Raw genomic sequence first — 68,048 nt, forward strand, 5'->3', positions numbered from 1 at the left:
TAATTATATATATACACATAATGCTTGACTGACAGACATAATAATAATAATCATAGAATTTGTGGAGTGAGCAGCAACGTTTTTGGAGTGCACTATTGGAACCCATCAATCGAAACACCTTCTTTTACACCTTCCAACATCAAGATTGATAGAGATGGAAAGGGAGAGGTACAGTTGAGGGGGGGTGTACTGATTTACTGTTGCCAAATTGTGAGTGGCTTCCTTCTATTCTAAATATTATCCATTCATGTGAGGTGAGATGCCACTGTGGGCTCCATCTTTCCCCTCCCATTCAAAATGTTGGGTGTCAACCAAAACATGGGAGACCACAATTATATGAACCTAGTTGCCAACATGTCCCATAGAATGCCATGCATTATTATGGTCACTTACCCCGAGTACACCTCAACTGGTTTATCAATCTAAAGAAGTTAATAATTCAATAATTTAGCCCTTTAGAAAGGGGCAGTGAGAGTTATTGGGATTGATGTATGATTCTTTGGTCAATTGTCCTGGGCACAGTAGAACTCGTTGGTTAATCTAAGAAGTCAATAGTTTTGCTTTGTAGGTAGTTTGATTCCTACTAAAGAAAGGTATGAAGTTGACATGTTTTAAGCACTCGCGTACCGTCACTCTAAAAATTCTATAAACTGTTAAGGCATATTCAACGATTTACTGCTCCAGAAAAATTCTTTTGTATTTCATTATTATGGTCACTTCAAGATGTTACAAAGTCATTGAGTACAGTGAAATATCAGAGGAATATAGTGTTATCCTGTCCTACGGCAACTTGGAAGATAGAAAGATGGAATCTTTCATTGTTCACAACAATAAGCATCAGTCATATGCACAAGACTATCATCTTATGATGCTGTTGGTTATGCTTCTTATGTATTATCAATGTCATGATGCTTTTATCTCGTTCAGAAACTTATTCGATTGGCGAGTTAGTCACCAATAATTGCTCACGCATTGCAGTACAGATCACGCTTTCGCTAAGTCATTCAAATGTGAAGAACAGCTAAGGTCTCAGATTTCATAATCTAACCTTAATCTTGGCTGTCTGGAGAAGCTCAGGAGATCTTAAATGTCTGGTGTCTCCTATGTTGTTGGGGTGATAATGAACATATTTGGCCACAGAAATATGACTAAAGATCTGAACTCTAGACAGCCTGGTCCCTAAGGTTCATCAAAGGTAGCATGTTTGATTCATTCCTAAACACTAGAAAACACAAAACAGATCACTGAAGTATTCAGCCAGCATACACTCACCCATCATGAACTATTATGTTTCATATCTCTCTTTGTTGCTGTAAATATTTTCTGCAGATTGCTTTGAAATTACTTCTAGTTCTGCACAGTAAGTTGTTTAGTCCCCATGACGTTTCATTTGCTCTGGCTCCGATACAAAGGATTTATTCTGTCTCAACTAAAAGTTTAAGCTGATAATTGGATTACACATTTATATTTTATACATTATGTGCTAAACGGACATATGGAAGTGACAAGAAAATTTTGAAATGATGATCTCAGAGGAGATAAATGTAACCATCACATAAACTGTATACTCAGGAACAGAATGCCCCATGGCCTTCTATTTATCTTCTTTCCAGTAAAAGGAATAAGAATTATATACAATAACTCGATCTGACTCGTAATAAGAACATATATTTCACAGAATCACAGGACGATAAAACAATTAACCTATCACTAATCACTTGACATGACAGATTAAAAAGAATAACGTGTAGTGAAACAGCTGCTTCATTGACATGCACTGGATGACATATCTTGAATGTGTCATGGAATTTGGTTCGAGGTCATACCTATGGTGGAGGCACTGCACTCTGTTCCTTTCATCCATTTGAGAGAGCAGTTGGCTTTCCCTATCCTACAGTGGTAGTCTTTAATGAGCATCTGGGACCATGCCAGAAAATAGTCAAAGATGCTTTAATTTCCTATGGAGATAATAGGGTTCCAGTCCACATAAAATACCATTGATTGCATCTCGATTTTTCAAAAAATTTCAAAGTACAAATAACATCATTCTTGTTAATCAATAATGATATATACTGTGTGATTCTTGTGTTTTACTGTTTCCTGGAGGGAACAGAAATCACACGAGTTTTCTGCTTCTGTTATTATGCTGTTAAAAACTAAGATGTCAAAGTGCTGTAGCTTACATTCCCGTATTCCACTCTGGCTCTGTGGTAGCTAATGCTCATCAAGACGAGGGTCCACTGCCATTGGTAGGTGGATTGAACATTGAGTTCGGTTGAGATGCGTGTGAGCCCATGTTAAACATGTTTACGGCCTGCAACAGAAGAAACACAAATTTTCAGAAAGAAGATAAAATGGATCTCTTTCTGTGCTCTGATGAATCGAAGATATATTGGATTGGTTCGAGTACAATGAACTAACCTGGGAAGCATTTTGCATAGGGTGGAAACCCATGTAACTAGCAAATTGCTCTGCAAAATTGGGGTTTTGCAATTGATTCTGATAGTTGATAGGATTCAACATTGAATTCTGACACAATGCTGCTTGGTTCTGTGTGGAAGCCATAGTAGCTGCAGCATGATCAACCAAAGGAGGCCTCGGTAAATGCATATTAGGTAGCGCTGGCGGGACCATTCCCATTCCCATCCGTGACATGTAGTGTTGCATACCCGGGAACATCATTGATGCCATTCCGCTTCCCATCCACATCATCTGGAGGACATAATGAAGTAGCAGTTGGTTTTTACGGGAAAATAATTTACCAATTCACAAAGTTTCTGTAAGTAATCATAATTGTAACCTGAAGTTGCATTTGAAGGGACTTCAAGTATTCAATAGCCTCATCTAGCATTGATGCTTTATCTGTCTGAAAATGAAAGGATTTAAAACAGTGATGTCATAAACTTCCATATCATGCACTCAAAACAACTTGATCACCAACTGATACTCAATTTGCAGCAACTTTGGTTATTTAGCAGAATATGAAGTGAATAATAAGTTGAAAATGGGAAAAAGAGACCATACCTTATTGGAGTGAGGGAGAAGCTCTTGCAAGGCCCTCATCTTCTCATTGATTCTATCTCGTCGCCTCTGTATAAAAAGCGATACTCTTAATGAAATGATGGATATACTAAATTCTTTAAGATAATTATTCTGGGAGAGTGGGAGGTCCCCGAATCCTACCCTTTCAGAGAGGTTATGCACCTCAGCTGCACGACTCCTGCGAGTGGTTCCAGACTTTTGGGTTGACTTGTTTCCATTGCCAGATTCAAACTCAGCAGCCTACACAGTAAACTTTTGTCAGTGTTATCCTATGCAGTATGCACCACACAAATTGCCCTTTGGCATGCGAATATTCATCAGTGATGAGGAATTAAAGATAGCATACTTCTTCGCGCTGGGATTCTGATTCTTCTCCATCCCTGAGTTTTCTTTTTTGGCCGTGGCTAATGGTACCTGCGGATTGATTGCATGTTCTGGCAAAGCTGCTGCCTGATCTGCCAGACGATGATGTGCCCGCGGTCTCTTCTTCTGCTGTCTCAGTTTGAGGACTTACTTTCTCAACATAGCCCTTGTTCACTGCTGCTGATAAGCCCCTATCCCCATTCCCACTGCAAGAATTCCTGCTAAAAGCTGCATCAATGGCAACCTGATTGCTGCCACAGTGGCTTGATCCAACTGTCATTCCTGAACACTCTCTTATATCTCCATGCCCCTTTGCACCAAATTGTCCATTTGATGACCTAAGGTTCGCCTTGAGAGACGCCCCAAAACTGACGCCACCTTCAGGTAAGTTACAGTCGCGGCGCTGATGCAAAGAACTCAAGGTCTGAGTGCCAGGAGGTGGCATAGGATTCAGATTGACACCAGAATCAGATGAACCAAGCTTAATAATCTTACTGTCCTCCACTTGTCTGATCCCTCCTTTATCTGTGCCAACAGGATGATGAACTGATGGAATCTCAGACAAAAAAGGGGCACAGAACTCTTTCTCAAAAGAATCATCAACAGGACAATTAAGCCAAGAAGTTGTCTCATCATCTTGAATAAAACTGGGTGGATTCCCAAAGAGACTAACATCCCTTAAACTTGATTGATCATGTTTCTGAAGCTGCCTGCTTTCATTACCCTCAAACCCAGATTTCCTGTGTGTCTGGCTGTGCAACACAACCTGCCCATTCCTCCATAACAGCTCCACCAGGTCATGGTCCAATCTGTATTACACACACAAAAAATCATCGCATTTTCTCCCTGGATGACAATAACCAGTCCATTTCAAACATATTTCCAGAACCAAACCAATATGTTCACTAAAACATTGTTTTCTTTTTCTTTTTCTGCAAAGTAAAAAATCAGTTTAAGTACTAACCCCACAGGCTTCTTCTGGTTTGCAAGAGGGACTTCAGCCTCAATATTCCACTCAGGAAGGCAAGGATTCATAGCTGAAAAGTTTTCATTTCCAAGAAAATCCTCAGACACAATTCATAGAACAGTTAACAGGCAGAATGATCAAATACACAGAACATGAACACTATATGACACGAATGTTGCCCGTGCATACCTGAGAGAAACCCAAAAGAGGGGTATTGGCAAAATGATTTAAAAACCTTTTTTTTTTTTCTTCTTTTGCTGACAAACAAGCTATAAAAGGAAAGCAGGAAAGCAGAAAAGCACCCAAAAACGGAGCTTCAATTTGCCCAACAACAATTAAAAAATAAATAAAAACTATTCTGGGAAAACAAATTGAGGGGAAAAATATACTATGTGGTGTGTGTTTCGCCCATTAAAGAATCATCACTCAAACTTTCTCTCTCTAAAATTGGTGCAAAGGAAAGAGACAGGAGTAAACAGAGTGGGGCTGGACCGCAGCATTTTCCAGTTGCAGTAGTTAACGACAGAGAGGGATAAAGATATCAGCATTATCTTGACCTGACACGTGGCGAGCAGTTAGTGGTGTCAGCTGTCAAGATGTGGGCCCGCCTATCAAGATCCATCAAAATCTACACTCCCTCAGCTCCCGGTAAACTTTTCCCATTTTACGTGAATCTAAAACTCCCAACCCAATTGGCCACGTCTAGTCCGGTAAATCTTTTCTTTTAATTTTAATTTTTTTTAATCTCCCCATCGGTCACGTCCCGCGCGTGGCGATTGCAGTGTACAACACTACATGTACGGACTTCCTATAATCCTATATAAACCCGGCAATTTATATCCTACACCACGGCACGCGTTGCATTATGCGCCCAGATGCAAAACGACGTCGTTTTAATTTTTTTTTTTTTTTTTTAAAATTCCCGCCCCAGTGAATGGCAGTAGTTTTTTCTTTAAAAAAAAACCCGTTGTTCAAGAATGTACATAATGTTATACTAGAATACACATAATTGTATACATGAATGTACATAATTATATAACAAAATATACATACTCTTTTTAAAAGATAATACACATAATCTAACATAATAGATAATAAACATAAACTTTTAACATAATACACATCAACTATTAACATAATAAACACAAATTTTCTGATTCGGATGTACATAATTGTATAAAAAATGTACATAACTGTATGAATCAATACACATAACTGTATGAACAAATACACATAACTGTGTGAACAAATACACATAATCCCAGCAACTTCCTACCGCGCCTCCCAAAACGACGTCGTTTTGGGAGGCGCGCGGCGCACAGTGCTATGTGCGCCGTGGTGTAGGGTATAACGATTGATATAAACCTTTCTTCTCCCGACAGAATTTTTGGGACGATGACTGATTACTGATTAGGTAAATTTGACGTCTGTGCTTCAATAGATTGAGAAAGTATGTATGAGAATAGATATTACATTGTAATGGAGTCAGTAGGATTAAAAAAAAAAAAAGATAAATTTGCCGTCATTATTTCAAAGTATGTATCAGGTGAACTCTACTTTTGTGTAATAGCTCGCAAATTATGAGCTTGATTGAGAGAGTGTTGATAAAAATTAAACTTTGACTTTGATTCGTTCAGCCTTTCGAAGCAAATAAAATGAATTTTACTGTCATATCAGAAGGTCAGAAGAATTTTTAAATATCATTTTGGACTACTAGAAATAGACTAACAAATATGGGATTTGAATTTACATGCTTACAAAGTGTGAACCAAAACCCAAGTGGCAAATGAGTTCTCTTTGTGGGGTTTGATCCCCACAAGTGACGATTCCCTCTAGGCCAGCTTCAGCGCCTCTCGGAGCGAATCGGGTGGACCTGGACCGTTAAACAGACAGAGAAAGACCCGGACGGTCGGACCACATTGTGGTTTACATAAAAAAAAAAAAAAAAAAAAGTGTGAACCAAAAAAACCTCGAGTTTTTTTTTTTTTTTTTTTTTTTGAAAGGGCCTCAAGTTTTTTTAAAAAAGTAATGTATAATCTCTAAATTTATTTAAGAGTTAATTTCAGTAAAGATCCTTTGTTTTTTGTGTCAATTCTAAATTTAGTCTCATATTATTGTTTTTGTCATTTAACATCCCACACTATTTTTTTTTTTTTGACACTTTTAATCCTTTTCAAGACTTTTTCTATTTTTAGTAAGGACAATTTTGTCTTTTCATGTTTTTCTTTTGTTATTTTTTCGATTTCAGCCGATTTAATTGGTTTAGAACTTTAGGTAACCTCTGATTTTTAATAATCATATTTTTCAACCAGTTTTTAATAAAATTCTAAACCAATTAAACCGGTTAAAACATGAAAAATAACAAAAGAAAAATATGAATAGACAAAAATGCCTTTATTAAAAATATGAAAAGTCATGAGAATGACTGTGTTCAGAAACTAATAGTATGAGATGTTAAATGGCAAAAACGATAATTTGAGACTAAATTTAGAATTACCACCAAAATCAAGGAACCTCTGGTGAAATTTAACTCTTTATTTAATGAGAAAAATAACTTCTTATTACCCTAGTTCATTTTTCTTTTTTGAATGATAGATGAAAACTCACAACCGTATAAAAAATATCTTCTCATTATCCTAGTTCATATTTAAGAGGAAGCAACTAGGTTTATATGCTCTGGTCCATAGTTGAAAGGTGAAACTTTGTATATATGCCCTTTGGTTTCGTTTTTTAGTGATTGATTTGAGACTTGAGAGAGAGCACAATTAGCTTGAAGAATTGTTCCAAAAATATGGTCTTTCTTTTAAAAAGAGCCAATTATACCCTCCTTACTTCTGCCAAAAAAGTGAAATGTACAATTCTACCAAAGTACAAGATAGCGATATGTGATGCCATGGAACAACATAGAAGTTCCCTAAGCTTTACAAAAAAAAAATAAACTTTACAAAATATATTTAGATACATATTTTTTTGGATAACGGGAGAAGCCCACAGGCACTACCCGAAGGTATGAACGGGGTAAACCCCGCCTTGTGACTCGAACCCACAAATGACCATAAAGAGATAAACCAACCAGCTTAAGTTGCCCTAACTTAGAGTTTTTCAACAGGAAAACCTATAACAGGCTTGATATCTGATGCCAAAGATCGAAGCTCCTCGACTTCTTCCTTGGTCAATCTCCAGCCGAGCGCACCAGCAAACTCTGTAGCCTGCTCCGCGTTTTTGGCTCCTGGGATGGGCACGACGTTCTCCTGGGAGATCAACCAGTTGAGGACCACCTGCGAGATAAATCTTCTTCAAATAAGTGAGCACTTATTCATGAAAAAAAAAAAAAATGAATATCTGATATCTCTCGTCGTGTGAAAGCAGAGAATGGGATTAGTGGAGTCGAAGAGAAATCACGAAATGCAAGATTCTTTCGAGTCGTTTTTCGTTTTCAAGTTGATGGAATTTTCCTGGTCCTAAGTAATAGAGAGGGTTTCTTTATTGATCCAACATATGATAGTTCATCCCCCCCAAAAAATTGATTCCTAACAACTACAAGTCTACAATCAGTGCATTGCATTTTCAGAGAATATTTTTACTTTTCAATCCCGATCCTATCACAGAAACGAAAACCTATTTAGTTCAATTATTACTAACTGACATAAGTTTTCACAAGAAAACGATATATTCTAGCAAGTTACTTATTAAGAATATTGATCCATCTAAGTGACCACTGAGAAAAATATCCTAAGCTTGGAGCCTAATCTATTTGGGGAGGGGGGAGGGGGGCATGGTACCCCAAAAAAACGAAAGGTGAGCTAACATGAAGCTCAGAAATGAATGGTCTAAAGTGCACCTGTGTTGGAGTTCTGCTGTAGCTCTCTCCTATCCCCTTTATTCGGTTTATCAGCGGCTGCAACTGAAGTGCACGAAATACATTTGAGTTACTGAACAAAAAATGCTTAACGAGGTATTTCCCGTGTCAGAAACCTTACTTGGGTTAAAAATTCAGGAGTGTAAATCCGTCCCCGAGGACCAGTTGGAGGGTTTTCTGGAGTATACTTTCCGGTAAGAGCACCTGCATAAGAAAGCTCATCAGTCTGGTGTATATGAATCTCAAAGTTGGAGCCAAGCTATGATGAAAAAGAATATATTTTTGACTTATTTATCCAATAAGACATTAAGGTTTTTGGACCAACATCACATAATCACATATGTTCATTCAAGACCAATAAACATCTAACCCTAAAACATTTTTAAAATGAAAAAAGTTAGTAGTGCGTATCCTACTTGCTAAGCAGCTCCCAGTGGAAGTCAAACTGACAGTTGGAATTAAGCTATCTTAGACGGTAAAATGGCACACCTTTAACCTTTAAGCCCGTACCACACTCAGACTAATCCCCATTCACATCGGGCCAACCAATTAAGGGGCACCGGGCCGGCCCAATTAAAGGGCACAGTGCAAGCCATATTGGTTTTTCTATACGAGAAGGGATTCGAACTCCCGACCTCTCTTAAGGGATGAGAGTGCACAGCCACTCACGCCAACCAAGCTGGTTATGCCAAAATTTATTTGTTCATGCTGAACTATGTAGTCCCACAATGCCTGACTAATAACTGATCAATAGTCAAAGGCCTTGTGGTCGAGTGGCATAGCTGTGATCCCTCAAATGAGAGGTCTCAGGTTCGAATCACAGTGTGGGGGCATTGACTCTTTGTGCTTCAGTAGATCGAGAAAGTATGTATGAACAGATACTACATTGTAATAGAGTCAATAGTATTCAAAAAAAATAATAATAACTGATCAGTTAGAAATTAATATTCAAAGCTGTCAAATGGCTGCCACTATGCCAAAAGTACTAAGATTAAAGGTATATGGAACAAGCAAAGCAATAAAACTCGACAAATAATACCACACCGATTTTCATTTAAGATTGGGGAAGTCTTTAACGTTCAGCTAATCTGAAAAACTAAAGGACGAATGCATAAAAACTAATGGTTAGGTTTCATTTTAGTGTCATGTTTGTTCAAATAAATGAGTGGCAAACAGCTACCAAACTTGTGGGCACACAAGCAGAAGCTATGGAAGGCTAACCGGAGACATGAGAGATACATTATTGTCGAAAAGAATATGGCAGCTTCAGAAAGGTCATAAGCTCGTAACCAATATTGAAGCATAAGCCACTTCCTCAAGTCCCCCGTTCTTTTGGGCCTTTGGGGAAATAGGGTCGGGTCGTTTATTTTATGTGTCAGCTTATGTGTGACATGAGCATAATAATTCGAACTTCACCTTGAGCAATAGGCGAATATGCAATTAACGTGATCCCTAGTTCATCACAGGCGGCTTTTACCCCATTCTCCTCCGGCAACCTGTATATCAAACTATAATTTACTTGGTTCGAAGCTAGGGGGATCCCCCTCTTTTTAAGCTGCGTGTATGCATCTCGAAGACGCTTTTCTGAAATACAAACCGGGGGAAATTTGTTGGAGATAATATATTCCAAGGTTGAAAAAATCGCTAGGCGCCCTCCAGGCGCCTGGGGACCACCTAGGGCACCTAGAGCGCCTAGGCAGGCACCTAGAGCGCCTAGGCAGGCACCTAGGGCACCTAGAGTGCCTAGGAGGGCGCCTAGAGCGATTAATTGGCGCCTAGAGTACAAGGAGCATACCACTGTAGTTGGACACCCCAACAGCTTTCACGAGGCCCTGTTCCACCGCATCTCCTAAACCATCAATATAACCTGAAAAGAATCACGGGAGGAATTTTTTTTCTAAAATTTATTTATAAATTTGAGCACGAATTCTAGGAATTTCAACTTTTGAATGGCGTAAGGGGAGCCAGTTATGAAAATGACCTTCATTTCCCCATATCCCTGGCCTGAAAATCAAATTAAGCCGAGTAATCAATATACTGATTATTAGTTACAGGGAAGGTATTCATTCACAAGTCTAATAATGCAGCTTACCAGTGGAGCTGATAAAGTTCTACCGAAGAAAGTTCAAGGCGGGACAGGGAATCCTTGAGGGCTGCAAGGACGCTTTCCCGGCCAAGCCTCCATGGCAGTGCTGCAAACTTGGTTGCAACAGCAACCTCCACATCTGGAGTCCTCTCTTTTCTTTCCTTAATGAATCTTTTTGGGACGGGGGCAAAAAAAAAAACAATCTTAATAATAAAACCAGAGCATAAACAAATGGTACATTGAAAAAGGATGTGTTCAAGACAAAATATAGGAAACAAAAGGACTTATGGCTCACCTCCCTAGTAGAGTTTCAGAATTTATTGCCCCAAATGAGAACTGCAAGCATAAAAATTGTTTTTCTTTGGAAACCTTAATATTGTTTTAACTGAATTAGTGCAAAGGACTATGCAGAAAAGATTCATACCCTCGATCCATAAACCTCAGCAGTATCAATGAATGTTATTCCACAATCAATGCTAGCCTCAAAAGCACCTTTTGCAGCCTTCATTTTTCTATCTTTATGATAAAATTGGAAATACAAACAAATCATATTGATATCACATAAACTGAACACGTACAATAATCAAGTCATAAACATAACATAGGCAAAAGAAACATGACGAATCAAAAGTTAAAAAACAATCAAGTTCTCAGCACATTGTCTAGAGTATAACTTTTGTTAGCTGATAGTTGTTAGCTATTAGTTTATTGAGTTAATTAGAGGGTATAACTAGTTGATAACATTAGCTGTTTGTAGAAAGGTGTTTGGTAAATTAGCTGTTTGGTATAATTTCTTTTCTCAGAAAGCTAATTGAAAAAGTTGCATTGAGTAGCTTTTTTGAACTTTGGCATTTTGGAGTTACAAAAAACTAATTAACCAAACACTTATATTGATTTTTTAACCAAATCAAACAGCTAATAGTGGTCAAATAAGCCAAAATTGACCTATAGGCTAACTATTTTACCAAATAGAGCCATTATCGACTCTCTTATTCTCAGTTATTCCCTATGGCAGTCAGTCAAATATGTTCATTAACTATTTAGTGCGAGTGTATGACTACCTTATTAGTTAATCTTCCCGGCATTTGAAATGCTATTCACCACATAAGAACCCCAGAATTGCAATCACCAATGAGGTCACCACAGACACAATCAATTGAGCTTCCTTCTAACATAAATTTTTTCTTTTTCACAAAGCACATATTTTGGGAATGGCCACATAGTGGATGATACATTGACTCTTTCTCATCACACCTTCTTGTGCATGCATACCATTATAACATTAGATTATCTGTCATACAATTGTAGCTTGTTCTTAACTAGGAATATCCATGGATAAACTCTAAGCAATAACTACCCAGGGATAATTCTAGCCAAGTTTGTCCGTGCTTGGTAACTACAATTTTCCAAGTTTGACCCCCCCTAGGAGGGGCCCTTCTTGGTTTGAACTAGTCAGCTATGGGTAACATAGGTTGGTTTACCTCCTTTGGTCCTTTGCCAGCTAAGGTCACAAGATGGGCAACCTTCTCCCAAAAGGTTAAATCCCCAAATCTCAACCCGACAGAGCATTTGGGATGATGTAAATCACGATGACTCAATAGCTCAACAGACATTGCCAAATGGCGGTGTGCACAAGAGATCTGCCCACTTCGGGCATAATCCTCAGCCAAGGTTCGAATCTTGGTCTCTTCTCCTAAATACTACCTACTGAACCAATGAGCTAAACCCGTGCAGACACAAGATGGGCAACCTGATTTACCTCCTCGTAGTCCATTGCTAAGGTCACAATGTGAGGTTATCAGTACACATCATCTAATAGTGGCCATGTTTCCTAGTCACCCAAACCAGTGAAATCTGTTAGCTATAAACCTTAATTGCTTCTTTCCCATGTAAGAAACAACAGAAAATACATTACTAATATCCTAACCTTAAACCATTTAAACAACTTATGGTCCAAATTCCAAACGAATCTTCATAGTTTCACAAAATAGGATACTGGAAAGGCAAAAGTTCAAATTTTTTCTTCACAATACCGTAACTGCAACAACTCACCATCCCATTCAAAGTTGTTCCAGTAACTGGTGTCACCCCAAGACCAAGCCCCAATCCCAAGCTTCGTGACCTTCAACTCAGACCCACCAAGCTTCGCCTTCTCTTCTTCCCCAATTCTCACAGCAACGCTGCTTTCCGAAGCCATGGCTCTCACCGGAGCCACCTGGGATTTCCTCAGGCTTAATCCGGAGAAACACGCGCTACTGAAATATAGAGCCATTTCCACTCTAGTGTCTAGAAGAGCAGACAGAGCCACAACACAAAGTGGAGGTGTAATGGACTCCCTGTGGCGATGCTTTCTTTATGGAGAAAGTGGAAGTTTTTGGTATTTCTGTGTCGACATAATTTATCGGGTGAACATGGAAACTGGTTTTCCATTTTAAGGTGGAGGTGACGACAACCTACTCACTACTTCTAGCCGCAGGAATTATGTGCATCTCAATCGTCAGTATATTGGGACAATAAAAAATAAATAATGCCTTCTTCTCATATTGAAATTGAAATTGAAATAAAAATAATATGTATTTGAGATAAGAGACTAAGGTTCCAAATTCGGCGACGGCAGTGTGAGAATTATATTTAAAGTGGACAGATTTCTTGTGTGCACTGTTGTTTGGTCTTGTCTACTAAATCATTAAGTCACTGTAATTTACATCATCTCACATGCTCTGTCTGATCAGAATGTAGAGGACCCTTAAGGTTGGGAATTCAGCCAAGACAAGAAATAAAAATAATAATGTAAATAGTCCCTCAAATTATACGCAAAAACAATTATCATATTAAAAATTCAACTAAATATTTCAATTTATCAAATTGATACAATTAAATCAATTATCATACTATATTTAATTTACCAGTGAAAATGTACTGACATGACATCTCTATTGAAATAAATTAATTTAAAAATAAATAATACGAAAACAAATTTGATTTTCATACGGATAAACGGTCGGCTTCTTCGTCCAAATGATGGGGAGACGACAGACTAGCTTCTCCATTTTCTCCAATAACATTTTTATTAAACAAAATTATTATTAAAATTTGTCACATCAACACATTTTATTAGTTTCTATATTGGGTTTACTAACTAATTTACTTTTTTTTCTAACAACTAACTAATTTACTTAATTACAACAATTTGACAAATCACTAGTTTAATTATACCATTTTGATGAATTAAAAGTCTTCACTTATTTTATTTATTTTTAGTTTAATACCCTGTTTATTGTTTTGTCAATAGTTTGAGAGCTTGTGACCATTTGATCGAATAATATTATGAGGTGGGGAAGGCTGCAGAGTTGTTTTTTTTTTTTTAATCCAAATAAACAAAATCTTATGAGGTGACATCTGAATCATCAACAACATATTTTTCTTGGACCAAAATAAACAAAATCTTATGATATAACACTATGTTAACTTATAATGATTCAATTACACTATTAGGGTGTGTTTGAAAATTCGAAAAATGATTTTTAGAAATCATTTTTCGGGTTTTTGGTGTTTGGCTGTGCAAGGAAAATGGAAGTCAAAGGAAAAAAGGAAAATGGCACATAGTCAATGGAAAATGTGGCCTTTTTTTCCGGAAAATGACTTCCCTTTTTTGGGGGAAGTCATTTTCCATTCTTTGTTCTCTCATCTTTTGGCCAGAAAATTTCCGCTACTTCACCAACACCCATTGCGCATTGTTCTCTCCTCTTCGGATTTGGTTCTCTCCTCTTCGGATCTCTTCTTCCGATTTGTGATTGTACGTTTTTCGACGAGCAGAGGGTGTTCTCTACTACTCTCTGGTGTTTGACCGGACACCATAGAGAATCTCTCTCTGGTTTCTGGCTGGAAACCAGAGAACACAGTCGGAAACCAGAGAGCAGTACTCTTTGGTTTTCGGCGTTTCTCTTTTTTCTTTTTCTTTTTTTATTAACTTTTTAATAAATAATATTATTTGATTTCAAAAATAAATAAATGTTTTTATATTTTAAACAAAATAATTAATTATATAAACTGTTTAATTTTGTAATTCTACCTCATTTTACAGAAAATGAACCAAACACACAAAGACAGTTTTCTGCTGTGTAGCCAAACACGAGAAAGGAAAATATTTTCCGGAAAATAACTCATTTTCCAGAAGTCATTTTCCTGCTTTCCAAACGGACTCTTAGCTGAGAATTAATTGTGTTAACTATTCTGACTAGTTAATAATATTATAAAATTGTGTGAAAATGTTCAATAAATTAGATATTTACTATTGGCGGGGTAACACTTAAAATGATTTTGATAGGAATTATTTTTCGGGCATCGTGCCTATACGGTGGTCGGTTACGGACATTTGGTGCGAACTGAGCTCGACCATGACCACGACCACGGTTGACCTAACCTTATGTGTTAACTGGGCTTAACCGAATGGTAATCTCGTGAATAGCTTTACGACCTTTGACTCATTGACCTATTCAGGTCGGACCGACCTACATGTGCCTTGTGGCATAATGCGGTGCGCTCAGGAATATCAAGGCACGTGGCTAGAGCCCCTTGGGCTTCAGCCTGAACCGGTGCATGGTCTCCACGTGCCACGCATGTCGCTGGCCCGAGACCTGTCTCCTCGCGTCCCCTATAAACACCACATTTATTGCTCTCAAGATGGACTTTTAGTTATTTCTACACCTTAACTATTATCTCGAACACCTCTGACCCACAATCATGTATATCAAACTCTTCCAATCAAATCAACAAGATGCTTATGATTTGAACCCGGAATCGGATTAGGACTGTATATATTACTTCGTATATGAATATATTAATTCGTTTATTGAATTATCATTAAATTATTTGTAGTGGTATGTATAAAAATTTAAATAAGTTTTTAAATAATACTCACTCTACCATATTTTTCTTGTCTGGTTTACTATTAATCGGTCAAATCAATTCTTTATTCATTGCTTATTTTTTTAAATAATTTTTTATTATTTTAAATTTAATTTTTTTGTATTTAATAGTACTTTTAATATAGTTTCTAAATATATAAATTTCATATATTAATACTAAACTTAATATTATTAAAAATTAAATTATTATTCTTCAAAATTTCCTTTAAATTTAGGAGTGTATTAAGCGAGTGTTTGGTAAATGAATGACCAACTAATTTTTAAATGATTTGATCAATTTTGACGGATTTACCGAGTCAATCAACCAACTAAGTGTTTGGTAACCTTTGAAAATGTCACAGGATCAAACTCTGATGATGGGATATTAATTCTTGAAAAATTGTAAAACATATACTACCTTGTAATAAAGTTAATAGTATTAAAAAAACAATTCACTTAATCATTTATCAAATACTTTTAAAAATTTTACAATTTAATAATTTAATTACACTTTTAAAATAAATTGAGAGTTTAAATGACACTTGTAAAAATAACAACCCACATGATGCGTCAGTCGCTTTACGCTCAAGACTTGACCGAAGTGTGTAGAGTGGTTTGAGTCTGCTCTCTCGACAAATCTACGATGACTGCGAAACCAACACACAGGACGTCACACGTTCTTCCACGTGTCAATTTCGCCGCGTGTCTCCTTCCCATTCGTTGTAACCTTCTTAACTGTCCACGTATGCCCCGTGTATAAATACTCCTCAACATTTTATTCATCAGTTCTCCGACCTTCATCCCAGTTTAATCTCCGGTAACGGACTCGTTCATTTGCGGAGGAGTTCCGGCGACGGTGGACACAATGCTTTTCCGGATAGGGATATTTTTATCCCTGCTCTTGCTCAACTCAATTTGCTGTCATGCCGCTGTTTCCAGCATAGATCTGGGATCTGAATCCATGAAAGTCGCCGTGGTCAACCTGAAACCGGGGCAACCGCCAATCTCGATCGCCATCAATGAGATGTCGAAGCGCAAAAGCCCGTCGTTAGTCGCATTCCATTCCGGGGCGAGGCTAATCGGCGAGGAGGCGTCGGGCCTCCTCGCGCGCTATCCGGACAAGGTTTATTCCCATCTTCGAGAACTCATCGCTAAACCCTACGATCACGTCGTCAAATCCCTAGACTCCCTGTATTTAAAACACGACGTTTTTCCGGAGGAGACGAGGAATGTCGCGGCTTTCCGTACCGAGAACGGGAATTTCACGGCAGAGGAGCTGGTGGCGATGGTGTTGAAGTACGCGATTGGGCTCGCGGAGACGCACGTGCGGGGCGGTTCAGTGAAGGATGCAGTAATAACAGTGCCTCCATTCATGGGCGTCGCAGAGAGAAATGGGCTGCTTACTGCCGCCGAGCTCGCGGGGATCAATGTGCTTGCGCTCGTTAACGAGCATTCTGGAGCTGCGTTGCAATACGGGATTGACAAAGATTTCTCCAATGGATCAAGGCACGTGATCTTCTATGACATGGGGGCAGGTAGCACTTATGCTACTCTTGTGTATTTCTCTGCGTACGATGCCAAAGAATATGGGAGGACCGTGTCAGTTAACCAGTTTCAGGTAAAATGTTTCTATTCAAAGCTTTTAATTATAAAGCTCAAACATTTAAAATAGAATTTCCGGAAGTATGATCTTTTTTGGTTATAGTTTACTACTTGAAGATATCGGACTGTATAGATAAATCGGTTTTACTTTTTATTTATAGTGGTGATGTTCGTTCAGGGGATTATTCTGTAGTTGTATTATACTATGCTTTTGTTCTATTTGTATTATATGGTGCATCATAATTTGACAATAAATGATTTTGCAGGTAAAAGATGCTAGATGGGATGCTGAACTCGGTGGTGAACAGTTTGAATTAAGGTTGGTAGAGTACTTTGCAGATGAGTTCAACAAACAGCTTGGAAATAAGTTTGATGTGAGAAAGTCTCCTAAGGCAATGGCCAAATTGAAGAAACAGGTTAAGCGAACAAAAGAAATACTCAGTGCAAACACAGTTGCTCCAATCTCAGTTGAATCCTTCTATGATGATCGTGATTTTCGGTGAGTTCATTGATTGTAACAGAATTCTTTATAAATTTCCTTGCATTGCTTTGGGATTGTTTCTTTTGAAATAAAACTTAATGTTTACTTTGGAGAAGTTGGAGATCAAAAGTTTCATTTAGATACAAGATGCAAGGTGGCATATTAGGCAAACAAAGATGTACATGAATAGGTTGTTATTATAGAAGGTCTCAAATATTAAGCTTATATTATGTTGCTATATTGTGCTTTTTTTAAATCACTGCTATAACTAATTGCACACAGTGAGTCTTAGTTTATAAGAGTTATGTATATTTGCTGTGTACATGAAGAAAGTTCAATGTGTAATGGCAAAGCCATTCCAATCTCCCTCTGTCAGTCCATCCCATTTTTATGTCTTATTTTGACAGACCCTGGTGTATAAGAAAAAATTGAATAAAATATAATACGAGACTAGTTGGAAATATGTTTAAAATATCTATAATGGACAAAAGATTTATAGAAGGGGTAAGGAAGTCCGCAAAGAAAACAGTGATAAATTGCTCTTTTTGTTCTTGACTTCCCTATGTATTGTATTATGTTGATTTGTTTTATCTCAGTTAGATAATGCATGTCTTCTTGATTATCTACTTAATCCTTTGTTTTCTACCAGGAGCATATTTTATCTTTGCTGATTTCTATGCAATAATGCATTTCTCTGTTATTATCCACATGTTGTATATTTGTTCTCACTATCTCTGTTGGATAATGCATTTATATGTGATTATCTGCTTATTTATTTATTTATTAATTTATTTGTTTGTTTGTTTGTTTATTTTTGTTTTCTATCAGGAGCACAATAACTCGTGAGAAGTTTGAAGAGCTATGTGAAGATTTGTGGGAAAGAGCTCTTGTTCCTTTGAAAGATGTTTTGAGGCACTCTGGTTTGAAGACTGAAGAAATTTATGCAGTAGAGCTCATTGGAGGTGGCACTCGGGTGCCAAAATTGCAGGTTATAAAACTTTTGTGTTCACAAATAAACTAGCAACCCTGTCTGTTGTCTTGTCAGACTGTAAAAGAAATAAAAGAAAATAATCCTGTGAAGTTCCTGCCTGTTCTCTTACTTTTTGTACGGATTACTCTCTTGGTCATGTCTAGATGCCAAATAGCATATCCTACATATTGTTTATCTGCTATTCTTGATGTTGATTGTTTGTTTAAAATAATTTTCCATTTTCCTTGGCAGGCCAAGCTTCAAGAGTTTCTTGGGAGGAAAGAGCTGGACAAACATTTGGATGCAGATGAAGCAACTGTTCTTGGTGCCTCGCTGCATGCTGCAAATATAAGTGATGGGATAAAATTGAACCGCAAGCTGGGCATGATTGATGGTTCAATGTACGGATTTGTTATTAATGTAGATGGTCCTGATCTGCCCAAAGATGAGAGTACCAGCCAATTTTTAATACCTCGAATGAAAAAATTACCCAGTAAGGTAAATCAGTTGTTATCACCCTGCATTGAAGTAGAAATTAGATATCCATACATGAGGATGTTACAATAACAAATCTCTTGTGCATACTGCTTATGTGATTACTTCTGGTGCACTGCAGATGTTCAGATCCATTGTTCATGACAAAGATTTTGAAGTTTCACTTGCTTATGAAAGCAAAGACTTACTACCACCTGGCACTACTTCACTTACATTTGCTCAGTATGCAGTAGGAGGACTAGCAGATGCGAATGAGAGGTAAGGATAAAGAATTCAAATGGTGTTATGTGATCCCTTATTATGCTTCAAGCTTTTAGGCAACTTTCTACTGGACAACATCTGATCTTGTATCTTTTTTCTAGATACGCATCAAGAAATATTTCGGCTCCAATCAAAGCCAACCTGCATTTCTCTCTTAGTAGGAGTGGAACATTCTCTTTGGACCGGGCGGATGCTGTTATTGAAATATCTGAATGGGTGGAATTTCCAAGAAAGAATCTGACAGTGGATGGTTCAAACTCTACTGCTGCCAATGTATCGGTTGAGTCCAGCCCCAAGAACACTACAGAGGATAGTGATGACAAGCTGGATGTGGAGGGTGCTAGTAGTGATTCATCCAATTCTACTGCAAATAATTCTTCTACGACAGATCTTGGTGCTGAGAAGAAACTGAAAAAACGGACTTTCCGCATTCCTCTAAAGGTCATTTATTCATCTCATTTGAGAGAGCTAATTATATTTATTCTTCATCCAATTTTTGGCACTGTACTAACAACCTTATCCCACAACAACATTTTGGTTGTAATTTCTTGATCTTTCCCTCTTTTAAGGCTTGGCTTTTTGTCTCTGTGTAGATTATAGAGAAGACAACGGGTCCAGCAATGTCTTTTTCAGACAAGTCTCTTAGTGAAGCTAAATTGAAATTGGAAGAACTGGACAAAAAAGATGCAGAGAGGAGAAGAACTGCTGAATTGAAGAACAACCTGGAAAGTTACATATATGATACGAGAGATAAGGTTTGAAAATTTTGAAATTCCAATGGGCTATAATGCAGTATTTTGCCATATTTTGTGATCCAACAATTTCTGTGTAGCTTCTAAATTGGCATCCTCATTTGTTTTTTAGTTCTTTGTGCATGAATAGATATTCATTTGTCAGTTAATTTCTGAAAATGATTCATGTGATGTTGATAGTTTAACTGCTTTTTTCTTTTTGTTTTTATGTACTTCAAAGAAAATTGAGTTCTGAAGCTGCTGTTATTTAATTGCCTTCTTTTCTATTTGTTGATGCACTTTACACCAGATTGAGTCAGAAGAATTTGCAAAAATTTCAACTGACCAAGAGCGCAAATCCTATATCGAGAAACTTGATGAGGTTTGCTTATTCTCTCTGACTTGATCAATATGCCTTTTGTTTTTTATATATTGCATAATTTTATTCATTTCACTTTTGGTTTGGTAAGTGATTTATATGTCTCTAATTTTCTATATTTATTGAATGCTAATTTATCTGCAACTCACTTTTCAGGTGCAAGAATGGTTATACACTGATGGTGAAGATGCATCAGCCACAGAATTTGAGAAAAAATTAGATATGTTGAAGGCTATTGGTGATCCTATATTCCATAGGTCTTGCCCTAGTTTCTATGCCAAAACTTCAGAAAATATCTTTCTAATAATTTAGATATAGCTCATTCTAATATTGCATTCTTGAAATTTGGAATAGATATAATGAGCTTACTGCACGCCCTGCTGCATCTGAACATGCTCGACGCTACCTCACTGAATTGCAACAGGTTGACTATTACAAATATTTTTCAATTTGTTTACTTTCTTATAATGTATAATATGTTCTATGTTATGCACAGAAAGACATTTGCATGCATGTGTGTATTATGTATGAGGTCGAATAAGATGAAGTTGTCAATAAATTAGATACTGCAGAATGATAGTTAAACAATTATACTATAATGACAAGAAATGAAATAGCATGAATTTTACTGGAAGTTTTACACTTGGTGGCTTGTTTTTCTCTCTTCTGGGAAATCTGTAGTCCATTTATCTTTTTTTTTTTTTTCTTTGACATCTTAGATTGTGCAAAGATGGGAAACAGATAAATCTTGGCTTCCTAGAGGGAGAATTGATGAGGTACAGTATATAAATTTGTCCTTCATTCTTGCACATCATCTTATTTGAGTTATTTCTTTTTATGAATGTTTGGAAGGGGTAAGGACTAATTTTTATTTATTTATTTATTTATTGTAGGTTCTGGCTGAGGCTGAGAAACTGAAGAGTTGGCTGAATGAGAAGGAGGCTGAGCAGGCTAAGTGAGTTCTCCATCTCTTTTCTTCTTGTTTCCCTTGGGCTTCAATCTGTTTTCATGCTATCACTTATCGCATCATAACTATTCCTTCTTGTGAACCATTTGTTCAGCCAAGATCATTCAATGATTTAGAGAAAAAAAGACAAACTGTCAAAATATTGAGACCATGCAAAATTTCGTTTCATTTAGGCAGGGTGGCCATGACTTAATAAATATTTGAGGGGTCAAGGTCTTAATTCTAACCTAGGGTTCAAGTCGAGGAAAATTAGTTTTTGCAATAAGATGGGGAGTATGTTGGCACACGACGTTAGTGACTTTAGGTCATATTGTTGGCACACGATGTTAATTTGGCTGAGTCAGTGCTGTGATAAGTGCATTACTTGTGGAAGCGTGTCTGTCTTCAGCTTCAAGATTATATTGTTTGATTTATTGGTGACAAGTCACAACTTATGCAACAGGACTCCAGGATATAGCAAACCAGTATTCACATCAGAAGAAGTATACAACAAGTTATTTGATCTTCAAGATAAGGTATTGTGGATGATTCCTTGTTATTTTTCTTGAACTAAATTGGACTGAGTACACAGTATCACTCACAATCTCTTACACGATTGCTAAACCGTTGGATTAATGGATTCTTTTGTTTCTCCTGTATGCGTTTCCTTTTCCCTGACTAGGTGGCCAAGGTCAATAAAATTCCTAAACCAAAGCCAAAGGTCGAGAAGCCCGCAAAGAATGAAACCGAGAACAATGGACAAAAAGAAAAGGCTGACTCGTCTTCTGAGGAACCCTCAAAGAAAGAGCAAACTGGAGATTCGGAGAAACCAGCCAGTGGTGAAAAACCTAGTGCCAAATCCAACGGTGATGGCCAGACAGAAAGGCACGATGAGTTATGATTTTTTTAGAACAAATTCACGTAGGCATATAGAGGTTAGAAAGAGACAAGAACAGCAACTTCAATGGAGGAGTGAAGTGAAGCCCCATGTTTCTTGATCCCACTCTCCCTTTGTTAAACTTTGAATAGTCAATGCCAAGAGGATCATATGCTTCATTTGAGTTATTTGTAGCAAAACACTCCTGTATAAACTCCAAGATAACATGCAGCATTTGAACTGCAAAAAGAATTTTGTTAGCTTTGTCCATCACTTCATCTTCAGCTTAGTTCATGTTCCATTCTAATCACCCCTTTAATAGTACACACACTTATATGTATTTTTTTTTGAGTGACGAAGAAAATTCGCAGTCACTATTTAAGAGTATGCATTCAGTAAATTTTATATTCTGAGTCAGTAAAAGACCACAAAGAGTTATATTATTTGTATTTGTTTTTTTCTTTCTTTTTAGCTATTGGGATGGTTTTTTTTTTTTTTTTTTTTTTTGGGGGGGGGGGGGGGTGGGGTAGGGAGGGGAGGGAGAGCTAGAGTATTCTTTTTAGATTTTTTTTTTTTTTTTTTTTTTTTTTTTTTTAAAGACCTTTGAAACAAATATAGAAAATTTTATTCAATTTTTTTAAAATTATAAATATAGTCTAGTGAAGTTAGAAACTTGAATTATTTGAAAAGAATAATTCAAAAATTTTGAAGTGGTGTATGTGAGGGAGTTTGGTGGGACCCGAAGAATGAAATTTTCAAAATGATTTGAATTTGTTCAAGATGATTTTAAGGGGAGTTAGACTATATATATAGTTAAAGATTCTTGGAAATTTGGAATACATTTGGGAAAATGTATATTTAAATATTTTTTTATTAACAAAATAGCCTAAAAAACTTTAGAAGAAAACCACTTTGAAACACAAAAAAGCTCCACCTTAACAGTTTCTGTGCATTATAGGCAGGGAGTGAAAATATACGCTCTAGAAATGAAATGACTCACAAATTTCTTATTCCCTTTTACTTCACATTTTGAGGGTCCTTCCATCCTCACAATGTTAAATAGGAAAAAAAAAAAATGCAAAGGCTCCATTGATAGAGAGATAACAACAAAGGTAGAAGTGTCCATTAATCTTTTATCAATTTTACATCAGCTGTGTTTCCAAAACATTTGCAGGAGAGGTATATATATATGATTAATAATAATAATACTAAATAAACATGTAAACTATGAAGAATCTACTACACAAAAAAAAAGGCTGCTTGCCTCACAGAAAGCCATTTGTGGTTACTTAGAATAGCCATTTCTGTGCAGTTTCTGCCATCTCCACGCGATCGACAAGCTCTCTTGAAGCGTGTACTTGGCCGACCAATTCAGCTCCTGCTTTATCTTCGACGGGTTGCTGTACACTTCTGCATAATCCCCAGGCCGTCGGCTCAGGTACTCTACCTTTATCTCCACTCCCGTCGCCTTCTTACAAGCCTCCACAAATTGTTTCACCGAACTCCCTATTTTTTCGCAACAACCATTCACAAACCCATTATTTCTTTCTTCTCACTTATTCTGCATTGCATTTGAACAACACGTACCACAGACTAATTGAAGCATGTGCTCCATCTCAACTAAAATCCTAAGCTTGTAGTTGGATTGCACATTTATGTTTATATATATTATATGCTCAACACGCCCCTCACGTGTGAGGGCTGATTACTTTCCTTTGGTCTGGCTCTGATACCAAATTGAAGCATGTGTTTCATCTCAACTAAATGCCTAAGCTTGTAGTTGGATTGAACATTTATGTTTATATATATTATTATATGCTCAACAAGACTAACCTTTTCCTGTGCCAACGTTGTAAATGCCAACCTTGCCACGAGTTGCATGTTGCAGCGCCTTTACGTGTGCATCAATTAGATCTGTGACGTCGATATAGTCCCTTATGCAAGTCCCATCGGGCGTACTGTAGTCAACTCCTCTTATCTGCATTTACAAAATGAGTTTTTATATCATCAATTTTGAACTCAATTTTGTCTCTGATTAGCTAGCATTATACCATATGAATGAAGTGTAAAACGAAGAGATAGATATCGCATATATGCATACCTTCAAGCCTGGAATTATCCCGCGAGCTGCATCGAAACAAGCACCAGATATCCTACCTTGCTCGCGCAATTCTGGTCTAGGAGCTTCTCCCAACCTTCCCTCGGGGTCTGATCCAATCACATTGAAGTACCTGATCATGGCATTCGACTTCATCAAACACTCCACTCTCTTTGAAGTTCCATATTGGGAATTCAATATACAATTCTAAGGCGATTTGTTGTTTTTATGAATAGCAAAAGGACCAAACCTTAGGATCATGACAGCCATGTCAGAAGTCTTGGAGAAGTCCAATATGATATCTTCCGCCATTTTCTTCGCTTTGCCATATGGATTGATGGGCGCCTAAATAACACTCACAGTTATATTATAAATGGTTTAGACAAGAAAACTTCAAGCTTTCTCAGCTAAGTTCAGTTCGATCATTTTTTTCAGGTAGTCTTTACTCACTTGGGGAGTGGATTCCGTGATGGGCATTTTCTCGGGCTCTCCATATGTCGCGCAAGTACTTGAATAGATCAATGTCTTCACATTATGAGCCGCCATTGCTTTCACTAGCATCAGCGTATTCGAGGTAATATTATGATAATACCTGCAAACCAAACTTGTTAGAAATATAATGCTGCTATGGGGGGGAAACGATTTTTTTTTTATTTTACAGAAATCGACAAAAATTTACCTGAGAGGTTCTTGTGTACTTTCACCAACATACGCAACAGCTGCAAAATGCATTACAGCATCAAACGCATTCTCGTAAAACAATTTGTCTACCTGAAATAGTATTCGTTAAGGTTGAAAACACAAATCTATATTTGAAAGCTAAGCAGAAATCTATATTTGTTTTCAGGATACAGCTGCTGCATCTCCAAGATCAGCGTAAATGAACTGAAGCCGCCCAGGCTCGGGATATAGTCCTTGGAGAACTTTAACAGCGCCCATGTTTCCTCGAGAAAGATTGTCCTGCCCAAAGAACAAGAACAATGTTATACTAACTTCAGAATGTAATTAACTTGTACCAAGAACCAAAAGGTTTGGCCACAGAGACACACCACAATGGTTACACGATATGAATCCTTCAAGAGCCGGAGAGCAGCATGAGAACCTATATACCCAGCACCTCCGGTCACTAAGACATGTGTTACCCCGGGTTCATGCATCTTGAACTGTCAAATGAACAAGACAATATATCAGCAACTATGTTGTTTAGCTAAATCCCATGAACTTAACAGACTATTTTATAGAATGGCAACAAAAGTCTTGGTGTCATATTGTGCTATTCATCAAGAACATAGTCAATATATTAAAACATCATATGATTTTTTTTTTTTTTGGGTGACTATGAAACCAGCAACCACTACCCGAGGGCATTGGGTAGACCCCACCTTGTGACATTAGTTAGGAAAAGATCACAAAGGCTCCTGTTACCAAGTCTAGGTTGCTCATAGTTGACCGACTCAAACCAAAAACATCATATGAATTGTTTTTTTTTGGGTGACTATGAAACCAACAACCACTACCCGAGGGCATGCACTGGGTAGACCCCACCTTGTGACCTTAGTTGGGAAAAGATCACAAAGGCTCCTGTTACCAAGTCTAGGTTGTTCATAGCTGACTGACTCAAACCAAGAAGGCCAATAGGCCGGTCCTGTTACCAAGTCAAGAGTCTGACCAACTTGGCTGGGTTGCCGGCAGATGAATTTTCTAAGCATATAATGTAGTTGATGGCTTCAATTCAATACACACCTTACTGGAGCCAGTGAAACTAGGAGCCCTTCTGAACAGAAGAAAGCAAACAGCAATGAGGCCAGCAGCCAGGAAAATCTTCCTAGGGAAGTTGCTCTTACGCTTGTAATCTGCAAAATCCATATCTGGAAATGGAAATCAAAAGGATTGGATTTTAGTTTCTATTTGATCTGTCATATATACTAAACTCCCCTTCTCTCAATGTCTTAATGTTCAGTCAAACAATTTGCATTTCTGGGCAAGAATTTCAGTGCATATAGATACATATATATATACCATGAAAGGATCAATTCAAATTGAAAACAAAACAGGACTAATTCATCCCATTGGTTTTGATCAAACCACTCACCTCTAAACTCCAACAAAGATCTCACCAAAACAAAACTTGTTTTCCCCTGCAAAAACACAACATCAGTGATATATCAGATTCATTATTTCACATGAAAAGCACAGTGGATACCAAAGAAAACATCATTAACCATATCATGAAAAACAACACAATCGATGGTAAACGGTAATGGTGTGATCTCAAGCCCTGGGAAAATGCCAAAAATCAAGTCTTTTTGCAGGGTGAAGTTAAAAGTTGACGAACATGATTGACAGAAGCGCATGGAAAACAAGAGAGTGGATATATAAAACACACAAAACAGAAAGGAAAAAAAAAAATCCCCCAAAAAATCAAGAAAGTCAATGAATCAAACGCGAAAACAGCATGCAGAATCAAGAAGCGTACAATAAGCGATGAATGGGAAGCAGAAAAAAACCAACCTGTAAAAGGATGAAAAGAAGGAAAGAGTATAATGGGTAAGAAGCAGAAAAAGAAGAAAAGTATAAATGAGAGGAGAGAAGGAGAGTTTGTTAGTATGGAAAATAGTATTGAGAGAGAGAGAGAGAGAGAGAGGGAGGGAGGGAGAAGGTGGCGATGAAGAACAAGTCAAATGAGAGAATGTGGGCTGAAATGAATGTATGAATTCTGAATAAATTTGTAGAGGAAGAAAAGTGGACCATGTTCTTTTCATTTTCTTTTCCTCAATTAAGTCTCTAATAAAACTGCCATTAGGCAATTAACCAACCATTCATTCAATTAACAATTTTGACTCTCTCTATCAATTTCACAATTAATCTCTCTCCAATTTGCCAAAATACCGAACACCCATTACTCTGTAAACTTACTCAATTACATGCAATCGCTCAAAAAAACTGTCACCCAACCTATAGTTACATGTATTACTCATTTAAAAATACAATTACTGTTAATCGTGTTATTAGTTTGATAACTATAATATTCTAAGTTTGAGTCCCGGTGAAAATCACTATGTACATAGTGTAATAAAGAATGGTTGGACTTACTATCCTGGTCCATAACCATGGGTAGATGATGTTAGGGAAGTGTCATTTTCCTACCATAGACTTTGCAACAATTTCCAGTTTTTTTACCAAATTATTTAATGGTTTCTTCTTGTTTGTCCTTAACCATTTCATATTGTTCGTTTATATTTTTGGGAAACAAGCTGTATTTGGAGGATTTTCTACAAAGGTAACAATACAAAACGTACAAATTTCTTCATTTTTATAAGCTGTTGTAACGGTTGGACTTTCCATTTTATTGCCAATAATAATAGGAGATGGAATTGGTACACTACATAATCTAACGCTCATTATCTCCACTTATTATTCAATTCAAAAATCCAACTCACAAGCCTTGAAAGGAATGGTAAATAGGTTCAGCATCATTTTCGTACTATAACCTTTTATGATTCTTGTTGACACTTTCTTGACTGAGTCTGTTGCACATGATCTTTCATAATACTTAAAGATATTTCTCGTATCAATCAATTAAAATTTTAAATGGATAATTGCATTATATTATGCTCAACATTATTGTATTTTTTGCTTTAAACTATAAAATGTAAAATGTACTAATAATGTTATTTATATTAAAATGTTCACCAAAATTTTTATAGATTATTCTCGATAAGATTGATTATTTTATGAATAATTAATAAATATAAAACAAATATTACATTGTAAAGAATTATAAAAATAAATATAGAGAATTTTGAGACGAAACCAAACAATATTTTCCATAAACACACATTACGTGAATTGCAGCACTGGCAGCCCGTTGAGATCGGCATGCCAATGGGGTTAGGCTTATCATCCCTAAGAAATATATAAAACGATAAGTATGGGTCCCACTTCACCTAATTTATTTTACATATAAAATGATTGCTTTATGAAATAAAAGTTTAACAATTTTGTCAACGGGGGTGGCTTTAAACAAAGAATTTTTTACGTATATGTTTTGCAAATTGCAACAAATCTAAGTAAAGAGTAATATTCAACATCCATAATAACTAATAATAACAAGTTGATCAAACGATTAATTTGATAACCACAAAATTTCAAGACGTATGAACCTTTTCAATTTTAAACCGGTCAACTATAAATAACCTAAATTGATTTATTCAGACTTAACATACACTCCACTATTCATATTTCATACCATTTAAGAAAAAAATAAAAAATAAAAAAATTAGTCTAATAATTTAGCACCAACATGAACAGACGTGCAGCCTAACACACCCCCACCCCCCCCCCCCACCCCCTCTGGCAAAGATACCCAACAAGGCAACACGACTTTTTATAAGCCTTATATATAGTTGTACACTAAATTACTCAAAGTGTCGTACTCAAAGCATAACTTTGAATTAAATGTAAGTCAACTGTTGCATTATGATCCATGAGAGGACAGAAAATGAACATAAAATACAACTTAAATGAACATGCAATGCCCCCAAAAGCACAATATAATTTGTAATCTGCAAGTCTTGTGACCTTTCTGTAATGTAAAAGAAAAGAAAGGTACCATGGTCCATGTAATCTGCTCCACCTTATTCAGACAGAGAGTATATTGAATATCCAGCAAAACTAATAGAGATCTGACATTCAACATAAATGTTAACAGTTCAGAATGCATGGAGAAGCAGAGCACAATATCTGCAGGGATGCATCCTTCACCAAATTTACAACACATGGTAATGCAAATTAAGCTTGCGAAAAAAATTCGGCATAATGTAATCCAGGAATCCTAGAGAAACAATGACATCTGATTATTATAAATCTGTCGTCAAGAGTTAAAAGCCAGCCTAGAGAATGTCTTCGTATGGAACCTGCAGAACTCGGAACTAAATCATCTTCTCCCGAAACACAGCCACATCTCTGCAGGTGAATAAGATGCGTTTTTCTTCTCTTTTTTCCCCAAAGGTGGAGAGAAGAACGGGGGTGAAACAGCAGTTACTGAAACTTTCCATGGTAGACCTGTACATACCCTGAGCTTATATCCATGTTTACAGAAGAGCATAAAAAATAAAGCTCTTGTGAAGAAAGAAGATCAGTTCAAGTGACACATCTTGTCACGTTTTGACACAATACAAAGTTATGTAAAACATTGCCACAAAGATACCACATTTTCGGAACTAAAGAGCAGAAATAGAAACTGAGAACGGGAAAATTAATAACAAGGAGAGGAGGAAAAAGGACGGGGACAGGAATATGGAAACAATGAAGAGCTGGAGGAGAATGAGTCTTCGGCATTAAAAAGATGCCTACAATATCATGCATACCCGGGATTACATTCTGCTCTTCAGTAATAGCAGAATGGACATTAGGCAATAGAAGCGAGGTGATGGACCTTGAGAGTTATGGATGATTGGATGGCCAACTCCAATAAAATAGTACCTTCCAATATCAGCTAACAGCTCACAGATTCCGGATTTATCTGTCCACTGCTTCCACCGTGACTATTGAATCCAGTTACAGGCATGGAACGCTGAGCAAAATTCAGCAGCAATTTCCTTTGGTTCTCATTTGTGTGGGGAATGCTAGAACGTAAAAGTTCTACTGGCATTTCTCTGCTCACCGCCCTTGCAGCCTCTGGACCAATCATCTCTGTGCTTGCTTGGGTCTGTGCAATGGATTGCATTATGCTCTCATATTTACTAACACAATACTTTGTAAGAAGACCAAAAAAGGCATCAAAAGATGCCTGCCATAGGGCTGGGTTAGGCATGCTATAGCTATGGGAGGCCTGAGGATCTTTTAAAAGGTAAGTTGCCCTATCAAGAACGGATTTTAAGATTAAAGAGGCTCCATCTCCAGCAGGACATCCAAGCGGGCGCAGAGGAGGCTGCTCTGAGGAACAGACTACAGCAGCTAGACAAGCACTTAGTGAATTAAGATCCATTCCACATACAGATTTTGACACAATTTTCGCAAGATTAGAAATGGTGTCAGATGATCCTTGCTCAGATGGAAGCCCGCCAAATAGTACCCTCAAATGGCGAAAAATTGCCATGCAAACTATTCTGGCAAGCTCCCCACCAGGAATAAGAAGCTTAAGGTACCTTGAAATCAGCTTTTTGCCTTTGGGAATTGAAACCAGCCATAAGAACACAATGTCATCTTTAGGATTCAGCCCGACATGGCTACTGGTTTTCCCAAGTGGGTCAACAAGTTGTAGTGACGCTGCCATGCCTTCTAGCAGCATCTGTCGTCTCCGTCTGAGCTGGGCACCACCGTCTACGGGCTGACTAAACTGAAGAAGCCGGTCAATATCATCCACCTCAAGGAGAAGATGGAAACCATCCTCTATAGTGATTCTAGCCGCAAGCATAGGTTCCTTCTCCAAAGGAGTGTCAGATGCTTTTTGGTCACGACTACCATCAGCAGAAGAAAAGCCTGGTGGATGGACTTCAAGAAGAGGCCGGGGCCTACGAATGGAAGAAAAGGAAACACGTCCCTCAGCATCAACATGGAGATGAGGCAATGATTCTGTGCTATTACGTGACCGTGAAGATTGTTCCTTGTTCGGACAGAAACGATGTTTTGACCTAGACTCAACTGCTCTCTTTGCCAGGCAAGCTTGGTGGTAATAATCATCTACATATGGATCATTGCAATGTGATGAAGCATGCTGCATTTTGAGAATGCTTTCTATTTCTTCACCAGTCATATACTTGGATCGAAACTGTGGGGCATTACTCTCACTCTTCTGGCTAGCTGCATCAGAGCCTTGTTGAGAAAACCGCACACTTTTACTTTTATGTGATTTAGCTCTTGAATCTCTCGCATCAGGCATTCCATATTTACTCAGGTGAGCTGGTGCAGGAAAAGAATTATACAATTGGGAACGCAGTGCAGAAAAATGGGCCAAAGAAGGTTGAACAGAAAGATGCAATCTTTGCTGTTGGGGAGACATCAACTGAGGGGATAATAAACCATTCTGATGTGGGAACTGATGTGGCAAAACATTGTTTAAAAGGCCAGAATAATCCCTATGGAAGGGGTTTGGATGGTTAGCCCAATGGTTTTGTAGCCGGTTATTTAGAGATGGACCAGAAGAGGTTAACTGTGGTATGTTTCCATTGTAGTGGACCCTGTGGGGCAGGCTAGATAACTGCTTGTTTGAGCTTGACATAGAAGAGAGATCTGCAGAAGAGAAGGGTGACTGATGCCCATGTGATGAAAGATCATAGTGATGGGAAAGACTGCGCGGTGAAGCCTGCTGTGATCTGCCACCAGGAGGAGGAAAGGAAGTGAAAGATGATTTTTGTAACAATATTGGTTCACTAGAGCAGTGTTGTAGCTGCTGGATCTGTGGCTGATGAGGGTAAGAAGACGTTCGGTATAGTGGTTTAGACTCTGCAAGATGTACTGAATTGAGGTGTGGCTGAGAAGACCATTTTTTGTTTTCCTGGTAGCATTCACTATCAGATAAATGCTGATCAAACCATTCATTAAAATCTGCATCTCTTGCCCATTCAGCTGCAGATGAACCTGGACAAATTTTACATTAATATAGAATCCTATATTAAACACTTAAACAACAGAGGAGAGTAAGAGCAGGGAAAAAGCAATATCCAATATTTTTATATTTGGTTTCTCCAAATTTTAAGTTTTTTTTTTTTTTTTTTGTATTAGTGTCTGACATAAAGTTGAAAAATAAAGGTAGGCAATCCATAAAAACTAAGAAGTGAGCAATAGAGAAAAATAGGTACTCACTTTCCCTAGAAAAAGATCCTGATCCACGATCGCCAATAACTCCAGGATGTCTCGGGCCAGTGACAACTCTGTTCAACTGGAATGATAAACACATCCATGTCAATCCACAAGAAAGAATATGCCATTTTAAATAATATGGGGCAGAAAATTAAGATGGTAGGAATGATCAACATAGCAGAAAATTAAAAGGTTAAACGAGACAAATCAAAATGATAGAGTTCCTGACATATATTATGATCATAGCAATTATAATACACCCAATTTACAGTCACACAGAACATCAACCGTAATGTTCAGTTAGAAAAGATTAAACAGAGAATTTAAGTCCTATACAGTTGATGAAGGCATAATCCCTTTTAGTATTGAGTTTACTACAGGGCAACAGACTTTAGACTTTAACCCATTTACATAGTTATCCCTTGAGGGTTTCATATTCCATTAAATGACCCAGAATTAATGAACAAATTTAGCATAATGAAAGAAATACAAAAATGCAGTAGAAATTAAATCATTACAAAGTGAAAATTCCAGTTAACTAACCTTTGAAAATGTAGTTGCTAGGTCATCTATATCAGATAATGAACCTAATGTTGATCCCTGTGCATTAAGAATCAGGGAAATACATATGTCAGACACCAAATAAGTAGATCATGAATACTCAAAAAAAAAAAAAAAAAAAGTATTAATAAGACAATGCATATACAGACATGACCATGTGAAGCTCACAGCAACAACAAAGACATACAACCAACACAACCTAAATAAAAGAAAGACAACAAGAAATATACTGCTCTATTCAAAAAATTTACTCTTGACAAAGAGATGCTTTGATTACATTCAGAGAAGTCAGAACACCAAATTTATTCTGATTCTCTCCTTTGCCACTCAAAGTGTATGATAATTACTTCCACAAATAAAAGTGCCTTAATCTAAAGCAAAGAACCCATATCCACAGTTCCATCTACCGGGCACATGGAATATTTTGACCCAGTATTCACAAAAATAACAAAAATGAAGTATACCTCATCTTTCTCAAACAAATGATACTCCTGTATATCTTCATCGCCAAGCCTGCCACCAACTACTCCACCATCAGCAGGTACACTATCTTCTTCATCTTCTAAACCACCTAACTCGACTTCCTCCAGAACATTTCGCCCAAAAAACGCGTACTGGGATGCATCGAACATTGCACTATCTGCATCACAGTCCACATAACAAAAGTCAACTAAAATTACGCATCAATTCAAGCCGAAAACTTTAACATTTAGCAAGAACCGCCAGTGAGAAATCGATAAAATGGAAGGAAAAGCAAAATCATAGGCTGAAGCAAACAAGTAAACAACAGGATTGAAAATTGGAAGCGGAATTCAAAGGCGAGCGAAGTAAACTGACCAGAGACGGAGCTAGAGGAGTCGGTGAAGTCTTTTAGATCCTTCTCGCCGGATCTCTCCATAATTACAACAGGACGGGAGGAAACCAGAATCTCTAGCACCAGCGGCACCTAGACATGTGTAGAACCGAAGAAAGTGAGCATTCCAGCGAATCTAAAAACTCCCTTTCGCCAGAACTGAGAACTCTAGGGTTTTCCAGACCAGATAAAGCGCGCGGAGAGAGAGAGAGATAGAAGGCGAGATGTAGGAACGGAAAAACGCGCGGTTTTTGGTGCGGAGAGCGTGAATCTATATGAGGAGGATGAAGATGAAGAAGAGGGTGTGATGAGGTTTTTGTGTTTCCGCGAAAGTGAGAGCGGGGAAGGGAAAGTTCGAGCCGCGGGGGTGAGCGGAGCTTCGGCCTTCGTCAACTCACCAATTCGGCTAATGGCTACAACTTTGTTGAAATTTGTAAGAAACCCCATCTATACCTTTTTTACTTTTCTTTTTAATTTTGCCTCACTTCTTTTATTATTATTAAAAACACATACATACACAAAAAAACAATACAATACTTGACCGACTTAGTTAAGTACGTAAGTAAGAGACGTGTCTTGTCTTGCAATGCACAAAATATTACAATTTTTTTTACGGATAAAAATGATCTAATTGATAGAATATAGAGGAAGCACCGTAAAGATAAAACTGCGAGGTTTTGGACCAATACAATAAGAACTGCATACGTAAAGCCAATCAACAGCGTTCCATACCACCTTTATAGTACCATTGAACCAACCTTCGTCTTAGCCTCTTTTGTTCTTACTAAGTATTCCCCTCGTTTCTTTTATCTTGGACATCTGCCGTTAGCATCTTTTTTAAGTACTCATTGAGCTAATCCCTCACTGTTTTCGCACATTAAGCTCAGGAATACATTTATTTGCTAATATGATGGCCGGTCATAGTTCAATAAAGATTTTAAGTGGGTTCGCTTGGACTATGTTATGTATGAATGATCTCCAAAAGAATATGCTGGAGAAGATCCGTAAGATTGTCAACCACTAAAAAAAAGTCGAAACCTCTGAACATGTTGTATTAATGCTATAGCCATAAAATTAGCAATTGAATTATCTTCTCTAAATACATTCATCAAGTGAATGTTTTAATGTTGCGTCAAAATTCACTTACACTACTCAAAAAAATTAAGAATGAGTCATTAAGATAAGTTTCATCTTGTCATCCACTTAACAACCAAATATAATTCACTCTCACTAATATACATAAACTCTATATTTCATAACACATGCAAGGTCTTAATGATCATCCACCTTCCTCTGCAATACACAACCCAATATTATACATGAAGCCCTTAACCGAATATCAATTTCTAACCAATTCCTTACTTCTTGATTTTCCAACATTGCTCTTGAAACAACTATCATCATTAAATTTGACCTAACCTTTAAGGCTTTAAATGGTGACTTTTAAATTGGGTTCAATTAATATGAATTTGACTAAAAAAATTTGCAATTTAATTTGTTAATAAATATTATCTTAAACGTACTATTAAATATAAAATGTCAATTTTTAAAATTATAACAATTAAACAATTAAAATTTGTTAATTTCACCAACAAATATCATTAATAAGATGGATAAAATTTGATAGAAAGATTACTTACGTTTTATCAAAAATATAAAAGAAAAAATAAAACTTTATTGAATATAAATTACATTTACAACTGTATTAGATATGATATCATTAGGGATGTCCATACAAAAAAATAAAATAAAAATAATTAGTGTGCTAATTAAATGACCAACATTTTTTTTCTTGTGATTTATTTTGTTTTCTATTTTTCTTCACATCATATCAAAAAAATCATAAAAGTTTTCAAATGTATTTGTTTAATTTCGCCGTTATTCTCTTGGTAGCTTAAAGTTTGGAGGATTTGCTATAATGACTTTCTACTTGACTTCGTGGTCTATTGAGTCAAAATAAGATTTTATTATTATTATTATTAATAATAATATAATTGAGTATGTGTACAAAATTCCAGTTAATATAAATAATTAAATATTATATTATTTTTTCTAGAACCGGTGAAACTAAAAATTTAAAAAATGACGTTTTTAATTGAAATCATTAAGAATGTTGATATGTTGGATAAAGTACAAATTTGGCCTAATCATTCTTATGGACTCTAATGATCAACGAGTCTGATTATGTATCGTTTACGTACACATTCAGACATTCTAACAATGGACGCTGAACGTAATTGCGGTATACATTTGGGTATGACTGTATCAGTTTTTTTTTTGGGGGGGTGAAGATAGAAAATTAGAAGAAAAAAATATACATTAATATAATTTGAATAACATAGAAAATTAGAGAAATAATAAATCGAAGAAATGAAAACTATAAGATTTAAAAAAGCTCAATCTAAATTTCTTCTATGTAAATTAACCCATAGGTTCTTAGAGAAATGACAATACAATGTTTTTTAACGACGCTATAACATCTGAATCATCAAAATCTCTGTCACTAGTCTAATTCTGAGGATCAAATGCGCCAGCCACATCATTAAGAACTCACTTGACTAAATTTAAACTGGGAATAATTGAATGATTAAATTTATGACAGCAGTTGCTGAAACATTCCATGGTAGACCTGTACATTCTACCCTTCGAGCTTATTTATAGCCATGTTTACAGAAGAGCATAACAAAAATAAAGCTCTTGTAAAGAAAGAAGCTCGAGTGACACATCTCGTCACATTTTGACACAATACAAAGTTATGTAAAACACAGTCACGGAGACCACTTTTTCTAACTAAAACAACAGGAATAGAAATTGAGAGGAAGGAAATGGACAGGGCCAGGAATATGAAAACTATGAAGAGTTGGAGGAGAATGAGTCCTCGGCATTAAAAAGATGCCAACAACATCATGAATACCTTTGATTCTGTTCTGCTCTTCAGTGATGGCAGATTGGACGTCAGGCAATGGAGGCCAGACGATAGACCAGGAGAATTTTGGATGATTGGAAGCACAGCTCCATTAAAATAGTGCCTTTCACTATCAGCTAACAGCTCACAGATTCCGGATTGATTTGCCCACTGCTTCCACCGTGACTATTGAAACCTGTTACAGGCATGGAACGCTGAGCAAAATTCAGTAGCAACTTCCTTTGGTTCTCATTTGTGTGTGGAAGGCTAGAACGTAACAGTTCTACTGGCATTTCTCTGCTCACTGCCCTTGCAGCCTCTGGACTGATCATCTCTGTGCTTGCTTGGGTCTGTGCAATGGACTGCATTATGCTCTCATATTTACTAACACAATACTTTGTAAGAAGACCGAAAAAGGCATCAAAAGATGCCTGCCATAGGGCTGGGTTAGGCATGCTATAACTATGTGAGGCCTGAGGATCTTTTAAAAGGTAAGTTGCCCTATCAAGAACTGATTTCAAGATGACAGTGGCTCCATCTCCAGCAGGACTTCCAAGCGGGCGCAGAGGTGGCTGCTCTGAGGAACAAACTACAGCAACTAGACAAGCACTTAGTGAATTAAGATCCATTCCACAAACAGATTTTGACACAACTTTGGCAAGATTAGAAATGGTCTCAGATGCTCCTTGCTCAGATGGAAGCCCACCAAATAAAACCCTCAAATGGCGGAAAATTGCCATGCAAACTATTCTGGCAAGCTCCCCACCAGGAATAAGAAGTTTAAGGTACCTTGAAATCAGCTTTTTGCCCTTGGGAATTGATACTAGCCATAAGAACACGATGTCATCTTTAGGATTCAGCCCAACAGAGCTATTGGTTTTCCCAAGTGGGTCAACAAGTTGAAGTGACGCTGCCATGCCTTCTAACAGCATCTGTCGTTTCCTTCTGAGCTGGGTACCACTGTCTTGGGGCTGACTAAACTGAAGAAGCCGGTCAATGTCATCCACCTCAAGGAGAAGATGGAAACCATCCTCTATAGTGATTCTAGCCGCAAGCATAGGTTCCTTCTCCAACGGAGTGTCAGATGTTTTTTGTTCGCCACTACCATCAGTAGAAGCAAAGCCTGGTGGATGGACTTCAAGAAGAGGTAGGGGCCTACGAATGGAAGAAAAGGAAACACGTCCCTCAGCATCAACATGGAGATGAGGCACTGATTCTGCACTATTACGTGACTTTGAAGATTGTTCCTTGTTCGGACAGAAACAAAGTTTTGACCTAGACTCAACAGCTCTCTTTGCTATGCAAGCTTGGTGGTAATAATCATCCACATATGGATCATTGCAATGTGTTGCAGCATGCTGCATTTTGAGAATGCTTTCTATTTCTTCACCAGTCATGTACTTAGATCTAAACTGTGGGGCATTACTCTCACTCTTCTGGCTAGCTGCATCAGAGCCTTGTTGAGAAAACCGCACACTTCTGCTTTTATGTGATTTAGATCTTGAATCTCTCACATCAGGCATTCCATGTTTACCCACGTGAGCAGGTGCAGGAAAAGAATTATACAATTGGGACTGCAGTGCTGAAAAATGGGCTAAAGAAGGTCGAACAGAAAGGTGCAATCTTTGCTGTTGAGGAGACATCAACTGATGGGATAATAAACCATTCTGATGTGGGAACTGATGTGGCAAAACCTGGTTTAAAAGGCCAGAATAATCCCTATGGAATGGGTTTGGATGGTTAGCCCAATGGTTTTGTAGCCGGTTATTTAGAGATGGACCAGAAGAGGTTAACTGTGGTATGTTTCCATTGTAGTGGACCCTGTGGGGCAGGCTAGATAACTGCATGTTTGAGCTTGACATAGAAGAGAGATTTGCAGAAGAGAAGGGTGACTGATGCCCATGTGATGACAGATCATAGTGATGGGAAAGACTGCGCGGTGAAGCCTGCTGTGATCTGCCACCAGGAGGAGGAAAGGAAGTGAAAGATGATTTTTGTACCAATATTGGTTCACTAGAGCAGTGTTGTAGCTGCTGGATCTGTGGCTGATGAGGGTAAGAAGACGTTCGGTATAGCGGTTTAGACTCTGCAAGATGTACTGAATTGAGGTGTGGCTGAGAAGACCATTTTTTGTTTTCCTGGTAGCATTCACTATCAGATAAATGCTGATCAAACCATTCATTAAAATCTGCATCTCTTGCCCATTCAGCTGCAGATGAACCTGGACAAATTGTTCATTAATATAGAATCCTACTATCAAACACTTAAACAACAGAGGAAAGTAAGAGGAGGGGGGGAGCAATATACCCGAAATTTGAGTACTTTTTTTTTTTTAGTGGATGACGTAAAGATAAAAAAAAATAGATAGACAGTTCATAAATTGAAAAGTGAGCAAAAGAAAATTGACTAGGTACTCACTTTCCCTAGAAAAGGATCCTGATCCACGATCGCCAATAACTCCAGGATGTCTTGGGCCCATGACATTTCTGTTCAACTGGAATGATAAAGCCATCCATGTCAATTCACAAGAAAGAATATGCCAAGTCAAATAATATGGGGGGAGAAAATTAAGACTAGTAATGAATGAATGCTCAACACAATCACAATATAAAAAAAAAAAAAAATTGTTCAAAGGTTAAATGAAACAAATCAAAACAATACTTTTGATGACATATATTATTCCTTGCAAGTATCAAGTTACAAATTTTCAGGTTAAGATGATATCACCGCATAGCACATATAATGATCATAGCAATTATAATACACCCAATTTACATAATCACACAGAACATCAAAAGTAATGTTCAGACTGAAAAAAAATTAAAAAGGGAACTTAAGTCCTATACAATTGAAGAAGGCATAGTCCCTGTTAGTATTGAGTTTACAACAGGACAACAGATTTTACACTTCAATCCATTTACATAGTGATCCCTTCTCGGTTCAAATTCCATTAAATGACCTCAAATTAGTGAAAAAATTAGCACAATGAAGAAATACAAAAATGCAGTAGAAATTAAAACATTACAAAGTGAACTTTCCAGTAAACTAACCTTTGAAAATGTAGTTGCTAGGTCATCTAAATCAGATAATGAACCTAACATTGATCCCTGCACATCAAGAATCACGGGAAATATGTATGTCAGTTATGAAACTTTAATATAATAACTATATAATGAATACTAAAATAGAAACATTAATAACATACAACACAAACAGAAATAACCATGCGCAGCAATAGCAAAAGCATACAGCCAACACAGCCTAACTAAAAAAAAAAAAACAAAAAACAAAAAGACAAAGAAATACACTACTAAAATTAATTTATTCTTGACAAGGAGATGCTTTGATTGCATTGATAAAAGTTGGAACACCAAATTTATTCTTTGTTCTCCCTTTCCCCACTTGAAGTGTATTATTATTACTTTTTCACAAATAAAAGTGCCTTGATCTAAACCAAAGAACTGAGATCCACAGCTCCATCTGACAGGCCAATGGAATATTTCAGAGCAGTATTCACAAAAAATAACAAAAATGAAATATACCTCATCTTTCTCAAACAAATGATACTCCTGTATATCGTCATCGCCAAGTCCGCCACCGACTCCTCCAGCACCAGCAGGTACACTACTACTATCTTCCTCATCCTCTAAACCCCCTAATTCAACTTCCTCAAGAACATTTCGCCCAAAAAACGCGTACTGGGAGGCATCGAACAGTGCACTATCTGCATCACAGCCCACACAACAAAAGTCAACTAAATTTCGCATGTTTCACCCCATATCTCAACAATTACGCATCAATTCAAGGCGAAAACTCCGGCAATTGGCCAGAACCGCCAGTGAGAAATCGATAAAATGGAAACAAAAACAAAACGTTAGCCCGAAGCAAACGAAATGATTGAAAATTGGAAGCGAAATTCACAGGCGAGGGGATGGAAGTAAACTGACCAGAGACGGAGCTAGAGGAGCTGGTGAAGTCCTTGAGATCCTTCCCGCTGGATCTCTCCATAATTACAACAAAACAAAAAACGAAGAAAATCAGCAACGCTAGCACCAGCCGCGCCTAGGCATATGAAGAACGGGAGAAGTGAACCATTGAAGCGAATCTTAAAACTCCTTCTCGGCAGAAGTGAGGATTCTAGGGTTTTCCAGGGCACCGCAAAGCACGCGAAAAGAGAGAAAAGGCAGATGTAGAAACGGAAATACGCGCGGTTTTTGGTGCAGAGTACGTGAATCTATGAGGAGGAGGATGAAGGAGAAGAGGGTGTGATGAGGTTTTTGTTTCGTTCGGTTTACGCCAAAGTGCGAGCCGCGGGTGGGCGGAGTATGGGCCTTCGCCAAGTGGGCGGAGCATCAAATCGAATTATACCATTTAATTCTTTTTATAATATTGCCAATTTGCCATTAAACTTACTATTAATCATAAAATAATCAATTAAACTTTTATAATGGAATTAAAAAAAAAAAAGTTTATAATATGTTGTATTAGTAATATTAAAAAAATACAACTATATCGAGTATAAATATAAGTGCAAAAAATTAAAATTTTACACAAGTTGTTTAATTAAACCTTGATTATCTTAAAAAAAAAAAATAAGTCTTGATTCAAGTTCAATCAAATTCGAAGTCAAACTCATTCATTAATTAATTGAGTCAAACTCAAATTTAGAATTTTACGATCCATGGTTTGTTGAACCGCTCGTGGCTCATAAATAAACACACACACACACACACACACACACACACACACACACATATATATATATATATATATATATATATATAGCTTGATTCAAGTCAATTGAACCCAGTGTTCAAGCTCAAACCTTATAAAAATTACTGAATCAAACTCAATGCTAAGTTAAATTTTAAGTTCGATTTAAAACTCGATTTAACGTGTTTTACTCCTTGTTATAAATTATTTACAATTGTATTAAGTATGATATCATCAAACATGTACATAAATAGTTTGTGAATTAGCTAAATGACTACATATTTAATTATATTTAATTTGTTCATGTCATTTATTTTGTTTTTTATATTTTTATTATTCTTCTTATATTGGGGGGAAAAAAGGCCAGGATATCATACAATTTTCTTAGTGTATTTACTACATTCTGTTTATAGCTTAATTAATTTGGAGGAGTTGCTATAATGGCTTTCTATTTGACTTGGACTAGTGGTCTATTTGGTCAAAATAAGACATTTTTGCAATGCCTACTTCTTATATTAATATACTTGCTTTTGTGTACATAAAATTTTTCATTAACTTAATTACGGAGTATTAAATTTTATAATTGATAAAAAAAATCCACAAATCCCCAACTCAAGACCCTCCACATCGTGACCAGACAAAACATTTAACAGTAATGTAAATTACCGTAACTTAATATTGTTTACTGAATCATTGAGCTAAATCTGTGCGGACAAATTTCAAACACAAATCTAATTAGTATTGAAGCAGTACATGTAAGACAAGGATGGGTGAAGTGTTGTCTGCCTAGCAAATAAAGGCAGCGAGCTGGGAAAATTTAACAAACAGTTGGTGTGCATATTCTTGTAAGATTTGGCCTTGCCTGCCATGTTCTTGTTTTTTAGTAGTTGGCGGGGATAAGTGGGAAGATTTCCAGTGCCATACAGTTGTGTCCACTGATAATCAAGACAATAACAGCACGAGTTCATGGTTGACTTACCCAATTCATCAAACAATTATTAACATTTTTTGTCCCACACTAAATAGATCTGGCGCAACAAATTTGATAATTAACAAAAATTAAACCTGTAACCTTCAGATACAAGAATTATGTAATTATGTTTCACTTACTTAATACTCATCTCGGAGGTATTTATTTAGTGTTTTTGCATTTTCTTTTACAATAATGTCCAGAAAACATTTCTATGCATGCATGTGTTTGTTTCTGTTCCTTTGTCATTCTCAATGATAAATTCCAACATATACAGCCTATTTACATTTGACAATAATGTCTCTCAATCGTTATATCCTACACCACGGCGCACATAGCACGGTGCGCCGCGCGCCTCCCAAAACGACGTCGTTTTGGGGTCGTGTTGGGAGGCGCGGTAGGAAGTTGCTGAGATTATGTGTATTCGTTCACAACGTTATGTGTATTGGTTCATACAGTTATGTGTATTTTTTATACAATTATGTACATTGTTTTTATACAATTATGTACATCCGAATCAGAAAATTTGTGTGTATTATGTTAAGAGTTGATGTGTACTATGTTAAAAGTTTATGTTTATTATGTATTATGTTAGATTATGTGTATTATCTTTTAAAAAGAGTATGTATATTTTGTTATAACATTATATGTATTCATGTATAACATTATGTGTATTCAAGTATAACATTATGTACATTCTTGAACAGCGGGTTTTTTTTAAAGAAAAACCTACTGCCGTTCACTGGGGCGGGAAATTTCAAAAAAAAAAAATAATTAAAACGACGTCGTTTTGCATTTAGACGCATAGTGCAATGTATGCCGTGGTGTAGGATATAAATTGCCAATGTCTCTTTGTCTTGTTTCTTTAATTTGCAGGCTGGGACCAAAACCCCTAGATTTAGGGATCGGTTTTTAGAATTCTGAGTAATTATTTATGCTAGCTTTCTTATTTATTTATTTATTTTTTTTTTTGTAAATGATTAGGATTGACTTATTGTTTAGTGTGTAATTGGATATTTTAATTGATTTGAACGGAGTATGCATGTAATTAGCTTTGTATTTATATTTATATAGTATTGAACAAATATGTATTAATTACAACGGGTATACTGAATATAATTTAATAGAACAAGAGTTAATTATATATATTTTTTATTTATATATGGTAGTCCACTTTTAATCATTTTTTATTAAAACATCATCATTTAGTTATAGTATTATTATAGCACGATCATTTTAGTCATTCATCAATAAAATCGTTGAAATGTTATTAAATACAAAGATATTTCATACAAAGTAGGTTAAATCGCTACATTCTTATGTTATTTTTAAAAAAAAATCATAATTAAAGATTAAAATACCCATGTATTTAACGATATTTAAACCGTTTTGTTAATAAATGACCAAAATTAATCATGTAATAATAATACTATGATCAAAAGTAGATATTTTAATTATAAAAAAAAAAAAAACTTAAATATGAACCACAACCTATAAATATATGACCAAATTAAAAATAAAAATAACTCATAAGACAATTTGACTTACTTGATCAAGTATCTTGATCGGACACTAATAACTTGTGAAACAATCAAGAGTCTCATCAACTATAGCAAAATCATCTCTGTTGGATCAGGGTGAGAAGAACCATTGAAATAGAGATTCAAACTTTTTAGGGAAAACTATAACAAAATCATATAAAGTAGCCAATCGATCAATTTTATTATCTCTTTGTAATTATTAGATGCACTACACCTTGTTATATATATAGATCGACATACATATACACACACACACATAAAAAAAATATGTCACATGTAGTGCCGGCAAACTATATGCAGACACGTAGCTAGCCTACTAACTGGCACGTGAACATCATAGATGCGTTTTTTTTTTTTTTTTTTTTTTATCTACTCCAATATATATATATATATATATATATATATATATATATATATATTTATCTACTTCCAATTTAAGATGACACAGTTTTTTAATAATGTAGCTAAATTTTTTTCCTATCATTTTATACCTCATAGATGCCCGGCCCTTGGCAAACTTGATGCACTCTTAAATATATATACTTTAAATCTTAATATAATCTTAATCAAAAGTAGACTAAAACTAGGTATGTATATCAATTACTATGTAATGTCATGACACTTCTGTTACTATTCTAAGTGAGTGATTATAAGATCAATTTAAGTTGATTTTGTTTTTACTTAAAGTATATATTTGAATAATAATTATAAATTTTTTAATAAATCCAAGTAAAGTTATATTTCTTCAAAGTGAATTAAAAAAAAAAAAAAAAAAAAAAAAAAAAAAAAAGTCCAACTACCCAAGCTAAGTAATGAACAACGCACGATAAATATATTTAAGGACAATTGAAATAATGATTTTTTGCAATTTTAGATAATTCGAGTTTGCGGATAATGTACTTTAAAAAGTTGTCCCTATGTGATATAATTGATGCCTAGCTAGTACTTGCTTGATCACGTGTTACCCACATACATCAATGTTTTTTTTTTCCTTCCTTTTTTAATTTAATATTATGATTATTAATGAAGTAGTGAAGTGTCCATCTCGATCAATAAACAATTGTATTAATTTTATCATCTTAATTCATGACTCCAGCGACAAGTTTTGTTGCAAGCAAATACTATATTATTGTGTAGGATAGTGGGGAAGTAAAGCTTTCTTCCTTATAATAATGCTATATTCTTACTATTTTCTCTCTTTTTTTTTTTTTTTGAATGCTACTAGCTCTATTACATTGTAGTATGTGTTCATATACTTTCTCAACCTACTAAAACACAAAGAGCTAATAATACCTCCATTGAGGCTCGAACTCACAACCTTCCAAATGGAAGTCCAACCCGGGTACCATTGGACCACATAGTCCTGGTTACTACTATTTTCTCTTTAATTATACATTATCTTATCTTGTGAAAATAATAGCGTAGCTATATATGTTTCTTGTTAAGTTGGCCAAGTTTGAAGTGATTTTGGGTATCAGACAACCTCATCAACTGAGTTAGTCTATATTAACAATTAATTTAATTCTTGAGTCTGATTGTTTAAATTTTTGTTTGAGTTTTAATTCTATTCGTCAAGACTCTTCCTATGTTGGTCTCATTATAAAATAATGTCGGTCTATTGCTAGTGACATTGGAAACGTTGTTGTTCGTCATGTTAATAAATCAGCGAATCATGTAGCTCATGTGCTTGCACGGGCGACTGATTCTTCCTATGTCTTTGGAGTTTGGATTCTATCCCGCCTGATTGTATTTCGGATCTTTTCGCTAATTAATGCAAGTTATTGTTTGATTTTCAAAAGAAAAAAAAAAACAATTAATCTGGTAACAATAGTACGTGTTTTAAATTCGACTCAATGTGATAGTTGCATTTGCCCTTCTCGATTGACCATCAACACTGAGTAAATCTTACTCCGTATATAAGAGTTAATTCCACTAGAGGTCCATTGTTTTTTGTGATAATTTTAAATTTATTAGTTTCACTATCGTTTTTGTCATTTAACATCATAGACTATTTTTGGACATGCATGTTTAGTCATTCTCATGACTTTTTGTATTTTTAATAAGGACATTTTTATCTTTTCATATTTTTTTCTTTAGTTATTTTTCCAATTGTAACTGGGTTAATTGGTTTAGAACTTTAGGTAACATCTGTTTTTTAGTAACCATATTTTTAACCGATTTTTAGTAAAATCCTAAACCAACTAACTCGAAACTGGAAAATTAACAAAGAAAAAATATGAAAGGACAAAAATGTCCTTACAGGAAAAGTCATGAAAATGACTAAACGTGTCCAAAAAGAGTTCTACTACCTAGACTCCCAAATTATACTCTCTAAATTTTATTTTCTAATATGGCAAGCACTGATTGACTACTTTTCTTATGTGGGTCTCAATACAAGTGTCTACATCAAGATTTTGTGTGTGGAGTAAAAATCAAAAATAAAAAATGAAAATACATGTAGTATTTTCCGTCCAAAAAATAATAGTTTATAATGTTAAATGACAAAAATAATATTGTGAAACTAAATTTAAAATTACCCCCAAAAGAGCTCTAATCCAATTAACTCTATTATATAACGTGCCTGGCCTGCTGTTGTGCCCTTCAATTACATGCAAATTATGGGGCAATACAATATAATATGGAGTATCAAAATGCACTAAGTTGAGGTATCTTAATCTAACTAGATATGAACAGATTCTCAAGCTCTAAATGGATTTATAAATTTGCTTAATTTTCCGGCCTGCACAATATGCAGACGACCGACGACGACGATGATCAGAGTAGAGATTATCCAAAAACAAACCATCAAACCTTCTCGTCCAACACCTCACAACCTTAGGGACTACAAATTTTCCCTCCTTGATCAACTCGCCGTCAAATTCTATGTTCCGGTCGTTCTCTTCTACCCAACCACCGCCGGAATATTCCCTGCGGAGGAGTCAACCATGTCGTCCTCATCGTTGTTTGATCACCTCAAGGAATCTCTTTCGATGACGTTAACCCATTTGTACCCGCTGGCCGGCAGGGTGAAGGACGTGTTCACCCTCCGCTGCAACGACGACGGCGCCCTCTTCGTGGAGGCACGCGCCGTCGGAGAGAACTTATCCTCCGTCGTCAGCCGCCCCAGAATGGAGACCCTTTGTCGGCTGCTTCCTTGCAATCCCGGAGAATGGCCCAGTAAAGTGAACGACTATGCCCTGCTAGCCGTCCAAGTCACTGAGTTTCCTTGCGGTGGAATCGCCGTCGGCGCGTGTCTTTGGCACGGGATCGCTGATGCTTCCACCGCCGCCACGTTCTTGCAGACGTGGGCCACCATCAGTAGGTATATGGATAAAGTTTTTTCTTCTTTTTTTTTTTTTTTTTTAATACATTTAGTATAATTCAATTAGGAATAATGTTCAGATTGGTTAGTGAATGTAACCTGAAAATGCAATTAGATCATTGAGCGAAAAAAAATACAATTAGACCACTAAACATTCTAAATGTATGCAATTTCAGGTGAAATTGAATACATTTGGAGTGTTCAGTGATCTAATTGTACGTTTTTTGAGTGTTTAGTGGCCTAATAATACTTTTTTCCTTTAGTAGCCTAATTGTATTTTCAGATTATTTTCGGTCGCCAATTTGAACCTTATTCCATTCAATTATAAGCTTCAAGAGTCCATAATTCTTTTGCATGATTTATTTAGGGATGGGGACGACAGCAAAATTGGCGGCGGCTTTGTGGTTGATTGTAGTGGAATCTTTGCTCCGAGGAGCGTGGATGTGAACCAGACGGTTCCATGGGACGGAGAGGCAGCGACGAAAGGTCAACCCGTCACAAAAAGATTCGTGTTCGAGGGATCCAAGATAGCGACACTCAGAGAAAAACTAGCCACCTCGTCCGGCGGAATTATAGCGAGTATTCCGACGAGGATCGAGGCCTTGACGGCGCTGATATGGGCGGCGTTCATCGCCGCATCTCGGGAGAGGAACAGAGACCTCAAGCTACACCTCTTGGTGAGCGCCGTCAACTTGCGGAAACGGATGGTCCCGCCGCTGCCTCCCAACAGCATCGGAAGCACTTTACACATAGCCCTCGCGAAACTGGCGGCGGCGGGGGAGCGGGGAGCCTCCGTGGACGAGTGCCGGCGGGGAGTGCAGGAGTCGATACGGAGGGTGAAAGATCCGGTGGTGAGGGAGGTGTACGGCGGCGGGGAGGGAGCGCCGCCGGAGAGTCTGGCGGAGGCGATGGAAAAGGGAAGCAATAATATTGAAATTAAAGTTGGTGCGGAAGAGGTTGTTGGGTGCCTGATAACAAGTAGCTGGTGCCGATTCCCGTTTTACGAAGCGGACATGGGGTGGGGAAAGCCGATGTGGGTGGCGAACGCGGCGGTGGGGATGAATACGGTGGTGTTCTTGGACACGGCCGACGGGGAGGGAGTAGAAGCGTGGGCGAAATTGAGAGAGGAGGACATGTTTAGGCTCGAGCAAAACCAAGACTTTGCCACCTTAGTTTCCTTCACCCAAACTGTATGATAAACTTAGCTAGCTCTTGCATGCATGCATGCACGTAATACCATTGATTCCATTATTTGTTTTGATTAACCATGGAAATTAATAGTCATTATCCAAACTATGTAGTGCATGTATTATGATTGGGGATGTAAAAAAATGAACATGAACAAACGGAGGTGGTTCCTGTTCGTTTGTTAAGTTAGATTTTTTAAAATTATATTCGTGTTCGTTTGTTAAGGGTTCAGTATACACACTTAACTGATTATTGTTCATGAACATGCTCGTAAATATTATTAAACGAATACAAACGAGATTGTTCACGAGCTCTTAGCAAACAAGCCTACAACTATTCAGACTATATTCGTTTATAAATTGAACTCTAATTTTGTTCATTTATGTTCATTTACTTTAATAAACGAACATACACAAACGTTTACCGAACACGAACACTAGTAGTTTACCAAAAACTCTCCTAATTATGATCTTAGTTAATAAATAATCGTAGAAGATAAGTTAGTTTATGTTGTCCATAGTTTTGACTAAAATCATAAGATAAATAGGCCGGTCACTCCTGATATAGTCAAACTTGTAACATTGTAATTTTTATTTTTTTATTTATTTTTTTGTTAAGGAGGGGAAACCCGTAAAAAACAGCAGCTAAACGGTGTTCGTAGCATTGTAATTTCTAAGTGAATAAGATGGTTGTTTTGCCCATTTTTATTTTTTATAAATATTTTTTTTTTTGTATCGTTAATTTTTAATTTGTTCGATGTATATATAATTAATAAAAAGAAAATGCGTGACGAATTGAAATGTTATCCGATCCTTAGCATTATTATGCGTGATGATATATATCAAAATGGACTATATGATTATGATGGTAGGATGAGGTGTCTTTATCTAACTGGATATAAAGATCAGAGATTCTCGATCAAGTTATATATTGATAGGGGTTTAGCCTTGCTTCACACTATATAAATATTATAAGGTGATATACTTATATACTGACGTACATAATGCATGCTATAATCATGATTCAAACAACATACTTAATTATTTTTAATAAAATCATTTTTTTTATATTATTGGCAAAGCATGTAATGCAATTGTTTATAAATTATAAATAATTTAGGGGTATAAATTAATCATATATAATACACACCGTTTTAAATATTATATTCAATAATATTTTTTAAAAAATGAAACCGATTATTATAAGGTGCAGTGGGAACACGTGGTGTTGCTACTTTGAAGGAGAGAATAGGGAGTAAGAAATTAATAAGTGAGATTGTGAAATTACGAAACTATCCTTTGATCTAATTTTATCCTTTATACGACTTTCGTTATGTTTTAATGATTTTATAGTCCGTTTCGAAAGCAGAAAAATGACTTCTGTAAAATGAATCACTTTTAATAAAATATTTTTCTTTTTAGTAGATGCTTGCATTCTGAAAAATTATCTTAGTGTGTTTGGTTCATTTTCTAGAAAATGAATATAATTGTATAATTAAATATTTTAATTATTTTATTTAGAATATAACATGTGTAATAATATATAATAATATAATAACAATTTTAAATATAATAACAAATAATTAATAAGATAACAAAATAACTAATCAAAGTATTGTAATTCAAAATAACAACAACAACACTACTAATACTAAAGTGGTATAGTAGTGGTGGTGTTTGTGATGGTAGTGGTGGTGGTATTATTTGTTACTTCATCGGTCCCATTTTATCTGTCCTACTTACTATTCATTGGTCAAACAAACTTTTTCTTCTTTATTTATTTTCTTTAGTATTTTTTACTTATTTTTAAATTTGATTTTTTTTTTGTTTAATAGTACTTTTACGTAGTTTCTAAATATATAAATTTTGTATACTATAACTAAGGGTCCGTTTGGAAAGCAGGAAAATGACTTCTGGAAAATGTTTTCCGGAAAACGTTTTCCTTTCTCGTGTTTGGCTGCACAATAGAAAACTGTCTTTGTCTGTTTGGCTCATTTTCTGGAAATTGATGTAAAATTGTATAATTAAACATTTTATATAATTAATTATTTTGTTTAAAATATATTAAATTTACAATAATATTATAGATAATAATAATAATATTATTAAATTTACAATAATAATAATAATATTAAATTTACAATAATAACAATAATGTTTACTAAAAAAATTTAAAAAAATAACCAAAAAAAAAAAAAAAACGAAAACCAGAGAGTAAAACTCTCTGGTTTTCCGCCGTTCTCTCTGGTTTCGTCGGAAACCAGAGAACAGTACTTGCTCTCTGGTTTCCGGCGGAAACCAGAGAACAGTATTTGGGGGGAATTCAGTGTTAGTTGTTGCTGTAGACGGAGATGACGGTGATTGTTGTTATAGACAGACGAAGGTGGTTGTTGTTGTAGGCCAAAGAAGTCTTCCGGAAAATGACTTCCCCCAAAAAAAAAAGGGAAGTCATTTTCCGGAAAATTAAGCTCATTTTCCATTGACCATGTCTCATTTTCCTTTGACTTCTCATTTTTCAGCCTAGCCAAACACCAAAAACCCGGAAAATGATTTCCAGAAATCATTGGAAATCATTTTCCGGGTTTCCAAACACACCCTAAACTTAATAGTATGAAAAATTGAATTAAAAATAACTTCAGTCAAGCCTCGTTAATCGAATAGACGACAACAACAACAACAACAACAACAACAACAACAATAATAATAATAATAATAATAATAATAATAATAATAATAATAACTGGTGGTGGTATGATGGCGGTGGTTGCAGTGATATGGTGGTGGTGGTGACGGAGATAGTGAGGTGGTGTTGGTGGTGGTGGTGGTGGCTGGTGTGGTGTTGGTGTAAAAATTGAAAAATGACTCCCAAAAAAAAAAAAGAGGAAAAATCATTTTCCTCTAAAACAAACATGTTTTTCAAAGTCAATGGAAAACATTTTCCGTTTCCAAACACATCCAAATACTGAAAATTCAAAAAATAATTTGCAAAAGTCATTTTTCAAGTTTTCAAACAAACCCTCATTCTTGTTATTATGGGTGAAATCTTAAAAGAGTCACAATTATGTTTTAATGATTCTATCCGTTCGAATAGAACCCCTCGGCCAACCCAAGTCATTGCCAGTTGCCATGTTTTAATTAGAGGTGACAATTCAGGCCAATTAAGCTCCCCTGCTAGCTAGCGTGGACCTTAGGCCCATGGAGTAATGACGTGGGGTGCAAGGTAATAATTGTGATTAAGTGTAATTATGAAAACTCAACCATATTTATGGATTTTTTGTTTGGGATGGATCGGAACATTTAATTTATGATTATGGAAATTAGGCAGTGTTTATGGAAGTTCTAGACATTCCTGATAGATTGTAAGAATCAAATTCATTCAACACTCTAACTTATATAAAATATTTGAACAAGTGAGGAAAAAGGTGCTTACTTTTCAATTTTCATACATAGCAATACACATTCTTCATTATATTGTTCTAGAACTCGTCTTCATAATCTCCTTAATTAGTTGTATATGAGTGGAGTATATATTAAGCAATATTTTTCGTAAAGAAACATAGAATTATTTATAAATAACTTTGACTCGTTAAATATATATAAGTATAGCTTAGGCAATCAAATAAGTTTGACAAGATTCATTCTATGATCATGAAAGCCACTTATATATTAATTTTATTGATTTGAGTTGACCAGTTATGAATCACTTAAATTAATTTATTTTTATTTTAATTTTTATATTGATTATGATCACAAGACAAATTTTACTAAAATATATATATTTAAATATTATCTTTTAACTTTCTCTTAAATCAAAGTTTTTGTCAAACTTATTTCATCACATAAACTTTTATTTGGGAGAAGAAAAGATGATGTGATGAAATAAGTTTGACAAAAAACGCAATAATTATGCCGAATGGAGCATATTCAATGTTTGAAAATGACGTCAACCAAAAAAAAATAATTTTTTAATGAATGAATACTAAATAAGAATGGCGTGTTTGTTAAGATAGCTTCGCCGTCCACGTCTAAGCAACAATTGAATTCCACTACTACGTACCTTCCCCACTTGCAATTGCCCGGTGCCCCGGTAGGCCACATCCATAGCTGCCTTGATTCCTTTTATATTTATAAATTAATCTTTTCTAACTATTCTGATGCGCATAATAACCACTTTACACTACTTTTCTTAGATCAAATCAGTTTCGGATCAGATCGATCGGGTGTTCTTCATCGATTTCCAGCATGAGTCAGAATCCTCATCAAGGTATGTGTATTTTTTTTTGAATCGCGTGAATTAGCTTAGCTTGGTTGATTGATTTTTGAGTATATGAGTGAATGATCGATGTTTGGTTAGTTGATTCACTTGATTGATTGTGTGTATAATATATATATGCATTCGTGAATTTGCAGCAGCACCTGGAACGGCGGCGTTTCCGTACTCACAGCAGCCGCAGCCGCAGCCGCAAGGTGGATTTTCTGCGCCGCCGCCGCTTCCGCCGCCGGGATATCCCGTCAGAGATGGCCAAGGCCGCAGCGAGCCTTCTGTTCCCGCGCAAACTCAGTCCAGGGGTGACGGCTTCTGGAAGGGCTGGTCAGTCTTCTTTTTTTTTTTTTTTTTTTTTTTTTTTTTGAATCACTCTCCCCAAACACAACTTTGTAATTGATAGCAGACTTTTATGTCAATTTTCAAGATTATACTATAATTAAATTATAACCAGGACTATGTGGTCTAATGGTATCCGGGTTGGACTTCCATTTGGAAGATTATGAGTTCGAGCCTCAGTGGAGGCGTTATTGGTTCTTTGTGTTTCAGTAGGTTGAGAAAGTATATGAACAGATACTACAATGTAATAGAGCCAGTAGCATTCAAAAAAAAAAAAAAAATTATAATTAGATATATCAACCTCTCAACACTCTTTGATTTACGGAAAAATTAAAATTTGTGATTAAAGGTGTTGGGTGAAGTCCGCTTGACAAATTAAAAGAGACAAATCCTACCAGATTCAAACATATGAGAACTATCTCAAATAATATTTATTGGAATTAGGAAAAAGTTTAAATAGTTATAAATATATTTGGCTTTAGACATGTTGCCATTCATCAACTTGATATTTGGATTCTTTTCTTGATTATATATACAGTTGTGCGGGACTGTGTTGTTGCTGTGCATTGGAAGCTTGCTTTTGAAGGGTGAATGAAGACAGATGGACAGTGATACAGGAAACCACCACTTCTATACATGTTTAAGTGTGCGTGGTCCCTTCGATTTACTTTGTATCCATGATTGACAATAAGGTTCTTATAATAGAACAATATATATATTTTTTTAATGTTATGTGAATGTTTAGATTGGGTGATTGTTGAATTTGAACATTATGAATATTTTGATTTTTGATGGTTTTTATTTGTATCAAATTTAATTTACATTTAACTTGTGACAAATATTGCAATCATTATGAAAATTAAATTAAACATACAAAGTCACGTAGAATGGTTTAGGTTTTATGAATATAAATACAATTAAAACAATATTCAACTAAATTATATTATTAAATCAATCATTGAATCTTATAATGAATATATGTTTTTCTCGCGTCACCCATCAAATTATAGTTCAAGTCCATATATATATATATATATGGTAAGGTTAGGACAAGTAACAATCATTCAATATGGATCAATTTGTGAACAACTACTCTTCTCTTATATAATTAGAAATTTAGAACCCATATAAAACCTATAAGTGGGTGTGTGTCTCTTTATAATATATATCTCTTATGCGGCACTTTCCGGTCTTTGACATTGTTCACACACTTCGAGAAGACAATCAGTGTGCAGATTTTTTGGCTAACTTGGGACAAAGCTTCCCGTGGGGGGTCTCTATCCTTACTCAACCTCCCGACGGGCTCATCCACCTTCTGGATCGTGATCACGAGAAGAATTTCTTAGTCCCCCCTGGGGCCTTGGCCCCTTCCCTCTACCAATATATATATATATATATATATATATATATATATATATATATATATATATATATATCTCGCACACAACACAATAATATATTGAAATTCAATTCATTTATATAATATTAAGTTGATTGTATTTGTTTTAATATGTAAATAATACATTTATATAAAGTAAATATGAAAGTAAATTCTTAAACGAGAATTTATCTTGATTCTTTAGTTTTCCAAATTTTCATGTTTGGGGCTCTCTCTAATGTTGGGTTTTGCAAGCAATTGATTGCTTGGTTTGCCTCTATTTAAATGGTGTGCATGTCTCATATCTTGAGACATAGTTGTGTAAGTCTTGCCTCTATTTTTTAGTTCAAGTTTGCGTAGCCCATCTGGCCTAAGAATTGACTGGTATTATTAGAGCATCTCCAACTTACTTCACACCAAAACACTAAAGTACGATGTTATTTATCAAAGTGTTAAATTAGAGATTTTCCTTTTTTTTTTTTTTGGAAAAAAACAAAAAAAATTGAAAGGAGTGAAAAAATAGAAAATGAAAAATTTGTTTATTAAATTCACTCCTCCAAGTTCCTATTCCATCTCCCATTCTTCACTCTTCTTAATGCTTTTGGAGAAGTTGTAAACAATTTCTCCAAATGGAGAAATGGCAAAACCTTGAATAGTACTCCACCTTAAGGTAGCCTTGGTATGAGGAAGTTACCTTTTCTCCTCTTTACACGATTATATATTTTCTTTTGGTTTTAATAGATTTGATGGAGTGTTGCTCTTAATTCTTAACACTTATCATGATTTTAGAGTTAATTCTAGCAATGGTCCTCTGACTATACTGATTTTCCAAAATTAGTCATCGACTTTTAATTTGGATACTTTAGGTCTCTTGACTTTCAATTTCTTTCCAATTGAAATCCTCTCGTCAGAATACGATTAATTAGACTTTAAATGCTGTTATACCTTGTAAACATCTCAATAATGGAGAAACGCACACATCTCAATAATGGAGAAACGCACACATGAGCCATCAATAAATGGGGAACGGCGAGGAACATTCTAGGACTTCGACTGAGATTATCTTCATATATATCGCTTATACAAGGGAGAAATATGAAGAATAATACATAGACAGGTGAAAGGACGAGTTTACCCCTTCATTTAAAGTTCAATTAATTGTATTCTGACGAAAAGGACCTCAATTGGAAAGAAATTGAAAGTCAAGAGACCTAAAATGTCCAAATTAAAAGTTGAGGTCTAATTTTAGAGAATTAATATAGTCGGAGGACCATTGCTGGAATTAACTCCATGATTTTATTTATGAGAAAAAAAAAAACTGACAAAATATATTTTAGTATAAAAATGTTACAACAGCATGGACCAATTGATTTCGCTACAGTTGAGGAGAAAATGAAAAAATCACTCTCCAATTCAAATTAAAAAGGCAAAAAAAGCCATAACCAGCAAAAAGAAACTAAAAACTTTTCTTGTGTTTCAATGAAAAAATTACTTGACTAGGAGTCTAGGACAGACATAAATAAATATATAGTAAAGAAATTATTAGGAGAATCTTACAACGGAACCCAAAGCCCAACCTAGTATCTTTTCCCAAGAATGATGCCGGTGATTACGGAAATCAACGCCACGCCCAATATGTGTTTCAGTGTCTTCATAGGAGAGGCAGCGTCGGTGCCATGAACATGTACTGTCGGTGAATCTGAGGACACGGCCTGGCCGGAAGATGCTCCCGATTTTTTCTTCCGGTTCGATACGGCTGAGACAGTTGATCCGATATCCCTGGATTTCATCTCCAATGGCAATTTCTCCTGCATTGTTGTATTTATATCAAACATGGAATCTTGTGATTTTTAATGCTAAACTAAAGTGCATTAAATCCTAAATTTGAAGATTGTCTACAGTTTAGTCTACAGTCTACTCCCACCGCGAATCATGGGAAGAATACAGTGGAGAAAATAGAGAGAACGCAGGCGGCAAGGGAAAGTAAGACAGTGTTGGGAAGAAGATATTAGCTAACCTTTTCTTTTAACTGAGCTTCAGCCAACTGCAATTTCTGTTCCAGTTCTTTGGCTTTGCTTTCCAACAGTGTTACTGCATTGCTCTTAGCTTGCAGCTCCTTAAAAGTGGCTTCTAGTTTCATCTCCTTTTGGGATTCTGCTTCTTTCTGCTTTGTACAACATTGAAAAAAGAAATTTATTGATTAAAAATTCCACAGAAATCAAGGATGAGAGGCTGATATGCAAAATCTGGCCAATCATGCAACTTTCATCATTTTAAAGTAGTTGAAACTTGAAAGGGAAAGTCATATGTAGTGTTGGCATTTGGAACTAGTTCTGAATTCATAAGCAGACTACTATAAAGTATAAACAATTCTATTACCTGTTCTTTGACTTGAAGCTTGACACTAGCTAGTTGTTCTTCGAGCTCCTTCACAAGATTCTGCAGCTCAGATTTCTGAGAGATATCCGCAGTGAGGACCTCTACTTTGGATTGCAGTACATCTTTGCTCGATTTATGTTCTTGAAGTTGTGCTTCAAGATGTGCTATTTGACTCAGAAGCTCTTTCTCAGAATGTTGATGCTTTTCATGGAGTTGTTTCTTTTCCTCCAGAGCTGACGATAGCTGTGTATGACATGACATAAATTGAAGAATAAGATACAAGATAAAGATAATTTGCTAAATGTATGAATGCATGCAACAAATTATTCCAAAGGAATGAGAGCTCACCTGCGTCTGTAGATTTTGCCCCTCGGAACTTAGTTGCTCTGTCAAGTCTTCTATCACTTTCTTCAGCCCTTCAACTGTTGTATTCTTCTCGGCAATAACAGTTGATGATTTGGTTTCTAAATCATTTAGTTTCAGCTCATAAGAGGCTACTTTTTCTGAAAGACATTTTCTCTCCTCTTCAAGATTTTGCCCTGCAGAACTTAATTGCTCTGTCAAGTCTTCTATCACTTTCTTCAGCCCTTCAACTGCTTCATTCTTCTCAGCAATAACGGCTGATGATTTGGTTTCTAAATCATTTAATTTCAGCTCATAAGAGGCTACTTTTTCTTGAAGATCTTTTCTCTCCTCTTCAAGATTTTTCCCTGCAGAACTTAGTTGCTCTGTCAAGTCTTCTATCAATTTCTTCAGCCCTTCAACTGTTTCATTCCTCTCGGCAATAACAGCTGATGATTTGGTTTCTAAATCATTCAGTTTCAGCTCATAAGAGGCTACTTTTTCTGAAAGACCTTTTCTCTCCTCTTCAAGATTTTGCCCTGCAGAACTTAATTGCTCTGTCAAGTCTTCTATCACCTTCTTCAGCTCTTCAACTGCTTCATTCTTCTCAGCAATAACGGCTGATGATTTGGTTTCTAAATCATTTAATTTCAGCTCATAAGAGGCTACTTTTTCTGAAATTTCTGAATTTTCAATAAGTAGACCTTTTCTCTCCTCTTCAAGTTTGCCTGATGCACTTTTCAGTTCTTCAATGATTCTTTCTTGGTCTCTCAAATTCGAAATAGACAGTTCTAGTTCCACTTTTTGATTTTCAACAAGGGCAGAAGTTTCATGCACTTGATCTTCATATCTTTTCACCAGATCCTGAAGAGAGTGTAGCTTCTCAGCTAAGTCCTTAGCTTCTAAATCTTTTTCGCAGAATTTCTGTAATGCTTCTTCCAACTTTACTTCTGTTTCTGACACGCGAGCTTCAGTCACTGCATGAGCTTCAAAGGCTCTTGAATGTTTCTCTGTTAATTCAGTGATAGTGCTTGTATGAGAAGCAAGCTGTTGAATAGTAGCTTCCTTTTCAGCACTGACTGAATTTAGCTGTTCTTCAAGATCAGCAATCCTCCTATTTAACTGATTTGTTGTCTCAGTTAATAGTTCATTTTCGGATAGCACCTCTGCAGATTTACTCTCTGCTTCCAAGATTTTATTTTTGAAGTCTTCATTGGTGCTCTCAGACAAAGAAAGCTTCAGCAAAACTTGTTCCAGTTCATCCTTCACTGCAGTAGATCTTTCAGTGGCTTCAGCTATCTGCTCTTTATAACTCTTAACTTGATCTTCAAGAGTATTTAATTTCTCATTCAATGACTCTACCTCTGAATCTCTGCTAGCAAGTTTTGCAGTTGCATCTTGGAGTGTCAGCTCGGAATCCCTTGCCAGAGCTGCATGCAGTGATTCGAGCTCTACACTTCTTGATGTAGCTTGCTCCAATACTTTCCCTTGTTCCTCTAACTGCTCCTCAGCAGACTTAAGCTTCTCCATTACTTCACTCTCTTTCATTCCAGCAGCCTTTAGATCATTTTCAATGCTCTCCAGTTTCTGCTGAGTATCATTTAATTCATTGCGCAAGACTTCAAGCAAATTCTCTGATTCAGCTAACCTTTCAGTTGAGTTTTTATAGGCATCCTCCAAGTTTTTCTTCTCTTCTGCAGCCACGGTCAAGCATTCACTCAATTCCTTCTCCTTTTCTGTGGCTGAATTTAATGCAATTTCAAAGCTTGATGCTTTGTTCTGGTATGCTGTAAGCTCTTCTTCAAGTTCAGATACCTTTTCAGAGAGTTTTTTAGACTCTGCTTCTGCATCACCACATTTATTTTCTAGTGCACTTATCTGTTCTTCAAGCTCCTGGATCCTGTGTTTTTCTGTTGCAAGCAATAGCTCTAACTCACTTGCCTTCTTGTCTGATTCCTCTGCTTTTGTATGAGAAATCTGCATTAAATCCGAAAGTTCACGGCTGCGCTGGTCATTGACATTGGCCCTACCCTCGTGCTCTTCACATTTAGCTTGAACGCCCTTCAATTCCTCTTCAAGTTCTGAATTACGGGTTGCTAGTTTGATTGAGTCAGACTCCATGTGAGCTATCTTGTCTTGGTGCTCCTGAATCTGGGCATTCAGGATACTCTTTTCTTCCACTACCTTTTCAAGAGAGGCATTTAATTCAGATATTTTCACCGAGAACTCCTCCAGTTCTCTCTCAGCATCACTCCTTTTAAGTTCAACCTGATTTAGCTGATGTTCTAGCTCCACATTTCTTTGCTCTGCTGCAATGAAGCGTGTCTCTAATTCTCTCAACTGTGTTTTGACATCTTCTGCAGCAGCATTGGAGGCTTGCAGCATCTCCTCAAGCTCAAGAATCTTCTGGTGTGCAGTAGTGGTGGCATGTTGAGACTCCTGGTGAAGCTCTTCAAGTGCTTTGAACTTCTGCTCGAGCTCCACATTGTTTTCCAAAGCTTGAGACAACAGAGAATTGGATTTGGAGAAATTCTCGTCGGAACTCTGCAATTTAGCCTCTAGGTCGTTGCATAACTCTTTCATGTTTGCTGCCTTATTAGCTAAATCAGAGAGAGCTGCTTCAGCTGCTTCTTTTTCTTCAGAGAGTTTGGAAAGTTTCTCCTGCATCATTGCAAGCTCTGCTTCTTGGCTTTTCTCTTTAGCTTCGACTTCTTCCTTTGCGGCAACTTCCTCCTGCAGCTTCAACTTGATTTCGTCGATCTCCAATGTCCTAGCCTGCAGATCTTCTTTGGCTGATGAACATATCTTCTCAAGAGCTGACATGTTTTCCATTATCTGAGACTCTGAAGCTTTTCTCATCTCCAATTCTTGAGTCAATTCATTTCGAACAGCTTCTTCTGCAGCAAGCTTCGCCTCCAATGCCTGTAGTTCTGATTTGGAAGCGCCTAACTCGCCTTGAACATTCGAGAGCTCTGCAGTGGTACTCTTCAGTGCCTCCTCAACCTTCTCACTTTCTGCAATCTTTTCACAGAGCACTTTTAGCTCCCCTTGCAGAGAAGCCACCTGTTCTTCCATTTCTTTCGTGCTTTTCGTGGCGACCTCTAGCAGCCTCTCAAACTCCATGGCCTTGTTTGTTTCTGACTCTGCAAGCGAACCGCTTTGCTTGTGCAGCTCCTCAAACTTCTGCGCCTCGCTAGCAGAAATCTGCAGCTCTTGCTCAAGCTCTTCCATCTTCTTCCTAGAGCTCTCGAGCTCGAGGCTAAGTCCGTCAAATGCCTCCTTAACACTGTCTAGCTCAGCGTGCTTCGCATCTTTTGCTTGCAATGCATCTTGCAATGCATTAAGCTGGGAACTGTATCTCCCTTCGGCATCTGCAATCTGCTCTTGTAACTTTTTGTGATTGAGCTCTAGCTCTTCATACTTTATCCCGCTTTCCCCCAACTTCTCCTTTGTATGCAAGAGTTCTTCCTTCAACATTGTGTTCTGAGATTCAGAGTTCTTCAAATGTTCAGTGATTTTTTCCAGTTCCAGCTCCAGCTCTTTCACCTTTTCTTGTGCTTCCAGAAATTCCCTGCTTTTCTCCACTACAGATTGCAGAGAAGTTTCCTTCTCTACTTTTATGATTTCCCCATCAAGCACTGTCTTCTCTTCTTCTTTAACCACTTTGTCTACCGGATTCAACTCCCCATTGGTCGCCTGCAACATGCACAACTCCATTCAGGGACAGATTTTATATTGATCGACAACATGAACAGCACACAGTTCTCAGTTTAAACAGGATGCCAGACAATTCCAGAATCATGGTATTGATAACAGATGTACAGAATCATTTAACAATATGCAGTGATGTAGATCATTTGACTAAGTAAAAAAATGCATTACCTTAGTATGAACGCCATTGGTGTCTGTTTCCTCGGCAGCCTTCGCGACTGGTATCTCGTGACTTGCTTGAGTTTCTACTTCCATATCTGAACGAACTGTGCCTTAACTCTTTAGATTTACAAACCTCTCCACCAAAATCTGCACTAATATCAACCAATTTCAATTAATGCCGTTTTAATGCTTCCTCGCGCTTTAAGATCAAAGAAATAAATGACAATTTTATGCTTACTAAAAACAATAGTAGATACGTGTAGGCACCAATATCTAAAAGAAACGCAACAAAAACGAAATTTGTTTTAGAGAAATATGACGGTAGAGAGTCGTCATCATCTTGAATAGGAACTTTGCTTCGGAACTTGAAGAAACAAATATAATGTCGTGCACGAATTTTTATGTGGGCCAACTTATAAATTAATTTAAAAGAAATCCCTGGACGGCCATGGTTCTTGTCACAGTTTGGTAACATACATTTATCTAGAAAATGAAAGTCAAAGAACATTGATTCCTTGATTTATCCCAATAATGTAAAAGTAAATAAATTTAATCTAGAAAATACGAGCCCGACCTAAGTATAAAGTATTAAGCCTTAAAATAAAGTTTATCTTAATACATTTTCATAGTCATTCGAAAATGCATGTACATTTTGAAATAAAGTCAAGTCTAAAATTTTTAAATTAAAGTGCTTGTTAAGGCATCATATTATATTTTGTACAACTATATATATGTAACGGATTATACTAAAAATTAAGAGCACCCGTTACATTTATGTAATATTAATATTATTCCATATTTTACAAATTCTCATAAAATTTATAGGAAAAAACGTGCTACACAAATGTTAATATTTATATCAATTATCAAAACTCAAAAGAAGTGACGGACCACGTTATTTAACTTGCGCCTAAGACCGTAATTTAAATTGAATTTGTCGCTTAATATTGTATTTTCCAAAAATAACCGTTCCGTCTTTGCGTCCATTAAGGCGTGTGGGTCCCATACAAGCTGGGCAAAACATACCACACTATTTGCATCGCACAACAACACAACCTCATAGACTCATAGTTCGCACAGATTAACTAAAAATCAAATTGAAGATCGAACGAACAGATATATAGACTATACCGACTAAATCGAACATCATATCAAATTATCAATGCTGTTTTGAAATCCAGAAACTAAAGCAGATACGAGAAATGCAGGCTGCAATGACTAGCTTTCATTCAGATCGATTAACTCTGAATAAACAGACGCAGTTCAAGCTGCGTACGACGATCGACGAAGAATGAAGACGATTAACAACAATCATCAACCACTTCAAGAGATACATACAGCATACATAGAACGCTACGAGGTGTTCGATCATATGAATGAATATAATCAAGCAAGTAAGCTAGCAAAAAAAAAAAAGCAAGCAAAAACGACGATCGAGATGAGATCAAAGAGCGCTTACCTGATAGCTGGAGACGGAGGATGATACTGATCTGATTACAATTCCTAGCTTCTGTTCTTTCAGCTTTGCTTTTCAGGATGATTTCTGTCTCTTCTGTAGTTCAATGAAGAGAGAGAAAAGGCGAGGAGAGGAAAGAGATGAGAATTGAGAAATATTCTGAATTTCACAAACTATATATAAACTACTGTGTAGCAGACCTATGTGGTATTTGCTTTGCTAGTCCTCGCTGGACACCCGTGCGGGCCCCGCAGACTATTGAGGTAAGCACCCGATTACAGCCGATTTTCAGAAATATTTTTCACGATCGCTTGCCTTTTACAGTATTACCTAGAATATTCACTTGGCAAATTCTATCGTGTATCCGGGGCCCACATCATAAGAGGTACACATTGCAATTTGCAACGGGTCACATACTCACAGAGTCACACAATTCTTATACTATGCACATTAGTTCAGACTTTTTTGCACTTTTACTCCCACAACTATAGTGGCACTGGCAGAATTGATTCACGACTTTTGAACCTTGCAATTTTAGTCCACGACTATTTATTTTTTTTGTAAAAATGGTCCTTTCGGCCACTTTTTCGTCAAAATTTCACCGGAAAAAAAAACTCTCTATTTTTAGTCGGGTTAAAATTGACATTTTACTTATCTCAAAAAATTAAAAGAAAAAAATTGATATTTGACTACATACAATATTACTGGGCTACATACTACTGCCCCAGGCAGCGGAGTACATGTACCACTCCAATGCTGCTGCCGGATAACCCAACTAGCCCGGGGAACGCCACGGCCGCTCCGCCGCTTACTAACAGCCCTGCCTGCTCCAGGAACTCCGCCGCCTGGGGCAGTAGTATGTAGCCCAGTAGTATTGTATGTAGTCAAATATCAATTTTTTTTCTTTTAATTTTTTGAGATAAGTAAAATGTCAATTTTAACCCGACTAAAAATGGAGAATTTTTTTTTTCCGGTGAAATTTTGACGGAAAAGTGGCCGGAAGGACCATTTTTGCAAAAAAATCAATAGTCGTGGACTAAAATTACAAGGTTCAAAAGTCGTGGATCAATTCTGCCAGTGCCACTATAGTCGTGGGACTAAAAGTGCAAAAAGATCAAAATTATAGTTAGTATTTGCTTTTAAAATACAATGTAAGATTTGATTATCTCTTTAATTAAAATTTTTATTTTCTAATTAAAAAACGGGTATATATAATTCTATTTTATTAGTAATCTAATTTTCAAGTTTAAATTAGTATTTTTATATTTTTGTTTTAAATATTTTTTATTCATATTAATGTTTTGGATGTCATTATATTAGGATCAATTGTCTTAATTTTGTATTTTTGTATTTTTGTATTTTTGAAACCTGTATTCTCATTATATAGTCATACATAACCAAACATCAATATTGGTAGTCATTCTAATTTCACCGGCAAATTATGCTATGCGCACGTGCGCACCTTGCAAGGTGCGCACGGCGCTAAAACGGCGTCGTTTTCCGTGAAAACGACGCTGTTTTAATTAAAAAAAAAAATTTGTTCGAAACGCCGTTAACGGCGTTAACGGCATATTCGTTATGAAATTATGAATATACAGTTATGACATTATGAATGTACAGTTATAGAATTATGAATGTATAGTTATGGAATTATGAACTTACAATTATGAACATAGAGCTTCGAAAATTATGAATGTTCGGTATGGAATTATGAATATACAGTATGGAATTATGAATGTACAGTTATGGAATTATGAATGTACTGTTATGGAATTATGAATGTACAGTTATGGAATTATGAATGTACAGTTATGAAATTATGAACATAGAACTCTGACATTATGAACTTACAATTATGAACATAGAGCTTCGAAAATTATGAATTTACAGTTATTGAATTATGAATGTACAGTTACGGAATTATGAATGTACAATTATAGAATTATGAATGTACAGTTATGGAATTATGAATGTACAGTTATGAAATTATGAACACAAAGCTGTGAATATATGCTCCTATAACGAAGCGGTCTGAAATTAATTTTTTTTTTTTTAAAAAAAAAAAAAGGAAGATAACGGTGCCTGACGGCACCGTTATCCGTGCGCATGAAGCACGCTGGGCACGAGCCCACAGCATAACTATCTAATTTCACCATACTACCAAACATGTAAAATACTTTAACTAAAACTCATTACAATTACCAAGTATTAGATTTATGTTCCAATTTCGATTCCCTTTTGCGAACCAAACACATCCATGATTCATGTTTATGCGTTTTGTGTTGTAACTTTTTTGTGTTTTGCGTTATGGAAATTATGTACATGAATTATGTACATGGAACAAATTAGTAATTGTGTCTCATTTATGAATTTTTGCATATTGTATTGTAAAATTCTATGCCTATGACTACAAATTATACACCTAAATCAAATTTGAAAATAAGTAAATATATAACATGTGTATGTGTCTTGTGTTATAAAATTTTGTATCTTATGAGTATAAATTTTGTACATCGTCGTTTTGGACAAATTATGTACCTAAATCATATTTGAAAAATAAGTAAATATATAACATGTGTATGAATCTTGCGTTATGATTTTTTGTGTATTGTGTTATGAAATTATGTACCTTAAGCGTATAAATTATGTACCTCGTCGTTTCGATTCAAGGTCCATAATGCTATGTGAACCCTGATCCATAATATAAATTGCCATACTCGCATTGTAAGGCAAACTCTTACGAGGGTGGAATTAGGTAACAATCGTTATGCCATGGAACTGTGTTCACCATCCATGGTGAACACGGTTCCAAACGGTAATGGTGCCGTTATCTTTTTTTTTTTTCTTAATTAACAGCGCGACTTTTCTTCTTCATTTTCACGTTTCACGGGTTCACTTCTTCTTCGCGCAAGCTTCTTCAACACTCATAAATTATGAGTGTCCAGGCATGGATTTATGAATGTGCAGTTATAAAATTATGAATATTCTTTTATTAGATTATGACTTTTCTGTTATGAAATTATGAATTTTCTGTTATGAGATTATGAATTTACAGAAAATTCATAATTACATAACTGTAAATTCATAATCTCATAACAGAAAATTCATAATAACATACTGTAAATTCATAATCTCATAACAGAAAATTCATAATTTAATAAATGTAAATTCATAATATGAACATAGAATGCAAAATGCCGTTAGAGCCGTCAAAACGGGCTTAGCCCGCCGACCCGGCCCACCCCGGTCCGCCCCTACTTAGGTAGGGGGCGGGTTTTGAAAATAGAGGACCGTTTAGGAGCGGGCTTTTTTGGCCCGCCCCGCTTAGGCCCGCGGGCTACCCGCCATTATTTTATTTTATTTTATATAAAATATTTTTATATAAAATATGCACTTTAAAATTATTGTTATGTGTAATATTTTTGAACTTTGTAGTTGTGACTAATTTGATGTTTGATAAACTATGAACTTTGAACTTTATGTAATATTTAATGTTTGATTATTATGATTTATGTGAGTTATGACTTATGTATCAATTTATTTTAATTAGTTTGATGTTTGATGAATTTTTTTTTTTTTTTAAAAAGGGGTTTGGGCGGGGCGGTCCGGGCCTGTCAAACCCAGGACCGTTTAGGAGCGGGCTTTTTTTAGCCCGCCCCGTTTAGGCCCGCGGCCTGCCGAGCTTTAGCCCGTCCCGCCTCGCCAGCCCGTATTGACAGCACTAAACGCCGTTAACATCACATTAACTATTTTTTTTTTCTCGTAAAAACGACGCCGTTTGGGCCCGTGTTCACCATGGTGAACACGTTTCCAGGGCATAATTTGCGATTAGGTAATCATAATGTGACCTATTGGAAGACCCACTCAATTATTTTGACCCGTTGCGAACTCACATTGTAACGCAAATTCCTTGTCGCACAGGTGCTCATTTTTCCATCTAAGAAATCGTTAAGTTACTATAATTAACCTTTTTACGATCTTGTTAGGTTGAGATGTATAGTAGGGCGTTAAGGGCGGATTTCACCTTTAGAAATGTGGAATTAGATAATCATAATGAAACTAAGTTAGGATTTTGTATCAACAAACTGGAACCTGGGATCCGAATATTCTCACGGATATTTTCATATCGGAGGATGTGGAACGAATTAAAAAAATACCTGTGTCACCTGATTATGATGATTTGTGGTACTGACATGGGGATCCAAATGGTGAATATTCTATCAAGAATGGGTATAGGAAACTAGTGGGCAATTACTCTCAACCACTAGGGACCTTTGATAAATGGAAGGTTTTATGGAAACTCAAAATCCCACCAAAGTGGAAGACATTTATATGGAGAGCTCTGAGTAATATTTTGCCCACCACAAACAATCTACTTATAAAGAGGGTGGATATTGATCCAACATGTGCTATGTGTGGGGCTTCCCATGAGGATATTGTGCATTCTTTGATCACATGTGGCTATACAACAAACATTTGGGCACAATCTCACCTTCCAATCCCCAATAGTGTCACAAATGTTTTCAGTGATTGGTTTAATGATTTGATGAATATTTTAGATGATAATGAGATTATTTATGCAGTGGCAATTCTATACTACAGTTGGCGAGCGAGGAATGGGGCTGTTTGGGACGCATGTTTACCCAGGCCTCAGAAAGTAATTACGATGGCGTCTTCGGCTGTACACTCTTGGAAAATTGCGCACCCGACACATACACAGCCGCAGGCCAATGCGGCTGTGACGGATCAACATGGAGCGCCAATCACACGGCTGCTGGTTGCCGCAAATATCACTGCCGAGCCGGCAGTGAATGGGCTGCCTTTGAGCAACGCTGTAATGCAGCCACACGAGCAGCAACAGCCACAACCAACTGCGCCACACGCGGATTCCCTCAAGTGCTACTTTGACGCGGCATACGACCCATAAACAAACAGGGCGGCAGCGGGTGCAATTATTCTAGATGCGCAAGGAGGATATATTTCCGCAATGACCACCCCTATGTCAGATTGTTTTACACCTCTAATGGCGGAGGCTCTAGCGTGCAAAGAGGTTTTGTCATGGTTGAGATATCGCGGTATAAACTCTATCCAGCTCTTCACGGATTGTTTAGTACTACAACAATATCTATCATCTATGACTCGATCACCACGGTCTTATTTGGGCTATGTCATTGATAGCTGTAGGACTAGTATATTGGCTTTTGAGTACTGTTTAATTCGATATGTTCCTAGATTAGATAATTATTTAGCTCATACTTTAACATCTATTGCCTTTACTCAGACGGCTATTATGTATTCGGACTCAAGTCCACTAGCTACTATTTCTGCATATTTTGAATAAATACCGTACCGGCTCCTTTCAAAAAAAAAAAAAAGTTAGGATTTTGTATAGAATATAGATAGATCAACTAAAATCATGTAAGCCAATGATGAGATACGAAGAGTTAATAGAGTAGGTAAGAAGATTTGTCTAATTTGGGAAATATCCAAGTGAATTATGTATAGAGATTAGTGCCAAATTAAAGAAATGAGCAAGTTAAAAGATTTGGGGTAGGAGAATTGAGTAGGTAAAGGATTGGTTTGGTGCATGGAATATATAAAGGAAAAATGTAATTAATTAAGATGATTGATTCATTCATCTATTCTAATAGTGACATGATATTTAATATTATTTTGAGATGTAAAATTCGTATTTTTTAAGATTGTATGTTGAGATGTTTTAGGTTAGAATTTAATAGGGAAAATGACACTTTTTCCCCTGTGTTATATGCTTATAGCACTTTTTCCTCCTGACTTATTCATGCATTCACATTTGCCCCCTCAATTATTATAGAAGTGGCGGTTTTTCCCCCTGATAATATTAAATGGACATTTCTACCCTTAAAACAAATATTTTATTTATTTCTCTTCTTCACCAAATTATTGCTTATACGTAGGGATGACCACGGTTCGGTTCGAACTGAACCAAACACTATAGCAATCAAATTAAAAAATTTCGGTTATGATTCATAACATAACCCAATATTTGGGTTTCCGTTTATTAAAATCGTGAACTGGAAAAAAATGGATCCTAAACCGTGAACCGGAGGTTCAAATCG

At 36.3% G+C, this 68,048-nt stretch overlaps 9 protein-coding genes across 15 annotated transcripts; 3 read left to right on the forward strand and 6 right to left on the reverse strand.

The window, feature by feature from the left end:
• Positions 1-1,513: 1,513 nt before the first annotated feature.
• On the reverse strand, positions 1,514-4,876 carry LOC109187920 (transcription factor PIF4-like). 4 transcript variants are annotated; one of them, XM_019338329.1, is made up of 9 exons: positions 4,562-4,876; positions 4,370-4,442; positions 3,389-4,214; positions 3,184-3,282; positions 3,025-3,090; positions 2,801-2,866; positions 2,422-2,712; positions 2,192-2,314; positions 1,514-1,891 (listed from the first exon to the last, which is right to left on the reverse strand). In XM_019338329.1, the coding sequence occupies exons 2-8, from the start codon at positions 4,438-4,440 to the stop codon at positions 2,225-2,227; spliced, it is 1,509 nt and encodes a 502-aa protein (XP_019193874.1). In that variant the 5' UTR covers positions 4,441-4,442; positions 4,562-4,876; the 3' UTR covers positions 1,514-1,891; positions 2,192-2,224. The 4 variants fall into 4 exon arrangements, with proteins under 4 accessions (XP_019193874.1, XP_019193873.1, XP_019193875.1 ...); XM_019338328.1 differs by having other exon boundaries at positions 1,514-1,917; XM_019338330.1 differs by having other exon boundaries at positions 1,514-1,917; positions 2,184-2,314.
• Positions 4,877-7,173: 2,297 nt separating this feature from the next.
• On the reverse strand, positions 7,174-12,780 carry LOC109187922 (uncharacterized oxidoreductase At1g06690, chloroplastic). Of its 2 annotated transcripts, none has more exons than XM_019338333.1 (10): positions 12,370-12,780; positions 10,742-10,833; positions 10,613-10,653; positions 10,324-10,488; positions 10,213-10,235; positions 10,027-10,098; positions 9,648-9,815; positions 8,353-8,435; positions 8,214-8,276; positions 7,174-7,650 (listed from the first exon to the last, which is right to left on the reverse strand). In XM_019338333.1, the coding sequence occupies exons 1-10, from the start codon at positions 12,587-12,589 to the stop codon at positions 7,465-7,467; spliced, it is 1,113 nt and encodes a 370-aa protein (XP_019193878.1). In that variant the 5' UTR covers positions 12,590-12,780; the 3' UTR covers positions 7,174-7,464. The 2 variants fall into 2 exon arrangements, with proteins under 2 accessions (XP_019193878.1, XP_019193879.1); XM_019338334.1 differs by lacking the exon at positions 7,174-7,650 and adding an exon at positions 7,839-7,970 and having other exon boundaries at positions 8,175-8,276.
• Positions 12,781-16,000: 3,220 nt separating this feature from the next.
• LOC109187919 (heat shock 70 kDa protein 17) lies at positions 16,001-22,239 on the forward strand. The gene is made up of 14 exons (XM_019338327.1): positions 16,001-16,842; positions 17,093-17,325; positions 18,136-18,295; positions 18,530-18,775; positions 18,894-19,030; positions 19,135-19,474; positions 19,627-19,788; positions 20,075-20,146; positions 20,300-20,400; positions 20,498-20,567; positions 20,863-20,919; positions 21,037-21,098; positions 21,553-21,625; positions 21,772-22,239. Exons 1-14 carry the CDS (start codon positions 16,090-16,092, stop codon positions 21,988-21,990), a joined length of 2,685 nt encoding a protein of 894 aa, XP_019193872.1. The 5' UTR covers positions 16,001-16,089; the 3' UTR covers positions 21,991-22,239.
• An 828-nt stretch (positions 22,240-23,067) lies between these two features.
• Positions 23,068-26,733, reverse strand: LOC109187921 (UDP-arabinose 4-epimerase 1-like). Its single transcript, XM_019338332.1, has 11 exons — positions 26,576-26,733; positions 26,157-26,202; positions 25,808-25,932; positions 25,114-25,227; positions 24,917-25,024; positions 24,744-24,835; positions 24,515-24,656; positions 24,315-24,409; positions 24,068-24,197; positions 23,800-23,944; positions 23,068-23,472 (listed from the first exon to the last, which is right to left on the reverse strand). Exons 3-11 carry the CDS (start codon positions 25,928-25,930, stop codon positions 23,252-23,254), a joined length of 1,170 nt encoding a protein of 389 aa, XP_019193877.1. The 5' UTR covers positions 25,931-25,932; positions 26,157-26,202; positions 26,576-26,733; the 3' UTR covers positions 23,068-23,251.
• Positions 26,734-28,497: 1,764 nt separating this feature from the next.
• On the reverse strand, positions 28,498-33,698 carry LOC109188151. The gene is made up of 5 exons (XM_019338702.1): positions 33,266-33,698; positions 32,893-33,068; positions 32,411-32,467; positions 31,871-31,946; positions 28,498-31,645 (listed from the first exon to the last, which is right to left on the reverse strand). The coding sequence occupies exons 1-5, from the start codon at positions 33,324-33,326 to the stop codon at positions 29,562-29,564; spliced, it is 2,454 nt and encodes an 817-aa protein (XP_019194247.1). The 5' UTR covers positions 33,327-33,698; the 3' UTR covers positions 28,498-29,561.
• A 2,142-nt stretch (positions 33,699-35,840) lies between these two features.
• LOC109187810 lies at positions 35,841-40,524 on the reverse strand. Its single transcript, XM_019338150.1, has 5 exons — positions 40,134-40,524; positions 39,729-39,910; positions 39,237-39,293; positions 38,605-38,680; positions 35,841-38,407 (listed from the first exon to the last, which is right to left on the reverse strand). Exons 1-5 carry the CDS (start codon positions 40,192-40,194, stop codon positions 36,324-36,326), a joined length of 2,460 nt encoding a protein of 819 aa, XP_019193695.1. The 5' UTR covers positions 40,195-40,524; the 3' UTR covers positions 35,841-36,323.
• Positions 40,525-46,034: 5,510 nt separating this feature from the next.
• Positions 46,035-47,928, forward strand: LOC109187420 (vinorine synthase-like). The gene is made up of 2 exons (XM_019337606.1): positions 46,035-46,732; positions 47,100-47,928. Exons 1-2 carry the CDS (start codon positions 46,182-46,184, stop codon positions 47,926-47,928), a joined length of 1,380 nt encoding a protein of 459 aa, XP_019193151.1. The 5' UTR covers positions 46,035-46,181.
• A 4,008-nt stretch (positions 47,929-51,936) lies between these two features.
• Positions 51,937-53,330, forward strand: LOC109187811 (cysteine-rich and transmembrane domain-containing protein B-like). 2 transcript variants are annotated; one of them, XM_019338151.1, is made up of 3 exons: positions 51,937-52,183; positions 52,330-52,510; positions 53,061-53,330. In XM_019338151.1, the coding sequence occupies exons 1-3, from the start codon at positions 52,162-52,164 to the stop codon at positions 53,104-53,106; spliced, it is 249 nt and encodes an 82-aa protein (XP_019193696.1). In that variant the 5' UTR covers positions 51,937-52,161; the 3' UTR covers positions 53,107-53,330. The 2 variants fall into 2 exon arrangements, with proteins under 2 accessions (XP_019193696.1, XP_019193697.1); XM_019338152.1 differs by having other exon boundaries at positions 52,049-52,183; positions 52,333-52,510.
• Positions 53,331-55,208: 1,878 nt separating this feature from the next.
• LOC109187809 (putative leucine-rich repeat-containing protein DDB_G0290503) lies at positions 55,209-62,101 on the reverse strand. 2 transcript variants are annotated; one of them, XM_019338149.1, is made up of 6 exons: positions 61,954-62,101; positions 60,504-60,641; positions 56,628-60,317; positions 56,280-56,522; positions 55,918-56,064; positions 55,209-55,708 (listed from the first exon to the last, which is right to left on the reverse strand). In XM_019338149.1, exons 2-6 carry the CDS (start codon positions 60,585-60,587, stop codon positions 55,478-55,480), a joined length of 4,395 nt encoding a protein of 1,464 aa, XP_019193694.1. In that variant the 5' UTR covers positions 60,588-60,641; positions 61,954-62,101; the 3' UTR covers positions 55,209-55,477. The 2 variants fall into 2 exon arrangements, with proteins under 2 accessions (XP_019193694.1, XP_019193693.1); XM_019338148.1 differs by having other exon boundaries at positions 55,209-55,710; positions 55,917-56,064; positions 60,504-60,646.
• Between the last annotated feature and the right edge of the window lie 5,947 nt (positions 62,102-68,048).

The sequence above is a fragment of the Ipomoea nil genome, unplaced genomic scaffold, assembly GCF_001879475.1.
Source record: "Ipomoea nil cultivar Tokyo-kokei standard unplaced genomic scaffold, Asagao_1.1 scaffold1421, whole genome shotgun sequence".
In the NCBI taxonomy this organism is placed as follows: Eukaryota; Viridiplantae; Streptophyta; class Magnoliopsida; order Solanales; family Convolvulaceae; genus Ipomoea; species Ipomoea nil.

What these genes read in the sequence shown, in the direction of transcription:
- LOC109187809 (XM_019338148.1), bottom strand. Translation starts at nt 60,587, where the DNA reads ATGGAAGTAGAAACTCAAGCAAGTCACGAGATACCAGTCGCGAAGGCT. An exon ending in CCAATGGCGTTCATACTAAG is followed by an intron (nt 60,318 to 60,503) that starts GTAATGCATTTT and finishes TGCATGTTGCAG; the next exon opens with GCGACCAATGGGGAGTTGAA. An exon ending in AGCTCAGTTAAAAGAAAAGG is followed by an intron (nt 55,711 to 55,916) that starts TTAGCTAATATC and finishes ATACAACAATGC; the next exon opens with AGGAGAAATTGCCATTGGAG.
- LOC109187921 (XM_019338332.1), bottom strand. Translation starts at nt 25,930, where the DNA reads ATGGATTTTGCAGATTACAAGCGTAAGAGCAACTTCCCTAGGAAGATT. An exon ending in ATCTTGGAGATGCAGCAGCT is followed by an intron (nt 24,836 to 24,916) that starts GTATCCTGAAAA and finishes ATACTATTTCAG; the next exon opens with GTAGACAAATTGTTTTACGA. An exon ending in GGATAATTCCAGGCTTGAAG is followed by an intron (nt 23,945 to 24,067) that starts GTATGCATATAT and finishes TTGTAAATGCAG; the next exon opens with ATAAGAGGAGTTGACTACAG.
- LOC109187810 (XM_019338150.1), bottom strand. Translation starts at nt 40,194, where the DNA reads ATGGAGAGATCCAGCGGGAAGGATCTCAAGGACTTCACCAGCTCCTCT. An exon ending in CTCCTCTAGCTCCGTCTCTG is followed by an intron (nt 39,911 to 40,133) that starts GTCAGTTTACTT and finishes GCTGTGATGCAG; the next exon opens with ATAGTGCACTGTTCGATGCC. An exon ending in TAGCAACTACATTTTCAAAG is followed by an intron (nt 38,681 to 39,236) that starts GTTAGTTTACTG and finishes TTATCATTCCAG; the next exon opens with TTGAACAGAAATGTCATGGG.
- LOC109187420 (XM_019337606.1), top strand. Translation starts at nt 46,182, where the DNA reads ATGATCAGAGTAGAGATTATCCAAAAACAAACCATCAAACCTTCTCGT. An exon ending in ACGTGGGCCACCATCAGTAG is followed by an intron (nt 46,733 to 47,099) that starts GTATATGGATAA and finishes TGATTTATTTAG; the next exon opens with GGATGGGGACGACAGCAAAA.
- LOC109187811 (XM_019338151.1), top strand. Translation starts at nt 52,162, where the DNA reads ATGAGTCAGAATCCTCATCAAG. An exon ending in GAGTCAGAATCCTCATCAAG is followed by an intron (nt 52,184 to 52,329) that starts GTATGTGTATTT and finishes GTGAATTTGCAG; the next exon opens with CAGCACCTGGAACGGCGGCG. An exon ending in GACGGCTTCTGGAAGGGCTG is followed by an intron (nt 52,511 to 53,060) that starts GTCAGTCTTCTT and finishes TTATATATACAG; the next exon opens with TTGTGCGGGACTGTGTTGTT.
- LOC109188151 (XM_019338702.1), bottom strand. Translation starts at nt 33,326, where the DNA reads ATGGAGAGATCCGGCGAGAAGGATCTAAAAGACTTCACCGACTCCTCT. An exon ending in CTCCTCTAGCTCCGTCTCTG is followed by an intron (nt 33,069 to 33,265) that starts GTCAGTTTACTT and finishes ACTGTGATGCAG; the next exon opens with ATAGTGCAATGTTCGATGCA. An exon ending in AGGATCTTTTTCTAGGGAAA is followed by an intron (nt 31,646 to 31,870) that starts GTGAGTACCTAT and finishes AAATTTGTCCAG; the next exon opens with GTTCATCTGCAGCTGAATGG.
- LOC109187920 (XM_019338329.1), bottom strand. Translation starts at nt 4,440, where the DNA reads ATGAATCCTTGCCTTCCTGAGTGGAATATTGAGGCTGAAGTCCCTCTT. An exon ending in TTCTCCCTCACTCCAATAAG is followed by an intron (nt 2,867 to 3,024) that starts GTATGGTCTCTT and finishes TTTCATTTTCAG; the next exon opens with ACAGATAAAGCATCAATGCT. An exon ending in CTATGCAAAATGCTTCCCAG is followed by an intron (nt 2,315 to 2,421) that starts GTTAGTTCATTG and finishes CTTCTGTTGCAG; the next exon opens with GCCGTAAACATGTTTAACAT.
- LOC109187919 (XM_019338327.1), top strand. Translation starts at nt 16,090, where the DNA reads ATGCTTTTCCGGATAGGGATATTTTTATCCCTGCTCTTGCTCAACTCA. An exon ending in ACCTCACTGAATTGCAACAG is followed by an intron (nt 20,568 to 20,862) that starts GTTGACTATTAC and finishes TTGACATCTTAG; the next exon opens with ATTGTGCAAAGATGGGAAAC. An exon ending in AAGGAGGCTGAGCAGGCTAA is followed by an intron (nt 21,099 to 21,552) that starts GTGAGTTCTCCA and finishes CTTATGCAACAG; the next exon opens with GACTCCAGGATATAGCAAAC.
- LOC109187922 (XM_019338333.1), bottom strand. Translation starts at nt 12,589, where the DNA reads ATGGCTCTATATTTCAGTAGCGCGTGTTTCTCCGGATTAAGCCTGAGG. An exon ending in TCTGAAACTCTACTAGGGAG is followed by an intron (nt 10,489 to 10,612) that starts GTGAGCCATAAG and finishes CGTCCCAAAAAG; the next exon opens with ATTCATTAAGGAAAGAAAAG. An exon ending in GAACTTTATCAGCTCCACTG is followed by an intron (nt 10,236 to 10,323) that starts GTAAGCTGCATT and finishes TTTGATTTTCAG; the next exon opens with GCCAGGGATATGGGGAAATG.